This window comes from Alnus glutinosa, chromosome 4 (genome assembly GCF_958979055.1).
Source record: "Alnus glutinosa chromosome 4, dhAlnGlut1.1, whole genome shotgun sequence".
NCBI classification, from domain to species: Eukaryota; Viridiplantae; Streptophyta; class Magnoliopsida; order Fagales; family Betulaceae; genus Alnus; species Alnus glutinosa.
In genome coordinates this window covers 8,183,913-8,255,310 of record NC_084889.1, presented here as the reverse complement: position 1 = coordinate 8,255,310, position 71,398 = coordinate 8,183,913, and the positions used below count along the sequence as shown (strand labels likewise).

Genomic DNA, 71,398 nt, shown 5'->3' with positions numbered 1-71,398 from the left:
TATCCATTTATGTGAGGCTTTAAAGTAGATGGGCACATATATATATATATATGTGTGTGTGTGTGTGTGCATTTCTTTGCATTTTCATGTATTATATATCTATATATATATGTTGCAGTGTACATGTCATGACTGGAGTGATGAAAGTTGCGTAAGTCTTTTGAAGAACTGCAATAAAGCACTGGAAGAAAATGGGAAGGTGATTATCATTGACTATCTAATGCCAGAGGTACCTGAGTCAAGTGTTGCTGCTAAACATATTAGTGTCTATGATAATGCCATGGTTTTTAACCTTGGAGGGAAGGAAAGAACTGAGAAGGAGTTTGAGGCCTTGAGCAAGAGTTCAGGATTTTCTGGTTTTCAGGTTGTCTGCCGTGCCTACAATGCTTTGGGAGTAATGGAACTTTACAAGTAACTTTCCAAAGTCTATCCAATCTGCAGTATTCTTCTTCTAGTTTCACTGCCTATCAATTTTTTTTTTTTTTGTATGAATAAGCTAGTATAGTTAATTAATTAAGCCCTGTAACCTTTTGTGCGTATCCTCTTGTTATATTTCTCTCTCTCTCTCTCTCTCTCTCTCTCTCTCTTTTTAATTTTTATTTTAGATTCCTCTTGTTATATTTCAGTCGCTAATAAACACTCTATGTCCACGAAATCGTGCATCTCAATGCATGCTGATCAACTTAATCTTCACTTGAATAATGTTAGAGTATATATATATATATGATTCCATATTATTTTAAATTTTTTATAGGATATTTACCTTAATTATAAGATTGATTGTAATCAAATAATTCTGATTTGATAATCATACTTCTCTTATCTTCACCTAATCATTTGTAACATACATAATATAAAAGTAATAAGCGTAAAATGTAGCTTTATCGGGCTTTTATGTAGTAGTGGACGTAGGTGTCTAATACTAAACAACCCAAAAATTCTTTGCCTTAATTTTCTCTTTCTTTTGCTTTTCTCTTTAATTTTTCATTTCATTATGAAGTTCTTCATGGGATCAATCTATCATAGACATCGTTTAACACCGATATACAATGTTTAATGGCTTTGTGTACTCCAATTTTTGTTTTCGTCATTTTTTCGGTGGTGCCTCTCTCTTGGGGCTCCTAGCTCACCGCCATTCAATAACCTTTTGCCTCGAATCTTTGTCTTCCGAGCATTATATCAAGCTTTTGACCACATTAATCGAAAGGTCATTGGCCGATTTACACAATCCTACAAAAATCAACAAAATCGAAAGTCTCACACACCCACACGTGCCACCAGAAGTTTCTACCAGTCATGCCGTGCGTCTCATGCGCCTCCACACTCTGCCATGCCTTCATCCTTCTCAATTGTAAACGACAAGTCGTTTAGGTGGTTCAATAAATTTGACTCCTTAAATCTCCTTAAATCCTGTTTGTAGGCCTAAGTCGGCTCTATCATTTGGCCCATAGTTGGCTTTGTTTGGGAATATTATTTTGCCCAAATTGTTTGGCATATTGTGACCCATTATCTTCATATTGTTGTTGGCTACCCATCTCAGTCAACACTATCTTTGATTTTTCGGCCACCGTGCCAGCTATCACCATCTTTGGTTATTTTTTTGTCGCCATCTTCGGCCATAGTCTGACCACCATCATCAACCATATCTTCGGCCACCTCCGATTAATTTCCACTGCCATCTACCAGATCGAGCCCAATGTCAGATTTTGTTGCGTGTCACACTCGATTATTGCCTAGGTCAAGCTCAAGACCCAACCTTTTGCTTTTGCCGCACAAGATTGCTACCACTTTCATCATTTCATCAATAATTAAACAACGAATTTGAAATTCGAGCTTGCTTCCAGGCTTTGAATCTTGCCACATGCACCAGATCAATTTCTGGAAAAAAAAAAAAAAAAAAAAGGTTAATCCTTTCTTTTTCCAAACTCAAACTCCCTCCACCTTGAGTTTGAGGCAATGTTTAGTGTATGATATGATTCTATTTTAGGTTTATATTACCTTTTAGGGTTAAATACTTTATTGGTACATGTAGTTTGTAAACTTTATTTTTGCTCTATATACTTTCATTTGTATTACAGGTAGTATCTGTGATTTGGGAAAAAAGGGAATTGATAACTCCGTTAGTTTTTCCGTTCAAAAACTAACAGTTGAACACATGTAAACTCTTGAGAGTAGACACATGTCATTATGTAAAAAAATTAAAAAACAGAAAATAAAAACTTTTAAAGTTAATAAAAAGTTGAAAAAAATAAAATTTTAAAAAAAATAAAAGTATGAAAAACTTAAAAAAAAAAAGTTGAAAAAAAAAACCTAAAGGGGGGTGGTTGAGCAACCCCAAAGGGCCTAAGAGCATTTGTAACGAACTCGTCAAAATTTTAGCAAATTTTGACGAAAAATTTCACTTTTGCTATTTTAGCTACTCAATTTTCAAATGCTCTAAATACCAAACTCTTCAAATATTCTCTACTTCAAAACAAATACTATTTTTTATTACCCTTTTCAACTAACCAACGTTTCACTGTTCTAGAATCCTCTCTTCTCCACCGAACCCTCTTCTAGAGTCCTCTGTTCTCCACCAGACCCAATCTCTTCGACGACGGCCGGCTGCTTCGACGACGGCCGGCTGCTTCGACTACGGTCGGCTTCTTCTGGGCCTCCTCTACTTCTAGATCCACCAGAACCCTAAAATTCTTAGCGATGCGCCTCGGATCGCCGCAACGAGAAAACCCGGCCCCGCCGTTGCGCCTTTCTCTGGACCCAACCCGTTCTCCGGCCGGCTTCTCCTCTGTCGACTTTGGCTTCCTGGACGACCGGCTTTTTTCTCCTCTGCGGCTCTGCTTCTAGATCCTCCAGCGACGAACATAAAAGGGGAACAAGAAAGAGGATATGAAAGAGATGAAGGAAGTTGGAACCCGCGAAAATGGAATAAAAACAGAAAAATAATAAGAGATGAGGCTCTCTTCGCTCGTCTGAAGAGACGATGGTGTCTGACACTCGTCTGATTTATTGTAGCAGTAGAGAGTTTGTTGCAGAGGTGTTTTTGAGGTTTCTTGTCTGATTTTGGTGATTTTGTCTCTTTGACGACTTCACTACAAATGCTCTAAGAGAGAAAAAGTTTTTTTTTTTTGGGTTGTTTGGCCTTTGGGCCACCCCCATGGGCTACATGGATGGTTAGACCGCCCAACAACATGGCTTGTTCAACACCCCTTTTTATTTTGTTTTTTTTATGTTTTTTTTTTTAAAAAAACAAATATTTTTAAAAATTTGTAATTTTCCCTTACAAAGTTTCTAGAATTTTCAATTCACCCCCTAATGGGCAAAACAATGTCTTTTTGAAGTGGGGGTAAAATGGACAAATTTGCATAAAAAAAGTCACGTGATACGCATGTGGTCAAAATTCTGTCTGGTTTGACCGTCAAACCAGATAGAATGGCTAAATTGAAAATTTTGAAAACTTAGGGGGCACATTGCAAAATTTTAAACTTTGGTAGTCGAATTGAAAATAGGTGACAACTTTTGAGAGGGGGGGGGGGGGGGGGGAGTGAATTGTATTTAGCCCATACTATTATTAATTAAGTTCTATTAACCCCAACTAGACAATATGAGCCATTCGCTTCGTATCTTCATCCCAGGGAATTCCTCACTATACCAGCCTCGTAACCTGCTAGTCTACAAAACACTGATGTGTTTTACACTGGAAATGAAGTAACTGCATAAGTCCGCGACTTGAGTTATATATATATATAACATGATGGTAAATAATTTTTCTAGTTCCACATAAATGGAATCACTACAAAAACCAGGCTTTTGAGCCCTTTTTTGTTAGTTTTTTTTAACAAAAACAGCTCTAATTTGAGCTGTTTTAAAAATGACTCCAAGTAGAGCCGTTCTAATAAAACGGTTCCAAGTGGAGCCCGTTTAACAAAAACGGCTCCAATTGGAACCATTTTTCTAAAACGACTCAACTTAATTGAAGTCATTTTTGGATGTTTGATCAAATATTGTACATAATGTATTTACTGATCATCTTGACTTTTAGAGGATGGCCGTGTCGATCATTTCGGTTAAGATCTTAAAGCTGTATGATGATCCACATTATTAATCCTCAGCAACATATTGCTCAGGTTGAGAACCAGGAGGGAGAAATCCCATATTATTATTGTTGAACAAGCTATTGTTGTTGGTCTTAGGGTGCGTTTGAAATTGCGATTTCGTAGAGAAAAAATGCGATTTTAAACCAAATCGCAGAAAATGAACCGTTTGGAAATTGCGTTTTTAAAAAATCGCGAGTTGAAAACGCAGAAAAGTGCTTATTCAAATCGCAGGCAATAAGGTAATTTTTTGAAAACTCAATATTTTAAAAGGCTATACTGTGATTTTAAAGGTCAAACTGCGATTTTCCCAAACGCTTAATTGCGTTTTTAAAAATCACTTTTTTAAATCGTACATTTTAAAATCGTTATTTTAAAATCACAAACCCAAACGGACCCTTAATCAAAATTGAAGAAGCTGCCTATTTTCTTTTTGAAATGATGGCGTTCGTTGTAGTCTATAGACTTTGTATTTAATTATGTGAATCTGGTGGGTTTGGCACTGCGGATGCATGCATGCATGTTCTAGAATCTAGATGGGGCAGCATCTACGTTAAAGTTGTTTTTAATTAGCTTGAGTTGTTAGAGTTGTGTGATTGTTTGTTGAGTTGTATGGTTGCGAACTTGTTCGAGTACATGATGTACGTTTAGGAAGTAAATTCAAAGTTAATTATGAGTACTTTTAGCGGCTCACCCAAAATGTGCGACGACTTTGATTACTTGCGTCCGATGATCTCGATCACGACAGTATTGTTTGAACTATAAATAGAACAAACAACAGAAACAACATGCGGCAAACCTCAACACAACACCCAGTGAAATCAAAGCAGCAATTATATAATATATATGGCTTCAACACAAAACCAGTGGGATCAAAAGCCCTCCATTAACAAAGAAGATGACGATGCAGTTCTCCATGCCATGCTGCTGTCCACCTCTCAAGTAATTCCCATGGTATTGAACGCAGCCATTGAGCTCAACCTGTTCGACATCATTGCTAGTCGGGCAAACCGGGATGGTTACATGTCGCCCTCTGAGATTTCTTCTCAGCTTCCCACGAAAAACCCCGATGGCGCGCCTTTTCTGCTCGATCGCATGCTCCGTTTACTTGCAAGCTACTCACTTCTTACTTTCTCTATGCGCACCTGCGAAGATGGAAGGGTTGAGAGACTCTATGGACTCTCACCGGCCGGCAAATTCTACGTTCGAAATGAACATGGTGCCTACTTGGGTTCCCTCGCATTACTTAATTTTTACGGAAAGGAAGCAGACGCCTGGTATGTATATATATGCAAACTATTGAACGTACAAGTACTAATTATCAGTATACTACTCAAACTGTTTTGGCATTCGTACGTTTTGTTATAGGCACCATCTTAAGGATGCTATTCTTGAAGAAGGTAATCTATTTACAAAGGTCTATGGGACCAGTGTCTTCGAATGCATGGAAGCTGATCCAAGATTGAACAATCTTCTTAACACGGCTATGGCTGATCTCTCCGAAATGGTCATGAAAAGAGTTCTTGAGACATACAAAGGATTTGAGGGAGTATCATTGCTGGTTGATGTTGCTGGTGGCACTGGGGCAACCCTCAACAGGGTCATTTCCATGTACCCTTCCATTAAAGGCGTTAACTTTGATTTGCCTCAAGTGATAAAACATGCGCCATCTTATCCAGGTACGTAGTGGCTAGAATACATTTAATAGCCATACCAAACTCCACTTTCAATTGTAGGCTAATCTAGAGTGCAATTAAGACTTTTTTTTTTTTTTTTTTTTTTTTTTTTTTTTTTTTTTTTTGGGAAAACTTCAATTTACCCCCATGAAGTTGTCACCGATTTGCAATTCAACCACCAATGTTTCAATTTCGTCAATTGCACCCCATAAAGTTTCAAAAATTTTCCATTCAGCCAATCCGTCCAATTGATCCGTCTGAATTAACGAAATTGTCCTGACTTACCGAAAATGCCCTTAATAAAACGGTAGTGTTTTGGCAAAACGCTGTCGTTTCAGTAAGGGTATTTTTGTCAACTTTGGACAAAAAATCACATGTGCCACTCACGTGGGTCCACTTCCGTTTCTTCAGACGGCTCAATTGGACGGAATGGGGTGGATTGAAATTTTTTGAAACTTAATGGTGTGCAATTAACAAAATTGAAACATTGGTGGTTGAATTGCAAATCGGTGACAACTTCATGGGGGTAAATTGAAGTTTTCCCTTTTTTTTTTAATGGATCAGATAACTTTTACCGAAAAAAGATAGAGAAAGTGCAAAATGCTCTAGCTTACCAGTGGGAATTAAACTCAGTTGCTAAAACAAACAAGAACAGAGCAACTTATAATCCACAACTACTTTTTACATGAGTTGAAACAAACGAACCTAATTAATACAAAAACATGAGACTTTAAGGGCTGGTAATCTCACAGGTAACATATCACTAAGTTCTCCACAGTCGTCTTCTTGAGTCTTTTGTTTTTGCAATAATACGAGCTCTAAATTCCCAAGACATATTCCGCATCACCTTCTGCTCTATATGCAACTTGGATACAATGTTTAATAGCATTACTTTCCATTTACACATGAATTATATATCATCGCATTTTCATTTACGTACACCTCAAAACTTCAAAAGTGGCGTATGGACCCATGAACTGCCTCTGCATGTCAAATTAAACACTTTTGAGTTTTTTTTATCCAAAATACCCTTAGAAGTTTGGGTACACATACCCCTCTTAAATTATCATTTAATTATCAATGTACCTCAAAACTATCAATTGTGTCAACGTACGTACCCCTAAACTACTAAACAATGTTAATGTGCCCCACAATGACAAAAATACCCTTCATAAAATTATTAAAATTCTTAAAAACAAAACAAAAAAAAAAACCAAAAAATTATTTTTTTTAAAAAAATTAAAATTAAAAAAAAACTGAAAATTTATTTTTTTGATTTTGTTTTATATAATTTCAGTATGGGCCACCCCTTGGATTTTCATTTTTCTCATTTTTTTTATTTATTTTTATTTATAAATTTTTTTTTTCAATCATTAAAAAAAATCTTTTTTTTTCCCGAATTTATAAGGACATATTTGTCTTATTGAAAATTTTTTAAGGGTCATTTCCTTATTCTTTTCTTTTTTTTTTTTTTAATCTTTTTGTTGGCTTTAGTGGGGACATTGACATTTTTTTGGTAATTTGGGGGAGGACATCGACATAATTGGTAGTTTGGGAGTACATTAACAATAGAGTACTGTTAGTTTGAGGACGGTATGTATATTTTTCCCTTATAAAAAATAAAATTGAAAAAAACTGAGGGAGCTTATATGAAAAAGTAATTAAACCCATTTTTGGTATTTTAAGTTTTTCCCCCTTTGTTTAATTTTTTTCAAATTGTAATTTTTTTTAATAACCTCAAGGACATTTTGGGCCGAAAAATGAAAAAGTATCTAATTTGTCATGCAATGTTAGTTCAAGGGGCCCGATGTCACTTTTTAAAGTTTGGAAGTGTAAATGAAAATGTGGTCATAGTTTAGTGGGTTAAAGTATATTTTTTCCAAATTAAAAAAGAAAACCCTCTACAAGAAGAAGAAGGCTCAAAATATTAGTATGTTAAATATTTTTACATTATTCTCTTTATTGAGTTTATTTATAGAATTTTCAATATTGATTATATTCCTTATTTAGTCTAGGTTAATTTTCTTGTTCACCACTCATATACTCTTTATAAATAATGACCATTGTAATACAGTTTAATACACTTCAATACAAGATGTAGCCCTAATGATTTTTCAGTCTATTTCTCTCCTTCCGCAATCTTTCTCTTTCATATACTTCTACATGAACTACTTTTATGATACCTTCAATGGATCATATAAATATCATGCAATGCAATTTCTTATCCTTTTTCTCTTTCTCTGTTCTTTACTTTCTAGAGAATTGTATCTTTCATTAATTATAGGAATTGTCCCGCTTTTCCTTAGTTTCATTTTAATAAATTACTAGCTTATTCATTAAAAAAAAAAGAAGAAGAAGAAGAAGAAGAAGGAAGAATTTAATGTTGAAGAGCAATTAAGGTCAAATTTTATGCAGGTATCAAGCATGTTGGAGGAGATATGTATGTTAGTATTCCAAAAGGTGACGCCATTATTTTAAAGGTCAGTTAATTAATTAACCATTTATGTGACACTCGAAAGTACGTAGAGTGGCATGGCTTAACTCAAAAAAAAAATGAATTATATTAATTGCAGAGTACATGTCATAATTGGAGTGATGAACAATGCATAAAACTTTTGAAGAATTGCAATAAAGCACTGCAAAAAAATGGAAAGGTGATTATCATTGACCACGTAATGCCAGAGGCACCTGAGTCAAGTGATGCTGCTAAGTTCGTTTCTTCCACTGATATTGTCATGCTTGTTAACCCTGGAGGGAAAGAAAGAACTGAAAAGGAGTTCGAGGGATTGAGCAAGAGTTCGGGATTTTCGGGTTTTCGTCTAATCTGCCGTGTTTACCATGTTTTGGGAGTCATGGAACTTTACAAATAACTCTCCAATTGCTATCTAGTACTGCTGGCTAGTTTCAATTCGTTGCCAATAAAATGTATGGACTAGTCACATGCAGCTACGACTTCATATATATGCATGTAAGCCTGTGGCTGTAAGTGTGTGCAATCTTACTTTGCTATATATATATATTTCATTCGCTAATAATTAAACAATATTGTGTCCATGCATGCATGCATGGTGATATAAAACTTGAATAAGATTCAATTATAAAAGAACAAATAATATATATATATATATAGATATATATATATATATATATATATATATATATATATATATTCTTAAGATATTGGTGTAAGCAAATATATATAAATAAAATGCTATTAAATTAAATAAGAAGCGGGGTTACAATGGTGTGTTTAGGTGTTGAATTTTTTAAATCAGAATTGAATCCTTATTCTTTTTACAAATTTTGAGGCAAAAAAATGTGTTTGGATGTTGAATTTTTAGATTGAAAAATATTGTTTTTTTAATTGTAAGAAATTATTGAAAGTTTGAAAAGTTGTGTGTAATGATTGATATTTTGAAAAGTTGTTTAGAATAATAATTTATTATATATTGATTGTTTAATTAATAAATAAATAAATAATTTTTTTTAAAAAAAACATAATTAAAATTTAAATTTTTTTAAAAAAATTTAAAAAAGAAGCAAAGGGGTAGCTGCCAACCCTTAGGTGACCGGAGGTGGCCCGCGGCCATCCCCAGTGGTCGGGGGAGGCCGCCCGGCCACCCCCAAAGGTCGGGGGTTGCCGCGCGGCCACCCCCAATGGTTAAGGGTGGTGCACGACTACCCCCGGCCACCTATGGGGGGTGGCGCGCGGCCACCCCTTTGCTTTTTTTTTAAAAAAAAATTAATTTTTAATTTTTTCTTGATTTAAATTTTAATTATTTTATTAATTAAATGTGGGAACCACGGGAGACAACTTGTCCTGCGCGTGGGTCCTAGTCATCAAATCAAAGTCAGTCTGAATTGAGAAATAATTTGGGCTTTTACTCTGGTTAATTGTGGGTTGTTGGGTTTTGAAAAAAAACCTAAAAAGAATCAGAATTCTTTTCGGTATCTAAACAAACCATAAATACCTCCAGCCATATCTTTGTTTAAGCAAGACGAAGAAAATTTTTAGCAACACCAAAATTCTAAAAAAACAAAAATTTAGAGAGTTCTTCTTGCCTATGCATATGAGTGTGTCAATAGATGGATACACAAAGCTCTTTATATAGGTAGGACATGAACCCTCGTTATTAATTGATTAGCTGATTATTCTCCTTCCATCAAGAAGAATAAATAAAAAATATTAATATAAAACCGTTTTGATTTTATGTAACTTAATGTAGAATAAATCATATTAAATCTTTATATTAAATAATTACCGTTATGATAATTATTTAAATTCTAACCGTTATAACAAATTAAATAATTACCGTCATAATAATTATTTAAATTTCAACTGTTACAAGAAATTACATATGTGTCCCTCAAACATATTTAATTTCTTACATTCTCCCACTTGGCCCTTATAACACATATAATTCCTTATGATGCCCGGTTCTTCAATATGATTATCATTTTATTTATTCCAACTATTCATGAAATCCTCCCACTCACATAAGGAATACTATACATGAATCATAGCGGTAAAACTTTATATAATAAGTCGTCCCTTCCATGTATAATATATAAAATATTCTATAAATGAATACTATATGGGCAATCAAACTTTATGAATAAACTTCCCATAAGTTATTCGGGTCCAACTTTAGTTTTATCTCCATGGATTATATTACAAATTTGTACAAAACTTTTATTAGAAATAACTTGATGTATATAGACTAATTAGAAATAACTAGGTACAACGAGAATCAATGAGTCTCATATGCTCCACATGACTTTTAAACAGATTTACCGGTAAGCCTTTAGTCATAGGATCCGCAATCATCAATTCAGTACTGATGCTCAATGAGTATTTCATTCCTTTTGATGTTCTTTTTCACACGAAGATACTTGATGTTGATATGCTTACTTTTGCTTCCACTTTTATTATTCATAGAAAATAATATGGCAGCACGATTATCGTAGAAGATCTTGATTGGTCTCGCTATAGAATCGACAATTTTGATACCACAAACAAAATTTCTTAACCATAGTGCCTGTGTAGTGGTTTCATAGCACACAATAAATTCTGCTTCCATTTTAAATGTAGCAACTATAGTTTGCTTGTTACTTCTCCAGGATATAGCCCCTCCAACCAAGAGAAAGATATACCCTAAAGTAGATTTTCTACTATCTACACATCTAGCAAAATCTGAATCTGAATAACCAACTACCTCTAGATGGTCAGTGTGTCTGAATGTCAAACCATAGTCCTTGGTTCTTTGCAAGTATTGCCTGACTTTCTTTGCAGCTTTCCAATGTTCCATTCCTGGGTTGCTTTGATATCAACCAAACATTTCAACTGCCATTGCAATGTCAGGTCTAGTGCAAACTTGTGCATACAATAGACTGCCAATTGCAGATGCATATGGAATGTTCTTCATCTGCTCTTGTTCCAATGCATTTCGGGGACATTGATCATTATTGAATTTGTCTCCTTTAATGATAGGTGCTACAGAAGCCAAACAATTCTTCATTCTGAATCTTTCCAAAATCTTTTCAATGTAGGCCTTTTGAGACAGTTTTAATATTCTTTGTTTTCTGTCTCTGTGAATCTCTATGTCAATGACATAAAAGGCTTCACCTAAATCCTTTATTTCAAAATTTTGAGAAATGAATTGTTTGGTTTCATGTAACAAACCTAGATCATTACTTGCAAGTAACATATCATCTACATATAGGACTACGAATATGACTTTACTCCCACTAACCTTAAGGTATATACATTGATCAACAAAGTTCTCAATAAAACCAAATGAGGTATTAACTTTGTGAAATTTAATATACCATTGGCGGGATGCTTGTTTTAGTCCATAAACAGATTTATTTAGTTTGCTAGTTTTCTGAGTCTTATTATCAAAACTTTCAGGTTGTTTCATTTAAACCTCTTCTTCAAGATTCCCATTCAGAAAAGTTGTTTTCACATCCATTTGATTTAGCTCTAGATCAAAATGAGCTACTAATACCATGATTATCCTAAATGAATCCTTATTAGATACTGGAGAGAAGGTTTCATGATAATTAATGCCTTCCGTTTGTGTGAAACCCTTGGCCACAAGTCTAGCTTTATATCGTTCAACATTACCAGAAGCATCCATTTTGGTTTTGTAAACCCATTTGCAGCCTATAGCTACAGTCTTCTCCAATAAGTCAACAAGATCCCAGACTTGATTTTTAGTCATGGATTCTATTTCTTCCTTCATGGCTTTTAACCATAATGCGGAGTGTTCTTCACTCATAGCTTGTGAAAATGAATTTTGATCATCCTTAAGCCCAATATCAAAATTGGACTCTTGGAGGTATACAATATAATCACTAGAAATTGCTGGTCTAATTATTCTAAAAGATCTTCTTAATCCTACTTCCTCCTCATTTGGAAGGGGTTGAGTAGGTTTATTATGAACTTGTTTCTCATCAGTTGACTGTTCTAAAATTGATTGTAGTTCAAGGCAATCTGTTTGAATTTCCTTAAGCATAGTTAAACGTCCTTTAGATAAAGGAGCATCAGTTAATTCTTGTGCTTCCTCTAATTCAATCCTTTGAGGATAAGCACTCCCACTATGTTCAAGATCCTCTAAGAATTTTGCATTTATAGACTCAATAATTCTAATATTATTAGAAGGACAATAAAACATAAATCCTTTGGAGTTGACTGCATAGCCGATAAAATGACCGCTGGTTATCCTTGGGTCTAACTTATTTATATATGGAGTGTAAATCCTCACTTCAGCAAGACAACCCCATATGTGTAAGTGATTTAAACTTGATTTCCATCAATTCCATAATTCAAAAGGTGTCTTAGGGACAACCTTGAATGGTACTCGGTTTAATACATACACAGCAGTTTTTAAGGCTTCACTCCATAGAAATAAATGTAACTTAGAATTACTAAGTATGCTCCTTACCATGTCCATAAGTGTGCGATTTATTCTTTCTGCTACACAAATTTTGTTGTGGTGTGCCAGACATTGTATATTGAGCAACAATGCCTTCTTCTTCAAGAAATTGTGCAAATGGAGCTATCATTTGTCCATTTTCTGTATACCTTCCATAGTACTCTCCGCCTCTATCAGTAAAAGAAATAAATTATCTTTGACCATTTAGGCAGAGAGTAGAAAAAGGTCCACAGATATCTGTATGTATGATTTTAAGAATTTCATAACTCCTTTTGGCACCTTTAGTGGTCTTGTTGGTTTGCTTTCCCTTTATGCAATCCACACAAGTACCAAAATCTGTAAAATCAAAAGTTTTTAATACTCCATCATTTACTAATCTTTTGATTCTCTCTATGGAGATATGTCACAATCTCCTGTGCCATAACAAAGCGGAGTTCTCATTTACGAAGCTCCTCTTTGTGCCAACACTAGAATGCAATGATAAATGATTGTTTTTAAAGTTGGGATATAGATCAATTTTGAATAAATCATCAATTTTGGTTCCATTACCAGTAAAATTTCCACATTTAAAATTACTAAAGGTAGAGTTTATAAACCAAAAACTAAAACCAATAATATCTAGTTTAGAAACCGAAATTAAGTTTCTGGAAAAGCATGGAATAAAAAATATATTTTCCAAATCCAAATTATAACCAGTTTTCAAAATCAAAATCAATCTAAAGGTCCCAACCGCTTCCACATGAGAAAACAACTTATTTCAAGAATAGACCCGTTGCTCATTGCTTGCTGGTTTCTTTGTGTTGAGAAAACCCTGCATTGTATTAACAATATGGATTGTAGAACCAGAATTAATCCACCATGTATTACAAGGAGCCTCAACAAAAAAAAGATTCATGACATACTAGAGATATGATATTACCTTTCTTTTTAAGCCATCTTTTATGCTTTTGGCAATTCTTTTTCATATGCCATCATTTCTTGCAGAAGAAACAAGTATCCAGCTTATTGTAATTTTGCTTGTTTGACAACTTGTTATATTTCTTGAAATGCAGGGCACTTTTGCCTCTTTTACTCTTTCCCTTATTATGAATAGCCATAAAGTGAACACTTTGTGGTTTCTCATACTTTAGCCTTTCATCCTCTTGAACACACATAGTCAAAAGTTCATTCACTGACTATTTATCTTTATGTGTATTATAGGATATCTTAAAAGGAGTGTACTCAGTCGGGAGTGAGTTCAAGATGAAATGAACTAAAAAGGACTCGGAAATATCAACCGACTTCAGTTGAGCTGCCATGTCCCTCATTTTCATAATGTGTTCTCGCACACTTCTAGATCTGTCAAAGGTTTTACTCGAGAGTTTCTTCATTAGGGTGCTTGCCAATGCCTTATTAGAACTTACAAATTGTTCCTCAACAGCCTGCATGAACTCTGTTGCCTTATTACATTCATGGATAGAACCCCTAATGCCCTTAGTTACGTGAGACTTCATAAACATAAGACTTAGGCGATTAGATCGCTTTCACCTCTCATGCTTCGTAACTTCTAATGGTGTACTTGTATCCGTGAGGGCAAGTGATTCATCCATACGAAGCGTCAAATCAAGTTCTAAACACCCCAAATAGAAAAATGAATTTTCTTTCCACTCATAAAAATTGTTCCTATTAAGCATTGGAACAGTACTTTCTAAAATAACAGTAGTAGAAATAGCTGCAATAATTAAGAAAATAATTTAATGCTATGAATTTAACTTTAGTTTAAATTAACCAATGCTAATTTAATAGTAAATAGTAAATTTCAACCTACCTGTAGGCAAAGGTTGCATCACGCATGAAATTTACCCTTTATTAATAAGATTAATAAATTTAAATATTAATAAATAAAATTTTCCGTACCTTTGAGCTTAAGAGAAATTTTATTTTTAATATTAAATTTGTTATTTTATTCTAATTAAGTCATAAAAATAAAAACTTTCATTTGGGGATAAGCAATTCAATTTATGAATTAATTACATAATCGATGTTAATTTTTCTTTATGAAGTTCATGTGCATAATCCTAATGTAATTATTATTCTAAAATTGGGATGCTGTGGCTCTCCCAAAATTATTATAATAATTACGACTTCATTAATATTTATTAACTGTATAGATGCCCATAAATGGTCCTAAAAATAAAACAAACCAATATAAAAATGTAGTAAACATAATTCTGCAATTTATAACACTAGTGAGTTTCCAGGAAAGTGAGGGGGGTCACAATAGACACACTTAAATCCAAAGACTTTCATTGTCAGAACTTTCCTAGATATTGTATTCTTGGATAGTACGTAAACATGCACCAACATATATAGTATTGTTAATTATTCTTAGGTCTAGGCATCAAACAAATTATATTTAAACAATATAATTAACAATTTAATTATTTTCCTAAGTTCAAGTATTAAAGGAGCAATAATTTTAATACTGAATAATGTAAAATATAAGAGAAATAAAATTACAATATGAAAACATAATAAAAAAAAAATCTTATGACCCAATGGTCTGAGTAGTTTCGGACCCTTTGGAGAGCCCAAGTTCTAAACCCCACACCACATGAGCATTTTTTTTTTTTTTGAAAAAAAAAATATTGGGCTAGGTTAGATAACCCCATTGGGCTGGCCCATTCGGGTTAGCCCACTTTATAACCCAAAACCAACTTTTTTAAAACCCTACTCGGATGCACAACCCGTTAACCCGAAATATTTAACCCTTTTGACCCAGGAAAAAAGAAAAAAAGAAAGCCTCTGCGCCGTTACCCTCTTTCTTCCTACTGTTTTTTTTTTCCTTGCACCGGCCGCCCTTCCATTCCACTCTGCCACCTCATGCAATAGCCATGAAGGGCCGCTACTCAGCAGACATGGCGACCCACGTCGCCGTTTGTCCAAGATCTTGCGGGCTGCTAGTGCTAGTGTTGGGAAAAGGCCGCTGGAAGCGGCCTCTCCTCAAACAGAAATGGTGCTGGCCTACTGTATGCAGCGAAAACCCGCTCAACTTAATGCGGTTTTTCACCAGCGCTAGAAGAGAGAAGGCTTCGACCGGAGTTTGTTCATGGTGGTGGGTTTCACGGCAATGAGTTTGTGGGTGAAGAGGCAAAATTTTTCTTTATTGCTAGTTTACAGAACATGCTCTACTGTGTTGAAAAAAACATGTTTTATAGTGTGCAAATATCTAGATAATTTCATGACAAAACAGTGTGGGTTTCTGTGCATAAAATGGTGTAATTTTACATGCTTTACAGAGTTCAAGCCTTTTTTAAACATTTTAGGCACATATGTAAAACAGCAAAACGGTGAATAAACATAGGCAAATTTTATGCACAACAAAAATTTACACTATTCAATAATTTCTTCCAATTGGGACGCATTATATGTGTGCATGATCAGTTCAACTAATTTTCTTAATTAAATAATTATTCCATGAATGAAAATGTCCAAGATCTCAAAGTTCAGGTTTCAATAATGGAGAACTATTAATTTTTCGGACTTCCAAACGCCAACCAATTCGAAGTTCCTTTCAACTTCATCATATTATAAAATTGAAAAAAAATGAAACTAGCTTATGGGGGGTTTGCGATCCATGGATCCTAGCTTCCAGATGTTAATTGATCTGCCAGCCCGTCTAAAAATCTGAGCTAGCACCCTTTGTGGACTTTTCGAGCACTTTTAAGTTGGAAGCTTGGATTCAATTAAGTTGGAGCTAGTCATTTATATAATATATAATACAATACAATTAAGAATATCTTATCGTGCAGGCTACATTTGTGACTTTTGTTCTAACTTCTAACCTCCTCCATACTTTACCAAACAAAACTTTCTGCTTTGCAGTGAGAAATGATATATTTTATTTTATTTTTTATTTTTATTTTCCACCCAACCCATTTACATGGTTTTGTAATTTTTTTTTAGTAAAAATAAAAAAGTTCAATAGTTGTATCATGGGGTGGCAACATTAATAATTCTAAAAGTCACTTTTTTGTCACTCTTGTGTCATTTCAAGAATGATGTGACTTTTAAAATCTCAATTTGATCAAAATTTAAAAGTGATCAATTATAAGCTTAATGATAATTTTAAAAGCCACATCATTTTTGTAGTGACACAAAAGTGACGAAAGAGTGACTTCTAGCATTACTAGTGGCAACGAGTAATTCTAGAAATCATTTTTTTTGTCACTCTTGTGTCATTTCAAGAATAATGTGCCTTTTAAAATCATCATTTGAGCAAAATTTAATATCACACCTCCTTTCCATTACTTCATGAGAAACGTTTGGTTTCATTCTTTGCACATCTCTTGTCTAGTTGTCCATCTCATTTTTAAATTTATTATTGAAGATATATGATACGTATACAATCTTTGTATAACCTCAACAATTTTTATTTTTATTTTTATTTTTTTTAAAAAAAAAAAATCAACTATTGGATATGTATGACCTACATGTAGGAAAACAAATCCAATGATCATTAGTTTGAAAAAAAAAAATTGTACAAAAATTGTAAACGTATCGTGTGTATATATTAAAAAAATAGCTTCTCTTTCTTGAGAGAGAAGGTCTTCATTGTCTCTAAAAGAGAAGTCTCTGTTAAAGTAGTAGTCTAGTAGATCAACTAGCAACAAACTTGGATATTCAAAGTCATACCTATTATGATACTACGCAATTACATCCTAAGCAAGTAGATAAGGAAAACAGATAAGCCATGACAATAGTTTTTTCTATTTTTTTTTGTAAATACAACAGGTAGAGCCTAAAAAGTACTTAAGGCACTAGAAAAGAAGAAATGGATTCCCTTCCAAAATATGGAGGAAAGGATCTAGAGCAGAAAGAGAAATTGGGAATGCAGCTAGATAAAAACCTAGTTGTGGCCCAGTTTGCTACATGATGGGCATAGAAGTTTGCACTTCGGTTAACATGTCTAGTCGACCAGCTAGATGTTGGTGGAATAATCGACATAATCTGAGAGATAATAGGAGAGATTCTCCAGTCTTGAGTGAGAGTAGGCTTTTGTAGAGATAGCACCACTGTTAGAGAGTCTCCTTCTGGTATAAACTGTGACAAATGTAAAGATAGAGCCAACTGACTGGCAAGAAAGGCTGCTTTAGCTTCACCATAAACAGGGGAACATGGTGGACTGATAATAGAAGAGCAACCTATGATAGTTCCGAAAGAGTCCCTACAAACAGCTGCTTGTGTAGAAAAATTCGAACGAATAACGACAGCATAATTAATCTTGAAAATGGGGGAAGTTGGCTTTTCCCACACTGCCTGTTTTGGAATAAGCTTAGTGGACCACACAGAATGATGAAGCTTAACAATCTGTTTGATAGTAGAAGAGATTACCATGACATTTGGAACAATATCTTCATGAATGGCTTTATTCCTTGCCATCCAAATTTGATTACAAGCTATAGTGGCAAAAAGTTGGAATAAATGAGTATCAGATAAAGGAATTCCTACTTTCTCCGGGTGCAGAATTATATCCAGCCATACCACCATTGAAGATATTGGGAAAGCCAGAATGTCCAAAGGCCAAAAAGAATTCTACCAAACCACTCTTGCTATCGGACAAGAGAAAAATAAATGACACAATGAGTCAGAAGGGAAAGAACACAAGGAACAAGAAGTACCCATCGTGGAATTCAGAATAGAAGCCGAGATTCGAGTCTTTGTAGGCAAAATGTTCCAGATTGATTTCCAAAGAAATAACCTCAGACGATGATGAATCTTGAGCTTCCAAAGACCTTTCCAAGTTGATGCAGGCAAGGGAATAACCTGAATTTGCCTCAAGGAAGTAATATGGTGATGCATAGATTTAGTGGAAAACTTCCTTGAAGAAGATGGAGTCCATAGGATAGTTAATCATCTTGTTATGATGTAGTTAATTACTCATCGAGTAATGTTTTTGGCACATTTTTTGTACAATTAAAATAATTTTTTTAAAAAAATTTTTTATAAACAAATTGGATATGTTTCTCTACATGTGGCCCACAAATATCCAATGATTAATTGATTTTAAAAAAAAAATGTTAGAATTGTACAAAAATTGTGTAAGAAACATTACTCACATTCAACCGTATTCGTATTCAATATCACTTGTTACATTGGTAGCAAAAATTTGTAAATTATTATATATAGCAATACAAGCCACAGAATGTGGCAAAGGAGTGAGGAACTTTTCACATATTATTTACATGGTTTTATAGTACTCTCCGGCCACCTCCTCTGTGAGGCTCGCTTTCGCTTCTTACAATTAGGGACAGAATCATAAATTCTTATCGATGGATTAAAGCATGAATGAGAAATTTATTAAAATAGGAGGGGCTAAAGCATGGATGAAAAATATATTAAGATTAAATATTAAACTAATTATATATATATATATATATATATATATATATATATATATAAAATAAAATTAGTACCCATTAAGTACTGTTAAGAAAATATACTAAACAAAGACACAAAATAATTGTTTATTAATATATTTCAATTTTTTCAATTCAACCACCAATTAAAATGAAACCTGGCATTCTTTTAAATCTCGAAAATAATTTATAATGGAATATGTACTAAATTTCCCAACAATTTTTCTTTAATGTACAACATCAAAGAATCAACAAAAACTCATCTTGAATTTTGTTGCGAAACCTAGTTTTAAAAATATTCATGGTTGAAAATGTATGTTCTATAGTTGAGTAGAAATGGAAATAGTAAGCACAAGTACAACAAGTCAATAAAGAAGTTGGTAGATAGTTGAACTTTCTAGTACTTACCAACCATCGGCATAACTCATAAATATTTGACAATTAAGCACAACTAATAAATATTTGACAAACCCTAGAAGTGTGAATGTTGAACTACATTATGCTTATAACGCAAAAACTCTATTTTTAATTGTTCTTTTTCATAATTGGTAAAGTCTTGCGAATAAAATTTGTTTACAAACCAACAAATATCATCAATTCTTAAAATTATACCAAATTCACACGATACCCTTTTTTTTCTAGGCTAGCTATATGAGACTACGTTTGTTTGTGTACTTAATTTTTTGGATTGCTTTTTAAGGGGCTTGTGGCCAAACAAAAATTTTTTAGCCCAAAGATGTATACTAAAACATATTTATTGTAATGTGATGAGTGCCAAATATTATATATTTGGATTCTTTAATTTGTTTTTTTGCAAAACCTTTAGCTTTGTTATCTTCTAATGTTTTTGATTAGTTTTGGTATTTTAATTTTTTGCAGGTCATTGAGAGAAATTGACGGTCTTTATGTGAAATTGGAAAGAAGCAAAAATTTTTTTTTTAGAGCCATGCAAGCATAGCACTAGGGCTGACCTGGTGTGCATTTGTTAAATCTGCTAGGACAATATATATGCGAGATGGTTCAAGCAACAATTATATTGGAGGACATGATTAAGACAGGATGATTAAGGAATGAGTGGCGTTTAGATCAATATATCTGACAATTTGGAGCCCAGCAGCATATATAACAGATGCAAGGCCGTTTCCAAAAGTGGATTTAGTAGAGAAATAATCCAAGGTCACCACGAAAATTCAAATGCATCATTCCTTCCAATATCTCTCCATCATGATTCTTGGGTGACAGGTTACCATATTGCCTTATGCCAGATTTATCCACCACGCCAGTTGCCTTAATATTTCAGATTCTGTCAAATACTTCTCACACGTCAACGGCAGCTGTCGTGTTATGCTCCTATTATAGCTTGTGTTCTGCAATTGATTTTTGCCTTGAATGCTACGTGACCTGGCAGCGCACACCAAGACGTACACAAGTTTTCCCTGGTGTTCGTGCGGCGCAAGATATTGGAGAGAAGATTTTTCTTTAGACTTAGCAGCACCTAAGCACTAGAATATATACATCGGGATAGATACTTCTTTTCTCCACAAATTACTAATTTTTGCACAAATTTTCTATGAATTATTAACTTTATCAAAATAAAACATTCAACTACTAAAGTTACATGTTTTCTCCCTCTTCCATCAGTCAAAGAGGTTGAATTCAACAGTCAACGGGTTATGTACAGGTCACGTGCCGTCTAAGCCGATTTTTTCTCCCTTTTGCCCTCAACTGTGGTTTTGAAAAGACGAAAATATGCTCAGTAAAAAAGCTGTCCGAATTTGAAAATACATCCATGTTGATTATGCATATGCCCTTATTTTATCATCTTAAATGTCTAAAATGTCCTATGAAGAACTAAAAGAAAGGCTTAATTACCCTAAGCACCCATTGTGCATTACAACCCGTCTTCTACATATTTAGAAAAAAAAAAAAAAAAAAACCCGTCTTTTACACTCAAAACCCCTAGAAATCTCCTAGCACCAAAGATTTGCACTTCGAACCTAATGAATGGTGGATTCACACTAAAAATTCAAAACAAACCCAGATTCGCACTAAAGTCGCACTTGTTTCAGGTATCGTCCGAATTCACTATTTCACTAAAATAATAAAGTGTTTTTTTTCTTGTCGGAGTGAAAGCAAAATTTCACTCCGACATTCTGTGTGATTGTTGTTGTTTTGTGTGATAAAGTCGATGGGTTTATTGATTGTTAAAGCTTTTTGGATTTTTTTTTTCCCTGTAGTGGTCCTGCACGGTTGTCTACAATGTTTTTCCTTTGTCAGTGTTCCCCTTTGTTTGTTTGTATTTTTTTTTTCTCTTAAGTGGTTCCGAATGTCTATAGATTCGGGAGAAACACTTGAAGAAAAGAAACACACAAAAAAACTTACACACACACACAACTTTATTTGATAGCAGTTCAGATTAAATTTATCATAAAATATGTAAATTTATCATATTAGAGACTCTTGGATAGATGTAATTAGTTCTAAGCTACCAAACACTTCAAAACCCTAGAATAGATTTGAGGAATTCATAGGAAAAATTAAAAGTATCAATGTACATATGAAAACTGCTATGAAGGGGATTGATTGCCTTAATCCCCCCCTCTCTCTCACACTCTCTATAAGCATTAACATTTAATAAACACTTTTATTTTCTAAAAAAATGATATGCCATTATGTTGAGATGCATGTGATATGCCGTTAAATCTCCCATGAAAGTATATTTGACTAACTTTTTTACTTTTCCAAAAATATATGTATAATAGACCTAGAGTTATATATAAGTATGCATCTTTAAAGGATGACATCATCCTTAAATAAACAAGTGATTATTGTTGTTTGAAGAAATAAATTTTAAATCTCACAAAATGACTAACAATGGATTGTGGACGATATAAGAATTTTTAAAATTCTAGGTGTTGAATTTTCTAGAGATTGTGGGAAGATAAAATTAGTTCTAGGAATTTTATATGAAGTAGATATTTAGTACTCTAAACTAGCTCCCCATCTTCAACTACTTTTTTTTATGTCCAAAATTTCTCATTTATTCCCAAAATCATATGTCATTTCCAATTTTCAAACAACTGCTATGAACATTATTTGAAAGTCATAATATATAGTTAAGAAAAATACATCTAATTTAGGGTTTGATAACACAATGATATTTTCATATGCAACTGGTAGGTAATCATATGTAGTGTTAGTTTGCCCTAACAACAAATAAAAAAAATAAAAATAAAAAAATCATAATCTTAAGAACTTAAATTAACACAAACATGAATTCAAGTTTGTCTCAAAAACTTGGTGAATAAATCTATGCATAGCAAGTTAATTTGTTTCTTATCTGATTCTTTGTAGAGTTTGATTTGTTCTTCAAATCTCTATTATTTCTCTATTTTTGGTTAAGTACAGTCACTCATACACAATTATTCATGCACAAATACTTATATTAGTTTATATGTTATGTGTGTAGTGTCAAGCAATTAGCATGTACAATGGCAAACATTGATGTGATTTTTAGGATTAATTATGGGGGCCGGTTTGATCGGCAATATAGGTGCATGTATGTTGGAGGGAATATAGGGTTGCATGAATTAAGAGTCTTATGACCTGGATTGTTTGTCTTTTATTGAGATTGAAATAGTAGTTAAAAAGTTTGGATATCAACCAGATGACCTGGTTTAGATGATGGGTTGGTTCTATTAACATCTTACTAGGATATATGTCATCAAAATGCCTGATGTCTTTTTAGGCAAAAAAACTCATTGTGCTATACACAGTTTCTTTTGTAAATGCTGGTGATGAAGTAGATCCAAATGTGGGTGAGAGTGAAGAGGGTGAGAATAGTGGAGATAAGGACATGAGGAGAAAGGTTTTAAATGACCCATGTTGAAAGTCAGTGATGAGTGATGATGGCGATGCATGGAATGCTGTTGATGAACCAGTAGCTAGTACATCAACCCGTGGAGATGAAACTTCCACATTTGAAAATGATTGGCATGATTTTATTGATTTTGATGAGGAGGCTAGTGGTAAGAATGATGAAGATGGTGCCGAGAGTGATGGAGATGGTGGTGATCAGGAGGGTGCCCATAAGAAGGCAACTCAATCAGAGGCCACTCATGTTAATGTTGGTGGCTCAAGCAGTCCGGCTACTTCGGATGACTGATTATTGGATGACAATGAAGAGGATAAGGTATCCTCTAAATTGGCCAGAAGTGATATTTTGGTAACTCCTCCTAAAAGTGATGAGGAGTATGAGGTGACTAGTGAGGCTGAAAATGTTACTAGGACTTTTCAGTTTTAAGATGTGGATATAGAAGACCCGCATTTGGATGTGGGCATGTCATTTGAGTCGGCAGTTCAGTTCAGAAAAACTGTGAGGGAATACAATTTGTTTAGGGGGAAGGATGTTGAGTTCACAACACAACACCTCCAAAATTAGGTAAAAGTATTAATTTAATTTTGAGTGTTACTGGCAATTCCTCTAACTCAATTAACTGGTAATTGACTGGTAAAATTACTCATAAACTTATCATAGTAAAAAGTATGCAGAAACAAAAATTATGATCTGAGACTTAACAATAAATGCACAAGACATAAACATGTATCATCGATCATAGACGTACTCAGAGCCTCCAAACATGCATTACTATATCAATTAAATTCAATTTACCCCAACTAGACAATATGTGTCATCTGCTTGGCATCTTCATCCCAACGAGTTTCTCACTCTACCGCCTCGTAACTTGCTAATTTACAAAACACCGAAGTGTTCTACGGTGGAAGAGAAGTAACTACATAAGTTAATGACTTGAGTTTTATATATAACATGATGGTAAATAATTTTTCCGCTTCCACATAAATGGAATTGTCATTTTTGGATGTTTGATCAAATATCGTAGGTAATGCATTTACTGATCATCTTTAATTTTAGAGGATGGCAGTGTCATTTCGGTTAAGATCTTAAGTTGTATGATGATCCACGTACATTGTTAATCCTCAGTAGCATATTGCTCAGGTTGAGAACCAGGAGGGAGAAATCCCATATTATTGTTGTTGGTCTTAATCAAAATTGATGCTGCCTACTTTTTTTTTTTTTTTTTTGAAATGATGGCATTGTAGTCTATAGACTTGTAGTTCATTATGTGAATCTGGTAGGTTTTTTGGCACTGCGGATGCATGCATGTTCTAGAATCTAGATGGGGCAGCATCTACGTTAAAGTTGTTTTTAATTAGCTTGAGTTGTTAGAGTTGTGTGATTGTTTGTGAAAATAATCTAAAACCTAAAAGAAATAAAATGTGGAATAATAAAATAAGAGAGACAGGAGATTTTACGTGGTTCGGTCTATGACCTACGTCCACAGAGTAAAGCCCAAGGGGATACATTGTTGCTCTTTTTGCTTGATTGATTTATAATACAAATTATCCCTATTTATAGGGATATAGAGAGAATACAAAATGGTATGTAAAGAGAATACAATCAAATCAGAATTGAATGTATTCAAATCTGATTTGATTATAATCAATTACAATTAATGAGGATTAATTCAAATCCTACAATATATGGAGAGTACCGTAATATACGGTATCAATATATTCTCTAACATCCCCCCGCAAACTCAAGGTGAAAGATTCTGAAATCTTGAGTTTGATTTTTGATTTTTGATTTTTTATTATTATGTTGGATCGTATATAACCCAAATTTAGAGAATATATTTCTTCTTCTTCTTCTTCTTCTTCGTCTTCCTTCTTCTGCTTCTTCGTCTTCCTCCTTCTTCTTCGAGCCAACTGGAGGCTAAATGGGCATGGGCTTAAAATAAGACCACAAATGCCAAAATACAAATAATGGGCTAACTATGAGCCAAATATAAAAGCCAACAACGAGCTGAAATGGGTCTGGGTTTGAAACAATACCACAGGAGCCAAAAATATATGGGGCCAACTATGGGCTAAAATAGACATGGATTTGAAACAATACCACATGCCAAAATATGGGTCAATGACCAAAATAAAGAGCCAACAAAAGGCCAAAATAATATGGCCGGGCAACTTGGCCTCTTTTTAATGATTTTTTTTTTCTTTTTTTTTTTTTCTTCCTTCGTTGCATCTGCACGACGCTACACTCATTTGATTCAAGTCAGGCACATAAATAACCAAGCCTTTCTCAGTTTCTCTACACGTTTCCCTTTTTTTTTTTTGACCAAGAAAACACTGAACTGAACGGTTTGAAAAACCAAACAAAATACCTGTAACCAAACGGAGACCTCCGTCTCCAACAGCTCACCTGAGACTTGCCAAAAACTTGTCGACAGGACTTAATCTCACCGGAGAACACCACATATCGCCTGGAACATCGCCGGACAACTCAAAAGTTGGCGGAAAATATGAAAATACCACAAAAGCCGCTAACAACCATGAAAACACCATTAATGGCCAAACGTCGCCAATGAACACAACAGAACCGCCCGAAACTCGACGGAGACAACCAGACGCCGCCTCAAACGATTTGAAACTGCCAGAGCAGATGAGAACTTGCCAGTGACACCAACTAGGATCGACAAAGAGTCGATCTACAAACACCCATCGTGAAAACACACGGAAAGATTTTATTTATTTATTTATTTATTTTTTTCTTTTCTTTTCTCAGGAACAGTAATCTCCCCAAAACCAAAATGCATTTTTTTTTTCTCAGGAACAGTACGAAATCTCTTCATAACGAAATTTCCTCTTTTTTTTTTTCTCAGGAACAATAAGAAATCTCCCCATAACGGAATACAAATTTTTTTTTTTTCCTTTTCTTTTCTCAGGAACAATACGAAATTTTTTTTTTTGTTTTTTTTTTTTTTTTTTTTTTTTTTTTTTTTTTTTCCGTCAAATACACTGCAATATCTATGGGGATGAGATTTGCAAAGCATTGACTATAAGAAAACTAAAATACAAGAAAATGAAAAAGAAGAGAAATAAATCACAGGACCATTGGATCGAACATTGGCGTTAGCCTATAGCTTTGATACCATGAAAATAATCTAAAACCTAAAAGAAATAAAATGTGGAATAATAAAATAAGAGAGACAGGAGATTTTACGTGGTTCGGTCTATGACCTACGTCCACAGAGTAAAGCCCAAGGGGCTACATTGTTGCTCTTTTTGCTTGATTGATTTACAATACAAATTATCCCTATTTATAGGGATATAGAGAGAATACAAAATGGTATGTAAAGAGAATACAATCAAATCAGAATTGAATGTATTCAAATCTGATTTGATTATAATCAATTACAATTAATGAGGATTAATTCAAATCCTACAATATATAGAGAGTACCGTAATATACGGTATTGTTATATTCTCTAACATCTATATGGAGAGTACCGTAATATACGGTATCAATATATTTTCCAAACAGTTTGTTGAGTTGTATGGTTGCGAACTTGTTCGAGTACATGATGTACGTTTAGGAAGTAAATTCAAAGTTAATTATGAGTACTTTTAGCGGCTCACCCAAAATGTGCGACGACTTTGATTACTTGCGTCCGATGATCTCGATCACGACAGTATTGTTTGAACTATAAATAGAACAAACAACAGAAACAACATGCGGCAAACCTCAACATGCACAACACCCAGTGAAATCAAAGCAGCAATTATATAATATATATGGCTTCAACACAAAACCAGTGGGATCAAAAGCCCTCCATTAACAAAGAAGATGACGATGCAGTTCTCCATGCCATGCTGCTGTCCACCTCTCAAGTAATTCCCATGGTATTGAACGCAGCCATTGAGCTCAACCTGTTCGACATCATTGCTAGTCGGGCAAACCGGGATGGTTACATGTCGCCCTCTGAGATTTCTTCTCAGCTTCCCACGAAAAACCCCGATGGCGCGCCTTTTCTGCTCCATCGCATGCTCCGTTTACTTGCAAGCTACTGATCACTTCTTACTTTCTCTATGCGCACCTGCGAAGATGGAAGGGTTGAGAGACTCTATGGACTCTCACCGGCCGGCAAATTCTACGTTCGAAATGAACATGGTGCCTACTTGGGTTCCCTCGCATTACTTAATTTTTACGAAAAGGAAGCAGACGTCTGGTATGTATATATATGCAAACTATTGAACGTACAAGTACTAATTATCAGTATAGTACTCAAACTGTTTTGGCATTCTTCGTACGTTTTGTTATAGGCACCATCTTAAGGATGCTATTCTTGAAGAAGGTAATCTATTTACAAAGGTCTATGGGAACAGTATCTTCAAATTCATGGAAGCTGATCGAAGATTGAACATTCTTCTTAACACGGCCATGGCTGATCTCTCCGAAATAGTCATGAAAAGAGTTCTTTAGACATACAAAGGATTTGAGGGAGTATCATTGTTGGTTGATGTTGCTGGTGGCACTGGGGCAACCCTCAACAAGGTCATTTCCATCTACCCTTCCATTAAAGGCGTCAACTTTGATTTGCCTCAAGCGATAAAACATGCGCCATCTTATCCAGGTACGTACTAGAATACAATTAAGCTAAGTTCACGATGAATGACTTTTCTTTTTTCTTTTTAAATGGATCAGATAACTTTTACCCAAAGAAAAAAAAAAAAAAATTAGAGAAAGTGCAAAAATGCTCTCGCTTACCAGTGGGAACTCAGTTGCTAAAACAAACAAGAACAGGAGCAACTTTTAGACCACAACAACTACTTTTTACATGAGTTGAAACAAACAAATTAAACCTAATACAAAAACATATTTAGAGAGTATATATTAATGAGGCTGGTAATCTCACAGGGTAACACATCACTAAGTTCTCAAAAGTAGTCTTCTTAGAATCTTAAGTCTCCTTTTTTTCTTTTTCTTTTTGCAATAATACGAGCTCAATTCCCAATGCATCAACTTATGCTTTAAATGCAACTTGGATACAATGGTTAATAGCATTACTTTCCATTTTCACCTTAATTATCGATTTTCACATTTTCATTTGTACCTCAAAACTTTAAAAAGTGACGTTTGGGTCTTATGAACTACCACATGTCAAATTAGACGCTTTTTGTGTTTTTCTATCCAAAATATCCTTGAAGTTATTAAAAAAATCAAATTGAAATAAAAAATCGTTTGAAAAAAAATTAAGGGAGCTAATATGTAAAAAGAAACCCATTTTTTGGTATTTTAAGTTTTTTCCCCTTTTTGTTAAATTTTTTAATAATTTTAATTTTTTTTTTTCAAATTGTAAATTTTTTTTAATAACCTCATTGGCATTTTGAGCAGAAAAATGAAAAAGAGTCTAATTTAACACGCAGTGGTAGTTCAGGGGGCCCCGATGTTACTTTTAAGAGTTTGAAAGTGTAAATGAAAATGTGGTCATAGTTTAATGGGTTAAAGCATATTTTTTACGGGGAAAAAAAAAAAAGCCCTCTAGAAGAAGAAGGCTCTAAATATTAGTATGTTAGAATATTTATTGAGTTTATTTATAGAATTATCAATATTGATTCTATTCCTTATTTAGTCTAGGTTAATTTTCTTGTTCACCACTCATATACTCTTTATAAATAATGACCATTGTAATACAGTTTAATACACTTCAATACAAGATGTAGCCCTAATGATTTATCAGTCTATTTCTCTCCTTATGCAATCTTTCTCTTTCATATACTTCTACATGAGCTACTTTTATGATACCTTCAATGGATCATATAAATATCATGCAATGCAATTTCTTATCCTTTTTCTTTCTCTGTTCTTTACTTTCTAGAGAATTGTATCTTTCATTAATTATAGGAATTGTCCCGCTTTTCCTTAGTTTCTTTTTAATAAATTACTAGCTTATTCATTAAAAAAAAAAAAAAAAAATGAAGAAGAAGAAGAAGAAGGAAGAATTTGATGTTGAAGAGCAATTAAGGTCAAATTTTATGCAGGTATCAAGCATGTTGGAGGAGATATGTATGTTAGTGTTCCAAAAGGTGACGCCATTATTTTAAAGGTCAGTTAATTAATTAACCATTTATGTGACACTAGAAAGCACGTAGATTGGCATGGCTTAACTCAAAAAAAAAAAATGTATTATATTAATTGCAGAGTACATGTCATAATTGGAGTGATGAACAATGCATAAAACTTTTGAAGAATTGCAATAAAGCACTGCAAAAAAATGGAAAGGTGATTATCATTGACCATGTAATGCCAGAGGCACCTGATCAGTCAAGTGATGCTGCTAAGTTCGTTTCTTCCATGGATAATATCATGCTTGTTCTCTTTGAAGGGAAAGAAAGAACTGAAAAGGACTTCGAGGGCTTGAGCAAGAGTTCGGGATTTTCAGGTTTTCGTCTTATCTGCAGTGTTTACCATGTTTGGGGAGTCATGGAACTTTATAAATAACTCTCCAATTATATTAATGCTATCTACTTCTGGCTAGTTTCAATTCGTTGCCGGTAAAATGTATGAACAAGTCACATGCAGAGACGACTTCATATGTAAGCCTGTGGCTTTAAGTATGTGCAATCTTATTGTAATTCAAAAAATAAATAAAATAAACATATTATTGTGTCCTTGAAGTCCTGCATCTCATAGTAATGCAGGCATGCATGGTGATAACCTGAACAAGATTCAATTATAAAAGAACATATAAATAAGTGAATTCTTGATACATGCACTAAGAATTAATAATTTTTAGGACTAGGGAGCTTCAAACACCTACCAATTCGAAGTTCCTTTCAACTTCATCCTATTATAAAATAAAATTGGAAAAAAAAAAATGGACGTAGTTTATGTGCAAAAAGAATTAATACCTTTTAGGAGCTTCAAATGGAAGTTCCTTTCAAGTGAAATAAAGAGGATTCTTATTCAAAAGTTATTAGGAGAAGCAAAAATGAGCAGTAGTGATCACAGGCCTGCTTGACTCAATCAATATTATCTGCATTAATGCTTGATTAATAAAAACGGGTAATTTTCCTCCGGTTTTTTTTTTTTTGGGATGCACACATTTTAGTAAGGATCAAAATCCCATGCAATACCTTTAATATGGGTCGTTTATTTAAAATGAATTGTCCAAAATCTATCACATCATAAAAAATGGTGGGTTAAGCTTGAGCTTTCTCTCTTTTTCCAGCCCCTGACCTCGACCTCCACCATGGCTTCCGTAGCTCCACAATGATTCCTACACCACAACTACAAGCACCATGACCAAAGTCTCTCTGTCTCTCTCTCTCTCTATAGACAAAGGGGTAGCCGAACTAATCCAATGACCCAACCGACCTTTGAGGATGGTCAAACTACTACTTTTGACCATTGGGGTACTTGTGGCCGAACCACCCCTAGCTTTTGACCACCATCAACCTGACTTTTAGAGGTATTCAAATCACCTCATGTTGGCCTTTGAGGGAGGCAAAACCACCATTTCAGGCCACTAAGGTGGTTTGGCCACCCTTATAGCAGTCAGAGAAGTGGTTGGCTACCCATTTGTCTATACAATGTGAGAGAGAGAGAGAGAGAGAGAGATTTCAACTTGGTGGTAATGGTGATAGGCTCATAGTGGCGGTATGGTGACCGTGGAGCTACGGTGGTCATGGTGAAAGTAGGAGTTTTAGTTTTAATTTAGTTTGGAGAGAGAGTTTAACCCACCATTTGATGACATGACAAATTGTACGCCTTTCTTTTACAGCTATTGCACAAGATCTCAATCAATTTAATAATACCGTGTTTGACAGAACAGATGGTCTTGCTCTTTTTAATTGGTTCTGTTTGTCGACAAATCAAAAAATAATTTAAATCTATTTATATCAATAAACACACTAAAAAAAAAAAAAAAAATTTAGAATATATTTATTTCTTTAAAACATTTTGCATCGACACTCCAAAGGTCTGAAGAGAAAATTTAAATGGATTGGAAGAGTACCGTGTTTATCTATGACATTGTAAATGCCGACAAGTGTATCATTTGATTTATTTGAATGAAAGCATGATATTTCACTTCAAAAAAAAAAAAAAAAAAAAAAATCTTGCATTGTAGTGAAAAAATATTTCTACAATATTACATCTCGACCGATATATCGGGTTCAGTAATGCATTATCCACCGGACACGACAGTCTAACCATATACAATATATATATAAAGTAGATCCACTTCATTATAAATTAGCAATTTAACCATATACAATATATATATATAGGTTCCATAGTTTTGCATTAGATACATTTTTTTTTTTTTTGTTTTTTTCTTTTTTTCACGAAATGCTAAACTTACCCCCATTTCTTACTCCTAACTTTATACACCCTGAGGTGTCAATGACATGGCGTTGCCAAAAAAAAAAAAAAAAAAAACTTTGCTAAATGGACACATTTTTTGCATTGAAAAGCGTGTTTTTTGATATAGCAAACTGCCAAAGGACGTGACCTTTCTGCCCGCTCAAAAAGAACGTCGATCAAGTCTTTTGTCAGTTTGCAAACTATTTCTCTGTAGGATTTTTGAGAGAGCAGAAAGTCACGTCCTTTGTCAGTATGCTATGCAGAAAACAAGTTTTTCAATGCCAAAAATGTGTCCATATTGACGAGCTATTTTTTATTACTTTTTTTGATGTGGCAACGCCATGTCATTGACACTTCATGGTGTATAATGTTGGGAGTGAGGGAAGGGTGTAAGTTTAGGATTTCTCTATTTTTCACCACCATATCCATTTTTTTCACAATATTCTATGTATGAAGATTGATTCTTATACTGCACCGTTACATGTGTGAGGTCTACCCTTCATGTGAGAGGGTGTTGTGAAGTTGTACCAGTGTTGTAGGTCTATCATTTTCATCCATGTATATATCTCCAAAATGACAAATGAAGAATTATTTTGTACACCAACGTACAGATCTATATATATTATCACTAATTTGCATTGAGCATAGCCAGAATCTTATTCCTTCCATTGACAACCTCTTCAAACAGCTTATTCACTGCAGCTTCAAACATCTCCACACCCTCTTCGAGAGCCAAAGAGCTTTTCTTCAGCAAATCGATACTCTTCCGAAGCCTTTCTCGATCCCCTGCTTCTTTGCCCTTCAAAACCTCTTCTTTAATATCTAAAACCGCCTTCTCTACAACCTTATTCTCAACCAAAACCTGCCTCCCTGTGTCGTCCTTCCCCTTCAAGAAGCAATCCACGAGCCTCCCAAGTGAAACTGAGAATAACTTCAGCTGAGGAAACTCTCTGTAAACTTCCTCCTCCTTTCCAATATTGGAAACTGGGTAGAGAACTGCAGAAAAAATAAGCTTGCCCATTACAGTAATGGTGCTTTTAATGGCATAGATGAAACGGATCTTAGTTTTAGGCATGCCGGTGATCTCGAATAGATTCATATCTTTCCACTTCTCAACCCCATAAATGTTCTTTCTCCCACTTTCTAATCTCTCAATCTCAGTCATGGCAGTTGCTTCTGGAATCTCGTTGTCATCACAGAACTTTCCAACAGCGATGTCAACCATTAGCCGATACCTTCCCATCCCGGAAATGGCTGATTTCAGAGAGTTGCATAAGTCAAGGAGATCTAAGGTCTCTTTCATGTACTCTTCCAAGATATTTATGCCATCCCACGAACAGGGTACCTTTTCGTAACAGAGAAGCATCTGGAAGTGAATCTTCCTCAGGAGATTGGTGGCTTCAGAGCACCATTTAAGGGAAATGGAACCTTCAGGTTGTAGCGATGTTTGAAGCCTGTCGATATCGGTAATCAGAGAAGAAAATAACTTGACGGGTTCATCAACGTCGGCGGTGGAAGAAGAAGATGGTTTTCGTCTGCGTAGAGGTGGGAAACATGAAAGTAACACCATTTCCATCTATAATTATGATGAATTTATATAACTGTAAAAAATCATTTTCAGCATCTCCTTTGTTTGATGCTTAACCCACTTTCATGAATCAGTACTTTCCAGCTAAAGAATTTATGCAAAGTAGTTGCATGAGCCATCATGATGGATTTCTTTAGCTTCATAATATGAACTAGTACTTTCCTCCCATAGGTGGCAAAGAATATGTGGCGCTTACGACTTAAAAACGTCATTAAGCGTTTGATAAAATTGTGTTTCGACCTTTAAAAACATCATTAATGTGTCATGTCAAAGTTAATAGAATTGCAACATGTATCCTATTTAATATCTGACATTACAAAATACACTTAAGATTTTCCACCTCATATTTTACACCACGTCATTAGCATGGTAACTTTGGAGAAAAATCTAGGTCTACCAAAATCAACCACACCGAGGTTGTTCGTTTTCATCATCAATAAGTTCTCCCATAGATTTGGAATGAACGCTGGTAGAGGCACGAACTCAGGCGAAAGAAGATGAACAGCGAACGGTGTGGTTAAGAACTGGATAAAGAAGATGAGAACGTACAGCCTCGGTGTGGTTGATTTTGGTAAACTTAAGGTTTTTCTCCAAATTTACCTTCCTAGCCGACATGGAGTAAATTGTGACGTGGAAAATCCCAAGTGTATTTTTAAAAGTAAAAAATTAAATAAGATATGCGTCACAATTTTATTAGCTTCTGACTTAACACACTAATAAAATTCATTAAGTTATTTGACGAAATTTGATAGTCAAGAGTGATTTGTTTTTTTTACACGTCACAAGAAACTCTCATAACATTTTAATTACAAATCAAGTAAACAATATGAACTAATTTTACAGTTTTTTTCCTTGTAATTAAGCAAAAGCCTAAGTTATCAATTTAATTGATTAATGGCTGACTTGTCAACCATACACTCTTAATAATTTTACTAATTATCAACTGTAATTTGTAAAAAAATTATAGTAAAAGTTGTAATACCATGAGTATTTTTCCTTGTTCCTTTGCTCTTGTAATCTTGTACTATGTATTTGCAAAGGTGAATGTATGATCACAGTGCGCCAAGCAATGTTTTACAAAACCTTTAGCATAGAAAAGATTATCACCAAAACTGCAACCGTTTCTCGACTCTTCTTTTCTCTCTGGTCCAGAAGCTCTCCAACAAGTGTGTGTTCGCCAAAGGGGAGGTTTTTGCCTCCCCTCTCGGCTCTGGTCTTCCACCTAATCTTTATGGGCTAGTGTGGCTTTTGTTCACCCCACTTGTTCGCAATGGTAGGTGCTATTGTTCTCTCAACCTCTGGGTTGTAGAGCTTTTGGTCCTCCCGGTTAGATCCGGTGAAGGTTGTTGTCCTCCTAGCTGTTGGGGCTATGGAACTTGTTTTATTTGCTTTGTATTTTGTGTTTTTGTTGCAAAACATCCCTTTTGAGACGTCCAAGGGGAGTGACCGTTTTGTGATTTTTCCGACCATTTTTCGAATAGATCTGAGCTGATTCACCGGAAATATTGCGACATGTCCCCTTTATTGTTGCTCGCTGTTGGCCTCTAATTTTGCCGCCTCAACTTTCGGCAGTGTTGGACCTCCATGCTCGGAGCGTAGTTTGCACGCGTCATGGTTGGGGCTGCGTGTGAGGCCCACGCTCCATTTTTTCCAGTCGGGTTGTTGGTGTTTTCGGAACGGCCAATGTTCAACTACAGTAGAGGACTCCCGGGGGCAGTGCATGTGATACACGCGTTGGCGTCAGGGTGATTTTTTGCCTTTGCCGACTCTGAGTTGTGTTTCTTCTTGTGTTTTTAAACAATTTACCTTTATAATTTTCAAACATTATGAAAATCTGTTTGATGGCTTGAAAGCTAGATCTGCTTCTCTTTCTTTGTGTTAGGATGTGCTTTATTGTTCAGAGGGGCTTAATGGCTGCTCCTTGTAATGTTTGTTTATTATTTGGGTAACAGTTGTTTTTGCATATTCTTGATCTTTGTCACAGTCTACCGTTGGTAGCTGCTTTAAGTCAGGATTTTTCTGGTTTTGTGGGTGGAGATTCTTCATTTCTAGCCATTGTGATGGCCTTCGGGCAGTGAAATTTTGCCTTCGGGTATTATATTAGCCTTCTGTGCTTCTGTATTTGTGTTGGCTTTTAGCCAAATGTTGGACTCATTTTCAATAATGAAGGTTTCTTTTCTTGTGTTCAAAAAAAAAAAAGAAAAAAGAAAAAAGAAAAAAAGAAAAAGAAGATTAGCACCCTCTTTTGCACAAGGAAAACAAGCATATAAATTGGATTACATACCAAAAGATAATTGAGCCTCTGTCTCTCTAACAAAGAGCACTCTCTAGTGTCTAAAAAAAAAAAGTGTCATTTAGCTTCCACGAGAAAATGAGGATATTATTCACTTTCCACAATCTAAATATTGTGGTTTAAAAATGTAGATTTAGTATAGTATAGAAGTACCAATTGCAAATGTAGATTTACTCTGCTCCCTAAAAGGATGCCCCTGCACAGTTAAAAGTATTAAGACAGGCGTCCAAGGCACTTCATAAAGGCATCTGTGTGTTCAGGCTTCCCAACAGAGACACGCACATAACCCTTCAATTCTTTGTTGTTGTAATGACGGATCATTACACCCATTTTTGCAAGGTCCTCCTGTACCAATATAAGATTATCACAATTTTTTTTTTATCTTTCTCTAACACTACAATAGGTTCAAAGCAAAACGAGCAGCGATTGACTTGTACAATATCTTTGAAAGAAACAGAAAAGGCAAGACCATCTTCATGGACCACCACCTACCAATAGAACCCTAAGCTGATCCTCCAAATTACAGCCCAAACTAACTGGATAGCTGGTTTGATGGTTACCAGGCTAAACAGTCGAGCAAGACCGAATCTGATTGCTAAAGCTACTAAAGACTGGTGAAAGAGACTCTTCTACGGACCCCGACATGCTACATCTAGGCACACAAGTCTGCAACATGCATCTAATAATTTAGAAGGAAAACAAATATAGAGTACACGATAATTTGGATTGAGATCCGGTGCAATAGCTCTTATCTAGACCGTTCATTTTAAATGAATGATCTAGATCGTGACCAAACATATGACAGAGAAAAGAGTGGCTTGTAATGCAAGGGGTAGCTGTTGGGGTAGCCGAACCACCCCCTTTGGCCATTGGGGTGGTTAGGCCACCCAAGTCGCCATTTTGTAGTGGCCGAACCACCCTCTTTTGCCTCATGAGTGGTTCGCCCACTCTCAAACCAACCATTGGAGTGGCCAAACCACCCCCGTGACCAAGAGGGTGGTTTGGCCTCCCCTAAACCACCCTTGGAGGTGGCCAAACCCCCTATATGGCTAAAAGAGTGGGTCAGCCACCCCCCAAAAAACCACCCTTTGGGAGTGGCCAAACCTCCCCTTATGGTCAAAGGTAGGCCACCCCAACCAGCCATTAAGGGAGGCAAAACCACCCCTTGTGGCCAAAGGAGGTGGTTCTGCCATCCCAACAGCCACCCCTTGCACTGCAAGCCACCCTTCTTTCTCTTTCTTTTGTGTTTTCGCCATATGGGCCATTTATTTTAAATGGACATCCTAGATAAGAGATTTTGCCCCCACTGCAATAACCGGATCTCAGTCCCCATTATCTACATTTTAGTCCATTTTCCTAGCTGGCCCATATCGATCATAATTTTGAGTAAAAAACTTCATCCGAAATTATTTTGTAAACTAAATAGCAACGTGAAGTGAAGGACACAAACATTTTCCCATGACAAACTAAATTTGAAGTATTGTCTCCAAAAAACAAATATTTTAAGAAAAGGAAAGGAATCATCTTGACAGCTACATCAGACAATCAAATCTAACTCTATATAAGAGATTAGGATTACACACACAGACATACAGGAATGTATGACTGTCTGTCTATACAACGCAAATATTGGATACAGAACCAAAAATCTTTTAACATGGTAAAGTAATGATATGAGCAAGCAAATTACGCACCTTCAGTTTCTTAGCATCCATTCCAGATGCAACCTCACAAAGAATGAAATTAGAATGGCTTGGATATGGATTGAGGAATGGCACTTCCTTGAGAAGATTAAAAAGCCTCTCCCTTTCTTGTACCAAAGCCTCTTTCACTTCCTGGTAGAGATTGCTGATTCATATTAGACATGGCATTGAATGGAAGTAGTACTAATTTATCCGTAAAAAAATATGAATGGTTAATGCATATTATTGCCAAAGTCCTAGCCAATAGGCTGAAAAGAGTTGTAGAGAAGATTATTTCGAAGTCCTATAATGCATTTGTCAAAGGCAGGCAAATTCTAGATTTCGTTCTTGTAGCTAAAGAGTGCTTGGATAGCAGGATTAGGTTCTGTGTTCCAGGTGTGCTTTGCAAGCAAGATCTACGAATCTACGATCATGTCAACTGCGAGTTTCTTTTGTACTTGTTCAGGAGATGTGGTTTTTGGGAGAAATTACGTATTTGGATAGCCCATTGTATTTATACAGTGCGCATTTTCTTCTTTGGTGAATGGTTCCCCTTCCAACTTCTTCAATAGCTCCTGAGGTTTGAGACAGAAATCTGCTATCTTATCTGCTCTTTGTCATTGTTATGGAGGCTATTACTAAAATGATTTCTGCTACTGTAGATGGGGGCTTCATTTCAGGCTTCTCTGTAGGGTCTAGGAACTCTTATTTACTTCATATCTCCTATCTTATGTTTGCATATGAAACTCTAATTTTTTGCGGGCCTATCCCAGATTGCATCTGTTATCTGCAGGCCTTGTATTTCGCGTAAAAGATGCTTCAATGGCAAATTGCTTGGAGCTTGCTAGTGGTCTTCACCAGTGGAATATAAGCTTTATTAGAGCAACTCATGATTGGAAAGTGGATATTGTTACTTATGTTTTTTAATTTGTTGTATTCTCTTAGATTAAGACAGAGAGGTAAGGACAAGCTTCGTTCAGTCCCTTCCAAAAGAGGGATGTTTGGTGTAAGATCTCTCTATAATGTCCTTGTACCTCATGAGAGTGCTCCTTTTCCCTAGAAATGTATTTGGTGGCATAACGTTACCTTGAGAGCGGAGTTCTTTGCTTGGACAGCCACCCTAGAGAAGATCCTCGCCATGGATAACTTAAAGAAACGACATGTCATTGTAGTTGACTAGTGTTGTATGTGCAAAAAGAGTAGGGAGACTGTGGATCTTCTTCTCTATTGCGAGATCACCTATACTTTGTGGAGTGCTATCTTCAATCGTCTTGGGTTAGCTTGGGTCATGCCTAGAAATAAACTTTTTCGCTTGTTGGAGAGGGTTGGGAGGTAGTCATTAATGTGTAGTTGTATGGAAGTTGGTTCCGTCTTGCCTTTTGGGGTATCTTGGGAGGGAAAAAAAAATTATAGATGTTTTGAAGATCGCGAAAGAACTGTAGTGGAACTAGAGTTTTCTTCTTCAAAACTCTTTACCTTTGGATAGTTGCCCTAGATCTTAATTTGCTTAGTTTTCATAACTTATTTCATATTTTAGCTAGGTGTTTCTTTTGCATATTCCCTATGTATTTGGGTTGCGCTTTTTGCAATGCACCTTTTGCACTTCTAATGATAATCGTTTACTAATAAAAAAAAAAAAATATGGAGAATACTAATAAGAATAAAAAAGAATTAACCTCAAGATATGTGGGATTCTGCAAAGCTGCACAAGCAGATACTTCAGCAGCAACTGAAACATTATAAGGTTGCTTTGCTCTCCAAAGATACTCGATGATGCTCAAAGGAAATGCTCCATATCCAACACGAAGACCAGCTAAACCTGCACCAGTTGTTCATTTGCAATTTAGGATTCTGAACATTTCACATAAGGAAAAGGAAAAACATTTCCAATTTTTTTTTTAAATAAATCAATATAATATAATAAATAAGCCATTGGACAAACATTTGTGGATATGACTAACCTCCCATATCAAATACAAATACATAAATCCAGAAAAATTAAATCGACTATCAACTAAAAATGAATATGATTAAAAAAATTTAAGTACAAACCCACTTCATAAATATGCTACATCAAATGGTGCCCATTACTGGACCAACATATAAATGAGTTGAGGAAATCCATCCATCTCCGGAATTTGTTTTTATATGATTCAAAATGTACATTCTTGCAACAAAGCTCACACAATCACGTAAGGGGAAAAGTTAATTAATTAAAAAAAAAATCATCATTCCTTCCATTCTATAAAGAACCCAAGTTGCTGATGTTACTCACACAGTTCATTTTAAAGATAAAGGGGATTGACCCAACACTGATGAAATGATTTTATCTATAATACATGCTACATCAATCGGTAAATTAGTTGTCCACCAGGGTTTGTGAGCAAGTTCAACTGAGGATGATCCATTTTCTGCACGTTGCGCATGCAACAAGATGTTATGAAATGTTTAAATACAAAAATATCTCAAAATTATGGTCTAACTTTCATGGGATCTAATTTAGATCCTCCGTAGCTACTCAAGCTACTATGAGTTTTACTTATTTGTTTCTTTACATTAGTAAATCTTCTACATTTGTTTTACAGGAAATGGGCTCTAGTTAAGGCCCATGGTCTTACTTTGGTCAAGTTATATTACTGGGTCTTTATGCGTTCTTTCCAAATCTCCTACTTTTAATATTTGGAGACCTAGACAAATTAGAAATAGGAGTAGCCACGAGGCAGTAGCTTATAATTATTGTTGAAACAACTCCAACTCACCAAAGATCAGTGGCTTTTGAGAATATTTTGGCGCCCATCAAGCCCTCTCCAAGGTTTTGTGATGCAATTTCAATCCTCAATGAGACGTCTATAGCATCTCCTTCTCCTCCTTTAGTCCACATCTGTAAATCCTATAAATTTTAAAAGTCCTATTTTAGAGCTCCAATTTTCATGGACTCAACCCTAGTTACTACAAAGCTCTGAAAATAAGAGCTGTTTACAGATAAAACTATTAACAGCCCAAAATAGCACCACCAAAACTCGTCTTTCTTTCTTCCAAACCTATTACTCAGTTGCATCTTCACAGATTATAAACTGATATAGGTGCCTCCTAACCTTTTCCACTACTAAAACCTAAAATTGGCAACCCCAAATCTATAACTGACTGCAATACATCACTGAATGTATAGCGACCTTTCAGCCATAAAAATTGTTCTTTTTAATCCGAATTCATATTATCAACTTAAGTATACTCTTCCACCCTTTAAAACTTCAAAAGCATATACTCCTCCTAACTGCCTACCATGGACTAAACTGTAGGCTGCCTTAGTCAAGTTGGAAGTCCTGTCCTAAGTCACACATAACCAAATACATGTTTAGATAGCAAGAAAATATTGGTCCCAAACCAGCAGCAAACAATGCATTACTTATCAAAAAAAAAAAAAGCAAACAATGCATACTGAAATCGTGGATGAGGTAGCACATAAGGTCATAGACATGTGTCAAGAGCAGGGAATGAGCATAAATGTGAAGCAACAGTATCTTCAGAGTCATTTATATAGGACATGAGAAAGGTCAAACTTAATGTCACTTTCCTCCAGGTCATTACTTTGAAGGAAACTGATGAAGTTTATCTACTATCAATGAGAGTACCAAGACAATAACAGCTATTATCAGAGGAGGTGACATGTACAGATAAAGGGCTCCCCTCAAGTTTCAGTCACTAGTAACTTGCTGGAGAATGTTTGAGTCACAGGTCACGTGACCTGATACAAGATAAATTCCCTTAATAAGAACCACCAATTACCATATCAATTAATCTTTGTGGCTTCGTGATTTAGTATTTTAGAAGATTGCCGTATTGACGCAGCTAGGAGATCTTTCGATTTGTCAACGGCCAGTGAAAGGCTCCAATTGCGAACAGCTTCGAGCATTCAAAATTACTATCACATGCAAAGTGAAATCTTCTATACTTGGTCTCCATTGAGATTTCAATTACTAAAGTCACAAGCACAAGGGGGTAAAAGCTATATGCTTGCTAGGCACTCTGACAGCCATGCTTTCCACAAGTGACTAACGATCAACATTGAATTCTCACTGTCAACGGATACAAATAGCCCCATATGCAAGTACAAAAGAAGATTCCCAATGCTCGACTAGTTGGACAAATCAGCCAATGGGAATCGGGGGGTATCTGTTGGGGAAATTATTATCCCCTAGGCAAATGGGCCTATGCCCGAACCAAGGCCCAATTGATCTTGCTGGCCCAACTTGACCCGCTCAGTCATTAGGGCTTAACAGAGTCCTATAACACCTTGAAGGCTATATTTGGAACACATGGGATAAATACATTATCTCATGAGGAGTAAGTGTCCCACTCTCCCACTCTCCCACTCAACCTCTATCTCATCCCACTAAAGGTCCCACTCAACCATGACATGAAGGTGGAACAATGCGGTTGATAATATGTGCCTATAAATAGGCTGCTACCTCAGGTACAAAATACACTTTGAATATATACTAAAAATATTCAAAAACTCTCGACTCTGAATCCTCTCCAAAATGGCCCACTGACTTAGGCATCGGAGAGGGGACGTCGAGAGACCCCCCCTCTGACGCATTGTTTGTTCTTCATTGCAGATTACGAATAACACAACGAATCAAAGATCCACACGTCACCAGACATAAAACTGTTCTAACATTGCTTTTGTTCATTCTTATTGTATATCAGAAAATGTTTTGAAAACCTAGCTTTGTCATGTTTTCTTAGAACGTTGAGGATGTGTTTGGTTATCTGTAATCATGTAACATAATCTCTCTCTCTCTGCTCCAGCTTCTTGTTATTGGATTAGGAACATGTATACTTACGCCCCCCCCCCCCCCCCCCCCCCCCCCCCCCCCGGCCCCCCCCCCCAAAAAAAAAAAAGAAAGAGAAAAAGAAAAAAGAATAGTGTATAGTCGAGAGTATTCTCAACTCAAAAGCAATGGATACAAGCTTTTTCATGTATCTACTGTGGTGTATATTCTCAGGAAATTGCTTGATAAAACCAAAATATGCTTATGCTGCTTAGGTTCCAAGACTTGAATGCTTTACTTCACATTGGTACTTCAGGAAAGATGTATATTTTTTTCAACTTGGAATATGGAATGTGTAATGAATGAGAGCTTTGACTTGTGTGGCTTTGGTTGAGAATATGTGATAATATTAGTAGTCTGTTTTAGTTGTTGCCATGAAATTGCAGAATTTTTTGTTTGTTTGTTTCTGTGTGTGGGTTATAAAAGTTAGTTTATGCAAAGAATTCACATTTTACTTTAAAAGTTTTTGGGGTTTTATGATGTCAGGTTAAAAGAGAATTATGAACATCTTGTGGTAGAAGTATGAGGAAGGAGAATAAGAAACCTCCTCTGGCTGTGACTTTTGGGAGATCTGTGCTTGTCTCAAAGACTTTTAAGTTGGGGCTCGATGGCTTAGGAGAGACGGAGCGGCCAAACTAGACTATTAGCGGCCAAATTATGTCGCCGCTAATAGTAAAGATTCTGTGTGCTAATTTTTTGATATAATACACATATAATAATATGTAGACACATTAGGATTGCTCTTAGATAACATAATAGAGATTTGAAGATATATTTTGTTTCAGTAATTAAATTGAATACTTGGAGTTAGAATAAAGGTTCAGTTGAGTTAATTAGATTGAAAAGATTAAACTAGGCAAATGGGTTAGAGATATAGAGGGAACTTTTTCTTCTTAAGAAGGTATGGGTTGATATGCATTATGCTAGTAGAGATTAAATTAATGCTCCCATGTTCGGAGCTTAACTGATTGACTTAGTGTTCTCAACAAGTAATTTTTACCTTGGCAAGTTGAATACATCCCACCAACGGACCATGAACTTATTAACATGTGCAATACAATTTTGCTTATGAGATGTACTTCTTTTAGGATATCTGGTCTTATTCTGAATTTCTGCATTACAATATGCATGTAGATTTAATTAATGCAGTGAGGATGGGTGGATTTCAATTTTATTTGAATTTCTTTTTTAATTTTTTAATAGTATTAGCTGCATGTAGAGATTTAATTAATGTAGTGAGGATGGGCGGATCTGATTTTGTTTTTTTTTTTTTAAATATATATATATATATATATATATATTTTCATTTTTTAATAGTATTAGCGGCCACATACGTGTTGCCGCTAATAGTCTAGTATTAGCGGCGATTCTTGGACTCAGTTAACAAAAAATTGCGGCAGGTAAAATTATTTTTAGCGGCCACCAAGTTCGCCGCTATAAAACAATTATTAATTAGCGGCGAGTCAAAAATATGGCCGCTAATAGTCTTTTGCGTCGGACTATTAGCGGCCACTCTTTAGCGGCCAAATTTGGCTGTTGTTGATCAATAGCGGCCAAAATAATATTCTTAGTGGCCAAATTTTCTGGCCACTAATAATCAAATTTTTTGTAGTGAAATCATCTCTCACGCTTCAACATCAGCATCATCATCTTCTTCTTCTCTTGTCCTTTATATAATTTTTAGTTTTTCCTAATTACAAGTTTTCTTTTAATTATACCAATGAACTACCAACCATTTTAAAAAAAGCTTCACCTGCCGACAAGTTTGACACTTAGATACATTATACTATCATTTTATTGCAATTAAGCCACTTTTATGTTATTATTCATAAAATACTCCTATTTTCTTAAAAACAAAACAAAAATTTCATGTAAATTCTTTCTATACTAATCGAATCTTACTATATGTATTTTAGTATTTATTAATTTAATATATATATATATATATATATATATATATATATATATATATATATATTCAATTTTTTAAAAAAAAAAGAAAATTGGGGTATTTTTGGAAAAATCACATAAAAGTTGTTTAATTGCAACAAAATTGTAGTTTGATGTGTCTAAGCGTCACACAAGTGAGTTCGGAAAACTTTTTTGAAAATGGTTGTTAGTTCAGAGGCTTAAGTAGTGGTCCCCAAGAGGTAGCTCAATCATCTGAGGACCACACCTCATGAAGTAGAGGTAACTAGTTCGAAACCCCATGCCCCCCTCTTGTGTGGACATGTCAAAAAAAAAAAAAAAAGAAAGAGGCTTAAGTAGTGTATTTAATCCTTTATTTAAATTATTTTATTTCTTCTTTTTGGTGTTTGGTTTAGCTGTAGTAGGAGTATGATTTCAGTCCCATGATGTTTCAAATTTAGTCGATATTTTCTTGCATGGGTGGAGACGGAGATGGGATGAAAATGGATTCCACTTGACAAAACATATGGAATCCAATCAGTCTAGGTTTAACTACTGCTTATGCTTTTATTATATGATGATCGAACATATGCCCTCCTCCAATAGATCTAGAAAAAGAAAAGGAAAAAATTAAGAGAAAAGATGTTACAAGAACCATCTTTTGTTCCTTATACCCTATATGATTTCTCGTGTTGATTAATTGAAAAACTCAAGTTAAAAATTGTTTAGGAGCCTTTCATCTTCACCCTTAAATCTATGGAAATATTTATATGATGTGCTAATTTGGTCTAGTCCTTTCAATGGCACCATAGATATGTAAATCTTCAAATGAATTCAAAGTACCAAGTAATAGCAAAATTGATGGTTTTCTTGGCCGGATTTTCCAATGTTATTGGCCTTTCATAATTGTAACAGTTGCACCATTTAGAGAACTGATTTATGGCCTTTTGTTAACTGGGTTTGCCTTCGCCATGCCACAAAAATTCAAGAAAGTAGGTTGTTTGGGATAAAGTAGAATTACAGCTTCATTGCTAAGCATTGCGACAACATAAGACATGGTAGGTTTATCCGCTGCACTTTTTGGCACACAGAGGAGAGCTATGTTAACATATCTCAATACCATCCACATAAAGGGTATATCATCAAGTAGTGGATCCACAAAGTCCGATCCCCTATCACTTGTCCATAATTCCCAATTCCCATGCCTTCAAATCCCAAAAGGACAAAAAAAAAAAAAAAAGAAAAAAAAAAAGAGAGAGAAAATTAGAGAATGTTAGAATGATAGTTAATGATTAAATACATAATTTTTTTTTATTAGTTTAAACTTTTGAGACGATTAGTACGTTCTATACTCTACTTAGCGTTCTATATATAATTTCAAGAACAGATAACTAATTTTGTTTTAGTAACGATGAATTCATATTTGTTCAACACGTCCCAGCTATGAATCAAAGTAAATAAGTGTTTTCAATTTCTACAACAACATATGCAAATAAGATACTCACATATCCAATAAGATGGAGAGAGTCAGTTTGTTAAAGACCAGTATTCTTTCTGCTAGTCACAATCTCTAACAATAAGACGCCAAAACTAAAAACATCGGATTTGATTGAAAAGAGGCATTCCAAAGCATATTCAGGGGACGTATAACCATTGTCACTACAAAAAAAAAGGTGTTTTGAGCCCTTTTTTTAAAGTCGTTTTAAGGCCTAAAAACGGCTCTAAATGTTTTGAGCCGTTTTCAAAATGGCTCAACATATCAAGTATTAAAGTCTCGGTTTGAGCCGTTTTTCACTAAAACGACTCTAATTTGAGTCGTTTTAATAAAAACGACTCAAATCGGTTTAAGCCGCTTTTTAAAACGGCTCCATTTATTTAGAGTCGTTTTGTCAAAAACGACTTAAACTGGTTTGAGCCGCTTTTGTAAAAACGGTTCAAATTGGTTTGAGCCGTTTTGGACAAAAACGACTCTAAATAATTGGAGTTGTTTTAAAAACCCTAAAACGGCTCTAAATTTTTTTTAAGAAAAAATTAATTAATTTTTTTTAGAGCCGTACGTTTTAGGGTCCCTAAAACGGCTCTAAATAAAAAAAAATTTACAAAAAAATTTGGAGTCGTTTTAGAGACTCTAAAACGACTCTAAATAAAAAAATTAAACAAAAAAAAAAAAATCAAAACCCCTTTTATGTACACTATATACACCCGATGAAAAATCCTCTAGTCAGGAACACCAATGAGCTGGACTAAATGACTACAACCACACGCAGTTAGCAACAAAAGTTAACAAAACACCACAGAAACAAAACTCTGCCATGGCCAGAGCAAAAAACACCAACAAACAAATTCAGAGAAACAAAGAGGAAAAATAAGACTACATCTTCACTGATTTCGTTACATTCTTCAGTTACAAGAGTGAACAATATATAGGCCCATTAAGGGGAGCACATCCCATGAATCATGTAGTAAAATATGGAGAAAACATGGAAATAAAGAAGAGGAAATCAGGGATGAGATTCTGCAAAAATCAAGTCAATGCTGTCAGACGACTGAGGAGAATCCGGAGGAAATCAAGGGGAGGGAGTCGGCTGCTACAGCGGGTTCGCCGGATCTGGGTCACGGGTTCGCCGATCTGGGTCACGGGTTTGAGGGATCTCCTCTCTGCTCCTACCGGCGGCGTTTCTCCTAGCTCCCAGCTCTCTCTCTCAAACTCCCTCACTCTCGATCTCTCCTTCTCCGTCTCACCCTCTCTCAGACTCTTTTCTCTCTCGATCTCCATCTCTCAGTCTCACCCTCTCTCAAACTCTCTCTTTTCATATCTCTGGGTTCAGGCGAGAAGAGGAGAAAGAAGAAAGAAGAAAGAAGAGAGAAAAGAGCAGTGTGGCCGTGTGGGGCAGTGCCAGTGGGCTTATTTTATAAGAGAGAAAAAGAAATAAAAAAAGTTTGAAACTGTTTGAAAACAAAATGATGAGGGGGCGCGCGGGACACGAAATTTCCAAAAGGACTTGGAGTCGTTTTAGGAGAGGAGTCGTTTTCGTAGAAAACGACTCTAAATTTGAGTCGTTTTTGCCTAAAAGGGCTCCAACAAAATAATTTAAAAAAAAAATAAAACATTTCTAAAAAATATATACAAATTAAAAATAATTAAAGAAAAAAGGAAAAAAAAAATTAAAAACAAATTTTTGTTTAAAAATAAACTGAAAATTATAAAAAATAAATAAACAAACGAAAAAAAAACTAGTTTTTATTTATTTATTTATTTTTCCTATAATTTTTTGTTATCTTATATATATATATATATATATATATATATATATATATATATATATATATATATATATATTGTAAAAATAATTAATAATTTTATAAATGGTATTTTTGTCATTAATGGAAACATTGACATTTTTTGTTAGTTTGAGGGAGAACATTGACATAATTGATAGTATCACGATCGATCACATAGATCGTACCACGATCCATCATATGATCATACCATAATCCATCACTTAGATTGTACCACGATCGATCACATAGATCGTACCACGATCCATCACATTGATCGTATCATGATCAATCACATAGATCGTACCACAATTATGGTACGATCTATGTGATTGATCGTGGAAGGATCTAAGAGTTATCTATCATGGTACAATCAATGTGATCGATCATGGTACGATCAATGTGATCGATTGTGGTACGATCATGTGTGATCAATCGTGGTACGATCATATATGATCAATAGTGGTACGATCTATGTGATTGATCGTGGTACGACCATGTAATCGATTGTGAAACGATCTATGTGATTGATTGTGGTAGGATCTAAGTGTGATCGATCATGGTACGATCATGTGTGATCAATAGTGGTACCATTTATATGATTGATCATGGTACGATCAATGTGATCGATCGTGGTACAATTTTTGTGATCAATCGTGGTACGATTTATGTGAGACTTTTTTTTTTTTTTTTTAATTGTTGCAATTAGAGCCATTTTTTATCAAAACGGCTCTAATTTGAGCCCTTTTGATAAAAAAAAAAAAAAAAAAAAAAGGGCTCTAATTTGAGCCATTTTGATTAAAAACGGCTCTAATTTGAGCCATTTTTAGAAAAACGGCTCTAATTTGAGCCCTTTTTAGAAAAACTGCTCTAATTTGAGCCCTTTTTAGAAAAACGGCTCTAATTTGAGCCCTTTTTAGAAAAACGGCTCTAATTTGAGCCCTTTTTAGAAAAACGGTTCTAATTTGAGCCCTTTTTAGAAAAACGGCTCTAAGTGTGCTCGATCGTGATAGGATCTAAGTGTGATTGATCGTGGTACGATCAATCTGATCAATTTTGGTACGATCATGTGTGATCAATAGTGGTATGATCTATATGATCGATCGTGGTATGATCATGTGATCGATCGTGGAATGATCTATGTGATTGATCGTGGTACGATCAATGTGATCGATCGTGGTACAATTTTTGTGATCAATCGTGATACAATTAATATGATCAATCATGGTACGATTTATGTGAGACTTTTAAAAAAAAAAAAAAAAATTGTTGCAATTAGAGCCCTTTTGATAAAAAAAAAAAAAAAAAACGGCTCTAATTTGAGCCCTTTTTAGAAAAGCGGCTCTAATTTGAGCCCTTTTAGAAAAGCGGCTCTAATTAGAGCCCTTTTGATTAAAAACGGCTCTAATTTGAGCCCTTTTTAGAAAAACGGCTCTAAGTGTGATCGATCGTGATAGGATCTAAGTATGATTGATCGTGGTACAATCAATGTGATCAATTTTGGTACGATCATGTGTGATCAATAGTGGTATGATCTATATGATCGATCGTGGAATGATCTATGTGATTGATCGTGGTACGATTTATGTGAGACTTTTTTAAAAAAATAAAATTGTTGCAATTAGAGCCCTTTTGATAGAAAACGGCTCTAATTTGAGCCCTATTTAGAAAAACGGCTCTAATTTGAGCCCTTTCAGAAAAATGGCTCGAATTTAAGCCCTTTTAGAAAAGTGGCCCTAATTTGAGCCCTTTTAGAAAAGCGGCTCTAATTAGAGCCCTTTTGATAAAAAACGACTCTAATTTGAGCCATTTTGATTAAAAACGGCTCTAAGTGTGATCGATTGTGATAGGATCTAAGTATGATTGATCGTGGTACGATCAATGTGATCAATTTTGGTACGATCATGTGTGATCAATAGTGGTATGATCTATATGATCGATCGTGGAATGATCGATCTATGTGATTGATTGTGGTACGATCAATGTGATCGATCGTGGTAGAATTTTTGTGATCAATCGTGATACAATTAATATGATCAATCGTGGTACGATTTATGTGAGACTTTTTTTTAAAAATAAAAAAATAAAAAAATTTGTTGCAATTAGAGCCATTTTGATAAAAAAACGGCTCTAATTTGAGCCCTTTTTAGAAAAACGGTTCTAATTTGAGCCCTTTCAGAAAAACGGCTCTAATTTGAGCCCTTTTAGAAAAGCGGTTCTAATTTGAGCCCTTTCAGAAAAACAGCTCTAATTAGAGCCTTCTGTTACACTAGCTCAAACTAATTGGAGCCATTTTATTTAAAACGGCTCTAATTGGAGCCGTTTTGACTAAAACGACTCTAATTAGAGCTGTTTTTTTATCAAAAGGCTCAAATTTATTTAGAGCTGTTTTAAAAAAGCGGCTCTAATTAGAGCCGTTTTTATTAAAACGGCTCAAATTAGAGTCATTTTATCTATAACGGCTCTAATTAGAGCCGCTTTTTTAAAATGGCTCTAATTGGAGCCGTTTTAGTTAAAAACGGCTCAAATTAGAGCCGCTTTCCTAAAACGGCTCTAATAAAAACGACTTAAAAAGCCTTTTTTTTGTAGTGTGTACATCATCATCAAGTTAAAAATATTAGTAATTGCATGTTTATGTTGATTTTAAAAATTTAGGAGTTCCCTTTATATTACTTACTAAGTGCCAACAATCCTATTTGTATTTGCTTGGACTCATTCCCTCCAAAAATTCTTGTCATTTTGAAATTTGATATTTTGGGATTCATATTGATGTCCAACAAAATATTGCTAGGCTTCAAGTCCCTATGAATAATCCTTAACTTGGAATACTGATGAAGATAAAGAAGTCTTTGAGCAATTCCTTCAATCACTGCAACACGAGTCCTTCAACCTAATATCCTGCGCTTTTCTTGATCTACTTAACATATATAAGTAAATTGACAATATATTAGTGAGCCACATGCAAATAAACATAAAAAAGAGAATCCCATATATATATATATATATATCAAAATGTGTGATATTACAAACCAAAAAGGAAGAAATCCAAGCTTTTATTGGGCATATACTCATAAACTAGTATCTTTTCATCTCATTCAATGCAGCAGCCCAAAAGTCTAACAAGATTCTTGTGTTGGAGCTTGGCTATGAGCACTGCTTCATTTTTTTAGCTCCTCCCAACCTTGTCCAGACCTTTTGCAAAGCCTTTTTACAGTTACCTCATCCCTTTTTCAGTATTACTCCCTGAAATTATTTTTTGTTGTTAAAATACAGAAAACAATAAAATAGTAAGCAACAAAAGTGGCATGTGCCGATTTGTGCTTGTTAACATGGCAAGGTTTAGCTGGCGAAGTGTCAACCTTTTATTTACATTCCATATTCAAAGCATTGCGTTTAGAGACAATGAACCATACCTTGTAAACAGGTCTAAAACCATCATCTTTGAGCTTATTTGTAGTTGAGACAATATCAGTTGCAGTAGAAACATGCACTTGCAAAACTGAATAATGTATGGCATTTGGACTTCTCTTTTCCTACTATCTCCATGTTCCGAATTAGTAGCCTTTTCGTCATGCCCAAATCTAGGGCTGAGCATTAGGGGGGAGGGGGGGATGCCCGTTTTTTGGCCTCGCCTTGCAGGGGTGCGGCTTCCCTTTGGGGAACCCTCACCCCTTTAAAATGCCCCTACAACCGTGCGGAGCGGATGAGGATGGGGTGGGGATTCCCGCGGGTATAGAACACCTAAACAAAGAGAAGAAGAAGAAGAGAAGAAGAAGGCCAGGGCTATAGGGCTAGGAAGAAGAAGAATCTAGAAGAAAAAAGAAGAAGAAACTATATGAGAAGGGGGGGCTGTGATTCTGTGAAGAAGAAGAGAAGAAGAAAGGCTACAGTGCAGGAAGAAGAAAAAAAAAAAAAAAAAAAAAAAAGAAGAAGAAGAAGAAAATATATGAGGGAGGGGGGGGGCTGTGATTCTGTGAAGAAGAAGAGAAGAAGAAGAAGGGATACGACGCAGGAAGAAGAAGAAGAATCTGGAAGAAAAAGAAAAAGAAAATATATGAGAGGGGGGGGGGGCTGTGATTCTGTGAAGAGGAAGAGAAGAAGCAAGAAGAGAAGAAGAAGGGTTACGGCGCAGGAAGAAGAAGAAGAATCTAGAAAATATATATATATATATATATATATATATATATATATATATATGAGGGAGGGGGGGTGGTGCTCTAACACTAAAAATTAGGGTTTTTTTTTATTTTATTATCATTATTTTTTATTTACACGGGGAGGGGTGGGGATCTAGGAAAAAAAAAAGATTAAACCTGCGCCCCACCCCGCCCCGCACGGGTTGGTTAAATCCAACCCATACCCGTAAAAAAAAACTAAAAACCGCATTTTTAGGGGCGGGGCAGGGGGTGTGGGTTTGCGGATTTTTGCTCACCCCTACCCAAATCTAGCAGTAACAAATCCTCCCCTGAATGGTGAACAACACAGGTTTAAGGGCAACTTGTGCAAAGACAACCATTAGGAAAAAAAAAAAAAAGTGTGTAGAGGACGAAAAGTTAACCTAATTGAACCAAAAATGAAAAAAAAAAAAAAAAAAAAAAAAAAAAAGTTGTGCGAAGAATGTTTTCCAAGAATTCATGACAATTTTAATTATCAGATTTTTGGGTGACCAACGTTGTTAAATCACACTTGTCCCAAAAGCTTAAGTGGATAGGAAGATGTAAATTTAACATTTAATCAATACTTTAATACTCCCCCTATTGAAATTGGAGGTAAATGAAGGAGATAGGGGTTCGAACTCAGGACCTCTACTTTGATACCATATTAAATCACCGTTTGTTCTAAAAGCTTAAGCTGATAGTAAGACGTAAATTTAATATTTACTCAATACTTTAATAGATGGATATCGTCCCTATAAATACTTGTTTGTGTTTATATGCATAAGTCTATATGTACCTCCTTATTATATGTCAGTGTCATCATACTTGGTGCTTATTTGTCTAAATTTTTATAATGTTTTTAAGTTTGTAGATTGAGATTCTTGTAAAGCCAATGGAAGAAAGGACACAAGTCTATAATTTGTTTTCTTTCGTGTTTAGTAATAAAAATAATTTTAAAATAAAAAGGAAAAATAATAATTAGATAATTTTCTTATAATACAAATAATATAAAAACCTATCCATAAATTAAAAATTAGGTGGAATAATACAAATAATATAAAAACCTTTAAGCAATTCCATTTTATTAGTTTAACAATTTCAAGTTTAAAAATTAGGTGGAATTTGTATTTTTTTTCTTAAGAAGCCTTTAAGCAGTTCCATCTTATTAGCATGTATTTCTTTCCCACCTACAGTAAAATCATTTTGTATTTACTGCCTCTTAAGAAAATTTGAGATGGAATTGCCTAAAGGCTTCTTCTGTTGCAGTATTTACCACCTTCTTCTTCTTCTTCTTCTTCTTCTTCTATTTTTGTTCCTATTGCTAATTTTTAATCCCTTTCGTTTGGCATTCCATTTCTCAATCCTGTATTTTTGGCTGTAAAGTTAAAACTTGAGAACGAAGATAAAACAATACCAGAATCTAAACAATCAATCGCCATCGATACGTGCACTCTAGAGAGTAGAGAAGCAATGGAACATCATTCTAAGAAAACATTGTATTAGTATGTGTGGAGTCCCATGTTATGTGTGTAGTAGGTCAAATTGGACTATATAAGTATTGCAATGAACCTTATTGTGATTAGTCCTCTTGGCTATGAAGTCGTTAGTTCTTCCATATTACGACACTCTACAAACGATTCACAAATTTTTCTCGAATATCATTGCAAATGTACTAGAATAATCACAATACATTTATCAAAACAGAGTTGTTACTCTTAACACAAAATTGACTTGTCACTAGGGACGGAATAAAGATTTGTCATTAGGAGGCCAAACCATAAATGAGGGGTAAAACCTAATTTATTTAATAGAGTAATGCTAAGCTTCACACGCCTATTTATCACATCAATTTCATATCGGCTAACATAACGTACTTTAAGTGACTTTACATGTTAGCTACTTAAAAAACAAAAACAAAAACAAAAAGAAAGCCACGTTTTCCTTTAGCCCCCTCGTTTCGTCCATGCTTGTCAAGGCGTAAAAGATGTACAGTAAACATTTCATGATACATATATATATCAAAAACTGTTGTGACAAAACTAATTTTAGGGATCAACAAAAAAGAAGAAAATAGCATAATAGAAAATAACACAATCATACAAGACACCAAAATTTAAGTGGTTCGGCTTAATAAGCCTACATCCACTGGCGGAGACTACGTACTCGGAGAATATTCACAAACAAATGATGGAGTACAAAGAGTAGTACGTACAAAGAAAAACCACTCAAACCCAAAATCTTCAATACACCCAAATCTCACTCTCACACAAAAGCAATTATACAAAAAAGACAATACGGAAAAGGAATTATACAAAAGAGACGATACCCAAATCTCACCCACAGAATAATTTGAATATTTACATAAAATATTATGAAGTGACCTTTTTAGTATGGTGTCTTCAGTTAAATCTGGCATAAGTTGGAAAGTTATTTATATTGGATTCTACTAGCACTTGTCATTTCTGTAATGTCAATTTTTTAAATGATTCTATGGTGATTTTTCTCTTTGGTTTCTAAAGCACAAAAGATAGTTGTAAGGACAAAAGATAGTTGTAAGGATAAGTTTAGGATGTTTCTAAACTTAGTTTAAGCATATTGGTAGAGCATCTAACCAGGAGGGCATGTATTATATTCGTTGTCAAAACAATTGACTAGGAAGAGTTAAGGCTTCTACAGGTTTTATATGGATGGTGTGTTTCGTATGTGTTAGCTTTTGAAATCCATGGCATGAAGGTGAGTTTCCCATAATTTCATATGTGGCTTTTAGTAGGGAAGAACTTTGTCATATCTTTGTTTTCATATTGGATTCTAGATGGTTTGTATTTTTTTGCTTTTGTTTCATGTATGTACCAATTTTAATGTAGACCCTTTTTTTAAAAAATAAAATAAAATAAAATTGCTCCCCCTTTACACGTCCTAAAAAACGTGAGTTTTTCTCTGTTTTTGAAATGCCATTTTTTTCAATTCCACACTTGACATGCGAAATGGAAGTATTCAATTTTATTAGTATTAACTACCTTGAGTCTCTCACCGATGCTCTAATGGGACTAGGTCAAGTTATGGGACTACACTACAAAAATTTAAGTAATTTGTGACCAATGTTTAGTGGCCTTTCAGGCACCCTGAAAGGCCACTAAACATTAGTGACATAGGGTTAGTGACCTTTTTAGAAGGCCACAAATGAGTCAGTCAGTATTTCTGACTTTGTGGCGTGTCAGCCAATGACACGCCACAAATTTGTGGCGTGTCAGAGGCACAAGCCACTATATATTATAGTGGCGTGTCCCTCTGACACGCCACTAATTGTGGTATTTTTTTAAAAAAAAAACCTAAAATCCTGCAATCCAAAAAACCTAAAATCCTGTAATCCGAAATTTGGTATTGGCTTACAACAATTCTATCAATCCATAATCAACACAATTGCAACAATTTGAATTTTTATCAACAATCACAACTAAAAAAAAAATTATTCCAAAAGTTTCATTAAACATATATACATAACATAGATTCATAATACTCAAACTAAAACTTACAACAAACAAAATATACAATATTATCAATCTTTGTCCTAAATTAATCCCAAAAAGTCATTCCAAAAGTTTCAATAAAAATATGTCATAAATTCATAACAATCAAAACAAAGGTTTCAATAAACAAAATATATAATCAATCTTTGTCATAGATTGATAACAAAACCGGAACAAAAAAAGGCAAGTACATATTTGCCAACTAAAATAAACCTAAATGTTACCCAATATCAATCGTTGGCAAGATTTTCATGATCGGGTAACTGCATAGCATTTTCCGTAGGATCTGTGAATGATAAAACAAATATAGTATGTTAGCAAACAATATGATCAAATTATATAAAGTCCTAAGCATTTAACAAAGTGTGAATTTAAACAGACGTAATCATACCACGAAAAAAAAACCCATTAATTATTACCTGATCTGCTATCAACAGATGACACATTCATATGATGTGCAGAATTTTTGTCTGGCACTATATTATCATGAGAGACTCCAGGCACGGATACTGATTGGCGCCACAATGACTCCATTTGGCTAAAACGGGACATAATCTGAGATTGTGCTGCCAACACCTCATCCATTTGTAACTTGTGTCGTGCCCGCTCACCCTCAAGTACTCTCTCGATCTCAGAAGCTTGTCTTGCCCGCTCAGCCTCGAGTGCTCTCTCCATCTCAGAACTGTGTCGTGCCCTCTCAACCTCGAGTGCTCTCTCCATCTCAGAAACAAACATTTCTTGCGAAAAGACGGCGTGCCCTTGATTTTGTGAATGCGGCTGTGATGGTGTATGGTAAGAGCGTATGGACCCTCGCATAGGCCAAATATTTGGTCCAACCTGCCTAACTCTGCCGGCGTACTCCGGCTTGTTGCCAAGCGCCTAGGCATACGCATCGTCATGTCTCCAACGTACCGTTCCTTGTGTTACGCTTGGCGATTCGGCAGAGTCGGTTGGCATTAGCATCGCCATCCTTTCCTGCATGTAGTATTAAATGTTGGTGCGTCAAACTAATGTGCATTGTAAATAAATAATTACACATATAAGTAAAACAATATATGAAAGATGAATAACATACACATCTCTCTTTTACTATATCATTTGGATAGCTTCCATCCTTCTTCGTGTGAGTTTTTATGTACGCTTGTGTTCGCGTAGGAGGAGTGCCATCCTTGACAGTCTGCCAAAAGAATAAATCATTATAACACATGTTTATATATATAAAATGTTTACATTTATATGTATGGAATAAATTGGTGCACATACTTCTTCGTGTGACAACCTCGCATAACTTTTGGTCCCCGTGCAATGAGGAGTATTTTGCAATGCTCGTAATTGCTTCATATGGTCAGCATACTCCTACACAATTAACATTCTTATTATGTAAACATTAACACAACTAAATGAAATTAATGAAACTACACCAAATAGTAATATAATTCATGACTAACCTGATACTCTTCGTCACACCATTTATTCAACAACGCATCCACGTCCTCAGGGCGATAGTTGGAGAGTCTTCTTGCCCCTACTCTTGCTCGTTCCGTCTCAGGAGTATCGCCCCGTTGAATGCCTAATTTAACTTTTGTGCTGTGTCTCCAATTCTTGAGCTTTAAACCCATATCCCGAAACGCATCTCGTTTTACTTTTTGTAAATCATAATTTGGTGGGATGTAAAAGTCCACCTACACAAGTTGGAAGATGATAAATAAATTTTTTTTAAAAAAAGTTTGACGGTACGTAAAAGTCTACTTACCATCAGGGCTTCCCATATATCCTCCTTTGTACGAGCCAGTACATGCGCCCAATCGTCCCGTAAATGCACATAGTTTCCGCACCTTATTAGCTTCCCGGTTTGCAGTCTAAATTTATTGGCGCTAAATCCTACGGGTTGCCAGCCTGGAATATAATCCATCACGACCCTCTTTCCCGCGGGGATCTCCCATGCCTTGTGCGGGTCCATAATGGTCATAACTTCAAAACAAGTGCTGCCATCCGGATTAGTACCTATAACATTAATAGATATTGATGTTAATTATTTCGAAACGAATATAAAATGCAAAACAATAAATACGTATATATCCTTTAAATTTATAAAAATATGTACTTACTTATCGTCCGGATCTGATTCACGTTCAGCACTTGTGTAGCAAGCTCATCCTCAGGCTGTGCATCATGTAGGCCTTCAGCGGACTGTACATCATGTAGGCCCTCCGGAGCTTGTGTCTCATTATAGTCTGAAAGATGTGTCTCAGTATCATGAGAACCCGACATGCTATAGTCGAACAGCCGCGCCACGTGACCAGGGGAACACGCCTCTAATTGGCTCACTGTCTGCTGCATTTGAGGTAGATGACCAAATGTATTATCTTCGATGTTGTATTAATATCCTGAGTGATCATCTGCGAATACTGGTCTATACCCTGCCTCTGTATGCGTAGGGTCGCTCTCTGTGTGCGTAGGCTTGCTAGATCTCGATCCTTGGCCCTTATTCCGCTTCATAACATGTGGGATTCTATAACTCATTGTACTCTGCAAAATAAATCACGTATTTATACAAATATATATCAACTATATGCACCACAGTATTTAAATGAGTCACATATTTAACAATCAATCAATGTAGAAATAAATATTTTAAAATATCAAATAGATTTTTTTTTTTTTTTACACATACACTAGGACCGGATCTAAGTCAGGTCGGATGTGATCGAAGTCATCTCGTAGATCATGATCATTATTACTGGTCAATAGGAGCGGCTCGCACTCGTGGTAGTTAGCACATGCATCATCATGCCCTTCATCACCAACATCGTATACGTTCCTAGGTTTAGTTCTTACAGCGCAAGCCCAACCTGGGTCCCGTTCATCTTCAACATAAAAAACTTGGTCAACTTGTGTGGTTAGCACGTACGGCTCATCGGTGATCAACTTTCCCGTGTGTACAAGTTTTTTGAAATTGACAAGCACTAGCCCATACTCATTCACCTTGTACCCTATGTCCCTCGTGGTGTCCGCCCAATCACATTTGAACAAAACGTACTTGGTCCTATCGTAGTACTCGACCTCAATTATTTCTGTTAACTTCCCGTAGTACATTTCGCCATCAATGGTCGGCACACACACACCGCTATTCTCAGTCCTCTTTCCCGCATCATGTGCTCGAGTGCGAAACAGTTTGCCATTTACAACATATCTATTATATCTTATAGCTGTCTCTTTCGGCCCTCTACAATGCATCACCAATTTGTCACCTATTTCCTTCCTACCTCGTTCGTCCAATCGATCGACCTACGAGTATATTACGTACAATGTAAAACGCACAAAGTTAGTTTGGTTAGTTTATATGATGTATAAGTTCAACATTTAATAATTAAACATGATGATAATTCGTACATATTCACGGTACCAATCGCAGAACTGTTCATGATGTTGAGCTTCTAATTGATTATCCGTAGTTTGCCCCCTATTATGTGATCGCCTAAGCGTATCCATGTGCATCCTACAATTGGAAATTAGTCGCATTATTATTCACCCTAAGGCTATAACATAATTAAACATACATATTAATGTAACACAACTTACGCTCGAAGCTGAAGGAACTCGTCAGAGTTCTTCGTAATATATCGATGAATCTGTGTCAATGTGATACGGTCGAGGATGACTCGTGTTCCCGCCCCCTTTGAACCATCAGGATTTCTTTGGATTTTGTTGTGAAATGTTGGTACGTTATCTAGATACCTCGAGCAAAACGTCATCAACTCGGTCGCTATATAGCCTTCCGTAATGCAGCCTCAGGAGCTGCTTTATTGCGTACACTAGATTTAAACCCCCCAAGGCTCCTACATAGGAACACCATTCAAGTAGTGCTAGTTAGCAATTGTATTCTAATATCGTAAAAATTAAAATAATTATTAAGCATGCACAAATATTACCTCTCTACTGGATACATCCACCTATACTGTACAGGTCCCCCAAGTCGACATTCATGGACAAGATGCACGACAACGTGAACCATGCTAGTAAAAAAACCGGGGGGGAATATCTGTTCCAGCTTGCACAAAGTGACACAAACGTCACCCTCTAGTCGGTCCATATCCTCTTGTGTTAAGTTTGTAGAGCATATCCCCCTGAAGAATACAGACATCTCAACAAGAGGTCTAACTACGTTATTTGGCAGTGATCCGCGCAATGCAATAGGGAGAAGTTGTTGCATCAATATATGGTTGTCATGACTCTTTAAGCCCGATATTGTACATTCTTTAAGTTTTACACAACGAGAAACGTTAGAAGCATATCCGTCGGGCACCCTCACATTTCGAATCACTTTCAAAAAATGAGTTTTATTATCTCTGGACATCGTGTGGCATGCTGCGGGCATATAGGTTCTACCATTATCGGCCGTGAACGGATGAAGTTTATGTCTCAAACCCATTTCCATCAAGTCTGTGCGGGCTGCGAGGTCATCCTTTGTCTTACCTGGGATGTCAAGAATTGTGCCAAGTATATTGTCCATCACATTTTTCTCTATGTGCATAACATCAAGGTTGTGCCGCAATAAATTATCTTTCCAGTACGGCAACTTAAAAAAAATACTTTTCTTCTTCCAAATTACATTTTCAGTCAATGTTTCTCCCTTCTTCCGCTTATTCCTTTTTTTCTTTTTATCCTTGTTTGCCATGCCCGCGCTCTCATCCCCAAATACCATACCCTCTAATTGTCCCAGAATTTCTTCTCCACTTTGCACATGGGGGGCACATTCTAATTCTTGGGTTCCGTCAAATGTTTTTTTTGTTTCGCCTCCACGGATGATCCATGGGCAAGTATCGTCTATGTCCCATATAACAATGTTTTTTACCGTGTTTTAACCGTTTAGACTGTATTGAATGCATACAGCAAGGACATGCATACTCACCCTTGTTAGGCCATTCGGACAAATCTGCGTACGCCGAGAAGTCATTTATTGTCCACATCAACTGCGCTCGCATCACAAAATTATTTTTCTTCGAGACATCAAATGTGCGTACCCCTACATTCCAGAGTTCTTGTAACTCCTCAATCAATGGCTGAAGGTAGACATCTATATCCATTCCAGGTGAACTTGGGCCCGGGATAATTAGAGATAATATGAATGATGTTTGTTTCATGCACATCCAAGGAGGCAAGTTGTATGGAACAAGCAGTACTGGCCAAGTGCTATGGGAAGTGCTCATGTTCCCAAATGGATTAAATCCATCTGAGGTTAGACCAAGTCTGATATTCCTGCTGTCGGCCGAAAATTCTGGATGTAAGAGATCGAATGATTTCCATGCTTCACCGTCAGTCGGATGCCTCAGTACGCCATCTTTAGTGCGGCCTTCTACATGCCATCTCATGTGGGGTGCTGTATGTTCCGACATAAAAAGCCGTTGTAGCCGGGGGATGAGTGGAAACCACCGCAATACTTTCACTGGACGTTTCTTTCTCGACGATATGGGTTGACCATCCTCGTCCAAATGAATTTCATCCTTCCACTTAGATTCTCCACAAACGATGCATGATTCTAATTCTTGATTGTTCTTCCAGAATAACATACAATCATTACGACATGCAGGAATCTTCTCATAACCAAGCCCTATGTCACTAAGAAATTTTTTCGCCTCATATGTATTAGCTGGCAAAGTGTCATCACATGCAGGCAGCAACTGGATGATGAACTGAAGGAAATCTGAGAAAATCTTGTTGCTAAGTCCACCAACGCATTTCAAGTTGTACAAATGTACAGTAGCACTCAGCTTGCTATGTTTAGTACCCCCATGAAGTGGTTTCTCCGACTTTTTGAGCATGTCGTAGTACTTCTAAGCGTTTCCTTCAGCTGATTCTCCATTCCACCTAATTTCTTCACCTCCCTGAGCCACGACCTCAGGCTCACAATTTTCTTCTCTAACTTCGTGCATGCCGAATGCATCACGCAACATTGAGTGCATGTCGCCACCCTGTTCTGTGCTTCCACTAGCCACATCTGCGGCTGAGCGATTCAAGTAAGAACCTGCAACAGGACCCCGAACATGCTTCTCACCGTGCCAAAACCATGTAGTGTATGTAGTCATTATTCCCTTACCCCCTGTCAAGTGGGCAAGTACAACATCGGGCTGGTGACACTGGTTATTTCGACACGACTTACAAGGGCAGTGTATATTTCCACTGGGGATTCTACAGTTACTAACTGCGAAGTTAACAAACAATCTACACCCATCTCTATATTCCCTCGTACCCCTAGACTTTGTCATCCAAGTCTTGTCCATCTTCTTCTCTACGTACAATACAAAATAGTAACAAAATAAAGTAAACAACATATAAATTTTCAAATGGTAATTTTGAAGATTATAATTAACTTTTCTAAAATTTTACATATAAATTTTGATAAAAATAAAAATTTCAACAAAAAAGCTATTTAAAATAGAAATTATTTACCCACTAAAATGTGAATTTCTATTTAAGAGGTCACACTATTGCCCTCTGCAATTTTAAATAAAAAATTTGTTTTTGTTATTATATCTAACTACTTTTCACAAGCACCAAATATTTGTCCAAATATCAAGCTCTTTAACTAAATTTTATTTTATTTTTTTATTGGTTTTAGTTGGTTGAAACTAACTCCATGAAAGAGTTAGATAGGTTTAATAGTTGAGTTGGAATGGAAATCCAACTTATTAGGATTAGCTTATTTAATATTTACGATTATAGCATATTTGAATTTGAATATTCAAACTTACCTATGTTATCATTTTAGGTATTATCTATTTGTATTTCTATTTAAAAGACCATTTGATCATTTAATGAAAGGCGAATTAGAGAAATTGCAGTGTTTTCCTACCCTATGTTGTAGGGAGAATTGTGGTGTTCTTACCTAAGTGAAGAATTGTATTTTCTCCTACAAAAAAAAAAAAACCTAAGAGATGTCTTTCCCACAAATCCTAAACAATTTTCTGCTTCTTTTTCCTCAAACTTTCCATTTTGCTCCCAAAAACTAAATCTTAATTTTTTTAGCCACTCGTCACTCGAAACGAAGACAACTCAGAAAGAGAACCAAAATAAACACACATTGACATATAATCAAATAACTTGAATTTATTTATTCCCAAGGCAGAAGCAACGCAATTACTTCCAAAGCATATACATATATATATTTATGCTGATGCATGTGCTATAAAAGTAGCAAAAATATTGATGATATTTGGAATTCACAAATTTAAAATTCACAAATTCAAAAATATTGATGATATTTGCTATAAAGTAGCAAAAATATTGATAATATTTCTGTCTTATTGAATTTTTTTTTTTTTTTTTTTTTTTATGAATAAGTAAGCAATATTATTAACAACTACGAATCACCAAAAGTGAACAAAGTAACAACAATACAACCAAAGCTAGCTATATCTCAATCCAACAGAACAAAAGAACAAAAGAAACAAAAATACCAAAACCAACAAACAAGCTAAACTGGAACTAATGCAAAAATATTGATAATATTTCTGTCTTATTGAAATTTTTAAGCAGTCTCAAATCGAAATTCTACACAAATTTGTCTATTTCATTTCTCAAGTTCAATTATTTATTTATTTTTAAATTTTATCAATAAATAAATAATTGTAGAAAAAAATAGGAAAATGATTTTACCTTACACGGCGTCGGAGGTCGGGGGTGGCTGGGTTGCTGGTGGCCGGCGTCGGAGGTCGGGGGCGGCAGGGGTTGCTGGTGGCCGGCGTCTGAGCTGGCCGGAGAGCTACAAATGAGAGAGAGAGCTTGAGAGAGAGCTAGAGAGAGAGAGCTAGAGAGAGAGAGAGAGAGAGAGAGAGAGCAAAAGAGAGAGCTATAGAGAGAGAGAGAGAGAGAGAGAGAGAGAGAGAGAGAGAGAGAGAGAGAAGGAGATGCATACCGGTCGGAGCTGAAGTGGCCGGCGTCCGGCGATAGAGAGACGGAGACACAGAGAGAGATAGAGTAGAGTGAGAGAGGGACACAGGAGAGAGAGAGAGTACAGTGAGAGAGGGAAGAAACAAAGGAGAGGGGAAGAACCGCGTGGGACTGCGCGGTTCTAGGAAACTTAGTGGCGTGTCATTTATGACATGCCACAATTTTACTGGCGTGTCGGTTAGACACGCCACAATTTTACTGGCGTGCTAAATCAAACACGCCACTAATAATTTTAGTGAGGTGTTTTAATTCAACACGCCACTAATTAGTGAGGTGTCAAAAAATAATTTACAGCAGACACGCCATTAAATGTCCTATTTTTTGTAGTGCTAGGTCAAGTTATGGCTCGGTCGGACTTAAGGTCCCTTCTATGCGGCTCCTAGCTAGTGGGTAAATACTACTATAGTTACACTCAGTTAGAATTTACAATTTGCCTCTCTTGCCTTTTTGCTTTAAAAAAAATGGCATTTACTTATTGAGGTGTTAGTGATAATGGCTTCAAAGTGCATATTTTCTCTATTAAAATAAACATTATCATACTATGTTTTATATTAATTCTTGCATTTTATATTTAATTGTGGAGTATTGTTTAACTATTAAATTTGAGCTTAAATTGATTAAAATGAAATGAATTATATTTTTGTGTAGGAAATAAAAAGAAGAAAGAACGAGTGCCACACGACACTGCAACAAGAAAGAAAAAAAAAAAAGAGAAAGAAACAAAAGAAGGAGCAGCACTTATTTTCCATAAATGGCAGTGCACTAAGACATGATATTCCAAACTTGGACCACCAAGACTCAGCCATGATTTGCCAAGATATTCCTTTCATTACTGCTTTGCGCTGAATCAAGTCTTTCCATGTAACTCACTGGCACATGTATTGAGACATGGAGAAGTCATGCGCTACATTAATTAGAGAGATACGTGATTTTATTTCCATGAAGGGCCAGACTTGCAATAAATTCTTAACAAGGAAAGAATCAAGAAATCATGCGTGCGGCACTGAAAGACCTAGCAAATTAGTCTATATATATCATGCGCTACTTTCATAGGAGAAGGGACAAGAGCCAAGGAGCACAGAAGAGCATAGAGGCGCAGAGTTTGAATTTTTATTTTCTTTGTTTTTAATTTATGTTTAGTACTTTGATTATGAAATTTATTTTCATAAACATGAGTAGCTAAACCTCTACCTAGGGCTAGAGGTGAAACCTAGTATTTTTATTATGTCTTCCTGGGACTATTTGTTTTTATTGATGAATGATTAAATTTTGGGAATAATTTTTATTTGAGAGTAATTTAACGAGACAAGTTTATTTTGATTCCTTATGATTTCCATTTATATCAAATGCTTACTTTGTTTGATTTGATATGATTCAAAAATATATGGAATGCTTAATTTATTGTTTCATGTTTTTGAAATCAAATTCTCAATCAATCCATGTTTGATCTATTTTATATTTTTTATGTCTCATGAATACATAATAAAATACTTGGTGAATCTTTGAAACCCTAGTCTTTTCCAATATTATCTTCCAAATCAAATTTATTTATTTTAGTTTCATAGTTTACTTTTTAATTTAAATTTTATTCCTTTGCTCCACTTTCGAATGGAAACCAAAAGCAAAATTCCTATTTTTTTTTATTTCTTTTTTTGCATAATAATAAAAATTATTCTCTCGTGTCTAATCATTTCATGTGGATCGACCTCGGACTTATCGTGATTATTACTTGCGAAAACCTACACTTGGGTTTGCACCCTTTATGGTCCAACAATTAGATTATGTTAGAATATATTATTATGTACTATCCCACATGGGTTATTAACATGTATATCTGTGATTACTAGCCTATATATATAGGCCCCTCATGTACAGCATAATGTGTGATTCAGAACCTGTGCTTTGATACCATGTTGAGAGAAAAGTTATATATTGAATCATACTTTATGCTGTGCATGAGGGGCCTATATATATAGGCTAGTAATCACAGAGATACACGTTAATAACCCATGTGGGACAATACATAATAATATATTCTAACATAATCTAACATGAGGGAACCTAATGAATTGCAAACCCCTGCATCTTATACTTCCAATTACAATAAACTGTGATCCGATGTACCTACTGCTGTATACAAACTTCCAGATAATCTCATATGGAGATAAGTGGGAAACCTTCATATTCTAATGGCAACGCCATGCTTTTCTTTAAAAGAGCTTTTCAGGCATCCTGTGACTTCCTCCATTTTGGAATCATATGGCTTACCGAAAAATACGAAGAAATATATCCAAAAAAAGAATCACATTCCAAGCTTCTCTCTAAAGTTTATACTATAAGACGATCATGTGGCAGAAAGCTAATGTATGTAGTCTTGTATTGGGGAATAATAGTGACAGAGACCATGGCCAGGGCTAGCAAGTGGCAAAGTTTTGGTCCAACATGTAGTGGTTATATTGTTCATCGCATCGGTGGAGGGAGCCAATGCAACAGCCATATGTAACATAGACCTCCGCCAAGCTTAACCAAGCCTCACAGCGGTTAGCGGGGTGGAGACGACCAAGCAATGCTGCAGCGTTGTACACCATGCCAACTTGCCCTTTCTTCGCATCTATAATATGTAGTGGATTTCTTATGAATATAGCTTGCTACGCCATGCATAAATGAGGGGTAAAACTTAATTTTGATAAAATAATGCTACTCTTTACACTTATTTTACACCGGTTGACGTGACGTTTTATGTGGCTTTCCATGTCAGCAACTAGAAAAAAAAAAAACAAAAAAACAAAACAAAACAAAACAAAACAAAAAAAAAAGTTACTTAAAACATGCAACGTTTGTAAAGACCATGAAAATTAATTAAGGAATTTGGCAATTAATAAATCATATTTATTAAATATGGGATTAGTAATTATATTCTAGATAATAATGTTTATAATACCAAAATAAAATAAGCCTAAGATAAAAATAGGAATATAATTATAGTTATCATAGTAGGTCCTAGTTGAATGAGTAATTAATTACATTAACGAAAGTGTGGTTTAGTTATAGGTAGGGCCGAATGTTAATTGTCAAAAGACAGAATTTTAGTATAGTGGGGTCCTAATATAATTAATAAAATTTTGGGCTTTAAAATAAAATGTAATATTTCATTGCCACGTGTCAGCACACGATTTGTCGGAAGAAGATAACATTATCTTCTTTTGGAACCCCACACATGACACGTGTCCATCTCTCTTTTCCTCTTTCCTTTCTTTTCCTCCTTTTCTTTTCTCCCTCTCGGTCGCACGACAGTAGCTCTTTTCTTCCTCTTTCTTCTCTCTTTTCTCCCCTGGCTCTCTGGGATCCACAGTTCTCTCTTCCCTTCCTTTTATTTTCTTCTCTTCTTCCTCTCTTTTTCCTTTCTTCTCCTTCCCCGCGCACTGCCTTCCTCTTTCCTCATCTTTCTCTTCCCCTCCGATTGTGAGAGTCTTTGAGAGCAACCCAACACAAGAGAGAGAACCAATGTGCGGGAGGTGGGTTTGGCTGTGGGTGGTGCAGTTTTCGGAGCCGTGGTGGCTGGGCCACCGTCAATGCATGGAGGCGGCATCTAGGGCATGGATTCCGACCCTGTTTCGGTGAGGCCCTCTTTCCCTTTGTCTTTGATTTACTTGCATTTCCTTTGATTTTCGGTTGAATCGATTGGGTCCTCTTTGGTTCAAACCAATTGGGTTATGGTTCTAGGTTGTGAATGACCGATTGGCCCTTTGATGTTCAAGTTTGGTAATTTTTTGGGGTTGGCCGTATGATATATGTGTTGAAATGGAGATTTATTTTTAGGGTTTTGAAGGGGTGGCCAAATGGTATTGTTTTCTTGGGGTCTTGATTTACGGTGGTTTGATGTGGTGAAAGGGAGGAATTATGTTTTGATAGTAGTTTTGGATGATTGAGCTATTTCAATTGGGATTATTGATGGAGCTTCAATGGTTGCTTTTCTTGGGTTATAGATTGTTAATTTGTGTTGGATTATTGTTGATGGTGTTTTTTCGAAAACGTTAACCCTTGTGATTAGCCGAGTATTGTCCAGTTCTTGGTGGAATATTAGTTTTATTTTGTTGTGATGATTTTGGGTATGGAATTTCTATGAGTTTGTCCTATGATGAATGGGTCTTCTCTTTAGGGTTTTGTAGCTATTGATTTTGTAGTGATTTAATGGATTATTATTTGGAATTTGGTGTTGGATTTTTTAGTATGTGACATGGTGGAGTTTTTGATTGGAGATGGATTATAATTTTTGGTTGTGGTTGGCCGAATGGTGCCTTTCCTATAGGTTTTAGTTTTTGATGATATTAGTCTATGTTTAATGTTCTAAATGGGAGTAGTAAATTGGTGATGATGTGTATGGAATTTAGAAGATAAATTTTGATTTGTTGAAGAGATTGACTCTATGTGTTGGAATTATCAATACCCATTGGTTTGTGACTTTATTGTGGTATCGGGATGTAGGGGCTAATTATTTTTTAGGATTATTGTTAATGAGGTGCTTTCTTCGGAACCGATTGGGAGTTGGATTTGTGGATTGGTTGACTAGCATGTTGATGTTGGAATTTTGGTAGTGTTAGTTGGTGTTCAATATGCTAGAGTAGATTGTTGATTTGATATTGGTAATATGACTACTAGTGGAATTGATCTTTAGTATAGGTTTTTAAGTGTTGTTGGTTAATGATGGCTAATATGTTTTCCATGATATGCTTATGATGTTGGATATTTTAGATGTTGATGAAGTTGAATTAATTTGAGGGCAGGTTGTTAATTAATGGTTGAATTCCTCATTTTAGTGTTATAGGTATGGTGACTATGAGATTGTATTAGGTTGAGGTTGTAAGTAATATGGTTCTAATCTTAGCGGTAATTGAAGAATGAGTCAAAGTAGCTAAGTATAGAGCTTAATATGGATAACAAGGGAAGATAGCTAAAATAAATTCTAGAACGCATCTATGCTCATAAGTTTAATAAAGAGTAAAGTATAACCCTTAGCTTTGATGTTTATGTATATACCTCAAGCTTTAATAAATAAATATATTGCAATATGAGATTATAACCTAATCTAATAATCAATATGTTAAACAAGATTAGGTTCTATAATTTAAATTACCTAGATGGTTAGTAGTTAATGAGTAAAGTGTTGAATATATTTGTAATTGTATTTAATGGATAAGAAACGAAATAAACTATAAACCTAAAGCCTATGGTTAACATCAAACGATGACAACGATTCTAATAGAGTGTTAAAGAGCTATAGGTTACCCAAATAACCCTAAGTTTGTAAAAATAAGTTAGTAAGCATATAGAAACACATAAATGTAATATAAATCCATTATGTGACAACTTAGTACCTAATCCACCTATCCATGTACACTAAAGTATTTTAGTATATCATCGGATTAGGTTTAAGCTTGTTAAGTGTTGTATGCATATATGTATGTATATGAGTCAAATATACATTGGTAACTTAATAAATAAGCAACGTGTTACAAAAATGGATTAATAATGATAATGTGATACAATAATAATAAATAAGCTAATAAAATAGTAAATGCATATTCTAATTAATAAGCATGATATAATAAGAACATATAACCTAAATGATAACCTAGTAATATTTTAGGATACCTAGTTAGCTCTAGAAGCAAGTAAAGCGACGTGTGAGCACATGGATAGTTTATGTGTCGTGAGGGTATAAGTTCAATAGAGTAGTCTAACGTTATCAATGTTTGCAGGAATGTGCATTATTGGAGACTTCTATTGGCTCTCCAATATAGAGTTCAAGGAACTAGAACACAGGGGAAATGTTAGAGTCATGAGTCCTATGCAGCCAAGGTGAGTATTCTACTCACTAAGAAAAGATATTTTTACGTATTTTATAGAAATGCAAATGATATATGATGTTCTTACGGAACCGACGATATGTTAACATATATGCTTTGGATGTTTTAAGTAGTTTCAATTATGTTGAAATATCAAAGATGTTATGAAATGATGCATGAATGAAAGGTGTTGAATTGTTTTAAAGTATCTGGATATGTACTACAGTTGGGATTTAAATTATGCAAAGAAGAACGATGAAATTTCATGTTGATTGGTTTATCATATTTGAAGAAAGCATGATTTGCAAAGAATAGGAGTATAGAGTCTGAATTGTAAAGCATAAGAATGAACACATTAATGAAGAGAGGGTAAGCCTCATAATAATGAAAAGAGGGTAAGCCTCATAATAACAAAGAGATAGTAAGCCTCATAATAACGAAGAGAGGGTAAGCCTCATAATAATGGAAGAGAGTGTAAGCCTCACAATGAATAAAAAGACTATCATGAGCATGCATAACATTGTTTAAATTGTGTGATATTTTCATGATAAGTATATTGTAGTTTTGCTAGACCTATTAGTATGCATAAGAGTCTCAACAGAAAAGAACTTATATATATTTCTATCGGATGGTTGCATGATTTAAATGCCATTGTTTTCTATAACGAATCTTCTACGTATAATCTTAACTGCCTAGTATGTTTAAATATTTTCTAATAGTCGATGTTTGCTGTATCAGCTATGGGGGTTTTTCAAACAAAAGTTTATAAAATTGGCAGCTGTTATAGTGTACGCATGACTAAAAAGGAAAAGTTGGTTCTCTATAAAAACTCAGTGAATAGTATACCTCTGAGGTCTTAGTGTATTTATTTATGCTAAGACGGTGGGCTCATAATTCCACCTATACGAATGTGGCAAACCCCCACAACCGTATAGATGATGTTTCTTTGGCTGCAGGTACTCTGGTCGTAGTTGATGATGTGGAAGAAGTGTACTTAGGATATTATGACCAAAGCTCGCCGCGATGATCGTAATTGTGGGACTATGGGCGTCCTCTATTTTATGCCGTCACTTGTTATTGTATATAGTCATTTATGTTATGTATTTAATTTGAGGTTAGACTTAAATAGATAGGTGTAATATTGGCTCTTGATTATGATTAATTTATGATAGATGTTTAAGATGTGTTTTCCGCTATTAGGTTTATGTTTTCCGCTGCAAAGTAGATAGATGTTATACTCTGATTTACCAGGTACATATTATGGGGTATGTATCATATGTTGGCTTTACAACATATCGTCGTGCCACTGTGAAGATCCGTTTCTATTTTAAGAGATTAATGTTCATACAAATGTTTTAATAAAATAATAATAAATAATAAAAAAAAAAGGGTCATCACAACGTCAACCAATATGAAATGAGAATGATAAATGAGTGTGAAGATCAGTAATATTATTCATTTCAAAACCAAGCTAACCATGCCTTCCGGACCCCTTGTTCTGTCCTTGCCTGTCACGGTACAAACAACATTTCATGACACATGGCTAAAGGTCCAAAGGTTCAATACACAACTGAATAATGTTATAGACCATAGGCAAAGAGGTTGAATGCTTTTTGACAATTTACTCGGAGAATATGAACGCTTATGGCTAGACTTTCAAATGTTACCGGCCTTCCATAATTGAAATCGTTGCACCATTCAGAGAACATATTTCTTGTCTGCTATTAATTGGGTGTGCGTTCACCAGACTTCTCACGTTGAAGAAAGCAGGTTCCTTGGGATAAGGTAGAATTGTACTTTCATTGCTAAGCATGGCGACAACATCAAACATGGTAGGTCTATTCGCTGCACTTTCTTGAACACAGAGGAGAGCTATGTTAACATATCTCAATACCATCTGCATAGAGGATATATCATCAAGTAGTGGATCCACCAAGTCTAATCCCCTATCACTTGTCCATAATTCCCACGCCTTAAAATAAATAAATAAATAAATAAGAGGAAAATTAGAGGATGTTACAATGACGGTTAATAATTAAATACATAATTTTTTTTTTAACTTAAGCTTTTTAGACAGTAGTATGTTCTATACCTTACTTGGCGTTCTAAAATTTCAAGAACAAATGACTAATTTTGTTTAATAATGATGAATGCACATTTGTTCAACAACTCACAACTATATATGAATCAAAGTAAGTATTTACAATTTTACAACAAAAGACGCAAATAAGATACTCAAATATCTAATAAGATGGAGAGAGTCAGTTTGATAAAAACCAGTATTCTTCCTGCCACTCACAATCTCTAACAATAAAACGCCAAAGCTAAACACATCGGATTTGATTGAAAATAGGCCTTCTAAAGCATATTCAGAGGACATATAACCACTATGCAACACCATCAAGTTAAAAATATTAGTAACTGCATGTTTCATGTTGATTTTTTTAATTCAAAAATTCCCATTATATCACTTACTAAGTGCCAACAATCCTATTTGTATTTGCATATGAATAATTTCCTCCAAATATTCTTGCCATTCCAAAATCTGATATTTTGGGATACATATCGATGTCCAACAAGATATTGTTAGGCTTCAAGTCCCTATGAATAATCCTTAACCTGGAATACTGATGAAGATAAAGAAGTCCTTGAGCAATTCCTCCAATGATTCTAACACGAGTCCTCCAATCTAATATCTTGCGCTTCTCTTGATCTGCTTTACATATATGAGTAAAGCGACAATGAGTGAGCCATGCACATGCAAAGGACCATAAAAATAAAAATAAACACACACACACACACACACACGTGTGTGTGTGTGTGTGTGTGCGTGTGTGTGTGTGTGTGTGTGTGTGTGTAAATGCGAGATATTACAAACCAAATAGGAAGAAATCCAAGCTTTTATTGGGCATATACTCATAAACTAGTATCTTTTCATTTCGTTCAATGCAACAACCCAAAAGTCTAACAAGATTCTTGTGTTGGAGCTTAGCTATGAGCA

General features: G+C 35.3%; 7 protein-coding genes, 1 long non-coding RNA gene and 1 pseudogene across 8 annotated transcripts in view; 4 read left to right on the top strand and 5 right to left on the bottom strand.

Moving 5' to 3' along the window:
• The window catches only part of LOC133865774 (caffeic acid 3-O-methyltransferase-like), a 4,204-nt gene extending 3,665 nt beyond the window's left edge, over positions 1 to 539 (top strand). The window contains exon 3 of the mRNA XM_062302244.1: positions 119 to 539. Coding sequence (XP_062158228.1) covers positions 119 to 415 — 297 coding nt within the window. The 3' untranslated portion in view covers positions 416 to 539. The remainder of the gene's footprint in view (positions 1 to 118) is intronic.
• A 4,351-nt stretch (positions 540 to 4,890) lies between these two features.
• On the top strand, positions 4,891 to 8,804 carry LOC133867188 (caffeic acid 3-O-methyltransferase-like). The gene is made up of 4 exons (XM_062303897.1): positions 4,891 to 5,368; positions 5,460 to 5,770; positions 8,183 to 8,247; positions 8,341 to 8,804. The coding sequence occupies exons 1-4, from the start codon at positions 4,938 to 4,940 to the stop codon at positions 8,635 to 8,637; spliced, it is 1,104 nt and encodes a 367-aa protein (XP_062159881.1). The 5' UTR covers positions 4,891 to 4,937; the 3' UTR covers positions 8,638 to 8,804.
• A 17,915-nt stretch (positions 8,805 to 26,719) lies between these two features.
• Positions 26,720 to 29,466, top strand: LOC133866097 (caffeic acid 3-O-methyltransferase-like; annotated as a pseudogene).
• Positions 29,467 to 31,865: 2,399 nt separating this feature from the next.
• On the bottom strand, positions 31,866 to 32,902 carry LOC133866096 (uncharacterized). The gene has a single exon (XM_062302654.1). The coding sequence runs from the start codon at positions 32,900 to 32,902 to the stop codon at positions 31,961 to 31,963; it is 942 nt and encodes a 313-aa protein (XP_062158638.1). The 3' UTR covers positions 31,866 to 31,960.
• A 2,261-nt stretch (positions 32,903 to 35,163) lies between these two features.
• LOC133866095 (histidinol-phosphate aminotransferase, chloroplastic-like) lies at positions 35,164 to 38,863 on the bottom strand. The gene is made up of 4 exons (XM_062302653.1): positions 38,857 to 38,863; positions 38,572 to 38,714; positions 36,908 to 37,048; positions 35,164 to 35,558 (listed from the first exon to the last, which is right to left on the bottom strand). Exons 1-4 carry the CDS (start codon positions 38,861 to 38,863, stop codon positions 35,427 to 35,429), a joined length of 423 nt encoding a protein of 140 aa, XP_062158637.1. The 3' UTR covers positions 35,164 to 35,426.
• Positions 38,864 to 54,661: 15,798 nt separating this feature from the next.
• Positions 54,662 to 55,776, bottom strand: LOC133865227 (uncharacterized). Its single transcript, XM_062301590.1, has 3 exons — positions 55,677 to 55,776; positions 55,021 to 55,576; positions 54,662 to 54,887 (listed from the first exon to the last, which is right to left on the bottom strand). The coding sequence occupies exons 2-3, from the start codon at positions 55,415 to 55,417 to the stop codon at positions 54,832 to 54,834; spliced, it is 453 nt and encodes a 150-aa protein (XP_062157574.1). The 5' UTR covers positions 55,418 to 55,576; positions 55,677 to 55,776; the 3' UTR covers positions 54,662 to 54,831.
• Positions 55,481 to 62,393, bottom strand: LOC133866094 (uncharacterized). The gene is made up of 7 exons (XM_062302652.1): positions 62,258 to 62,393; positions 56,710 to 57,130; positions 56,355 to 56,605; positions 56,050 to 56,283; positions 55,865 to 55,957; positions 55,677 to 55,778; positions 55,481 to 55,576 (listed from the first exon to the last, which is right to left on the bottom strand). The coding sequence occupies exons 2-7, from the start codon at positions 56,939 to 56,941 to the stop codon at positions 55,481 to 55,483; spliced, it is 1,008 nt and encodes a 335-aa protein (XP_062158636.1). The 5' UTR covers positions 56,942 to 57,130; positions 62,258 to 62,393.
• Positions 56,981 to 58,434, bottom strand: LOC133866092 (uncharacterized). The gene is made up of 4 exons (XM_062302651.1): positions 58,184 to 58,434; positions 57,995 to 58,100; positions 57,284 to 57,889; positions 56,981 to 57,130 (listed from the first exon to the last, which is right to left on the bottom strand). Exons 1-4 carry the CDS (start codon positions 58,354 to 58,356, stop codon positions 56,981 to 56,983), a joined length of 1,035 nt encoding a protein of 344 aa, XP_062158635.1. The 5' UTR covers positions 58,357 to 58,434.
• A 3,440-nt stretch (positions 62,394 to 65,833) lies between the features above and the next one.
• On the top strand, positions 65,834 to 69,602 carry LOC133867031 (uncharacterized). Its single transcript, XR_009899978.1, has 3 exons — positions 65,834 to 66,168; positions 68,311 to 68,410; positions 69,333 to 69,602. It is a non-coding gene; the product is annotated as an uncharacterized LOC133867031 (long non-coding RNA).
• Positions 69,603 to 71,398: the final 1,796 nt, after the last annotated feature.

What these genes read in the sequence shown, in the direction of transcription:
- LOC133866096 (XM_062302654.1), bottom strand. Translation starts at nt 32,902, where the DNA reads ATGGTGTTACTTTCATGTTTCCCACCTCTACGCAGACGAAAACCATCT.
- LOC133865227 (XM_062301590.1), bottom strand. Translation starts at nt 55,417, where the DNA reads ATGCGAGGGTCCATACGCTCTTACCATACACCATCACAGCCGCATTCA. An exon ending in ATCTGTTGATAGCAGATCAG is followed by an intron (nt 54,888 to 55,020) that starts GTAATAATTAAT and finishes TATCATTCACAG; the next exon opens with ATCCTACGGAAAATGCTATG.
- LOC133866092 (XM_062302651.1), bottom strand. Translation starts at nt 58,356, where the DNA reads ATGACGTTTTGCTCGAGGTATCTAGATAACGTACCAACATTTCACAAC. An exon ending in GCGATTGGTACCGTGAATAT is followed by an intron (nt 57,890 to 57,994) that starts GTACGAATTATC and finishes ATATACTCGTAG; the next exon opens with GTCGATCGATTGGACGAACG. An exon ending in TCCGACCTGACTTAGATCCG is followed by an intron (nt 57,131 to 57,283) that starts GTCCTAGTGTAT and finishes TTTATTTTGCAG; the next exon opens with AGTACAATGAGTTATAGAAT.
- LOC133866094 (XM_062302652.1), bottom strand. Translation starts at nt 56,941, where the DNA reads ATGCAGCAGACAGTGAGCCAATTAGAGGCGTGTTCCCCTGGTCACGTG. An exon ending in GAATCAGATCCGGACGATAA is followed by an intron (nt 56,606 to 56,709) that starts GTAAGTACATAT and finishes TTAATGTTATAG; the next exon opens with GTACTAATCCGGATGGCAGC. An exon ending in GGTGTGACGAAGAGTATCAG is followed by an intron (nt 55,958 to 56,049) that starts GTTAGTCATGAA and finishes TTAATTGTGTAG; the next exon opens with GAGTATGCTGACCATATGAA.
- LOC133866095 (XM_062302653.1), bottom strand. An exon ending in AGAATCCCACATATCTTGAG is followed by an intron (nt 37,049 to 38,571) that starts GTTAATTCTTTT and finishes AATCTCTACCAG; the next exon opens with GAAGTGAAAGAGGCTTTGGT. An exon ending in TGGATGCTAAGAAACTGAAG is followed by an intron (nt 35,559 to 36,907) that starts GTGCGTAATTTG and finishes ATATTGGTACAG; the next exon opens with GAGGACCTTGCAAAAATGGG.
- LOC133867188 (XM_062303897.1), top strand. Translation starts at nt 4,938, where the DNA reads ATGGCTTCAACACAAAACCAGTGGGATCAAAAGCCCTCCATTAACAAA. An exon ending in GGAAAGGAAGCAGACGCCTG is followed by an intron (nt 5,369 to 5,459) that starts GTATGTATATAT and finishes GTTTTGTTATAG; the next exon opens with GCACCATCTTAAGGATGCTA. An exon ending in GTGACGCCATTATTTTAAAG is followed by an intron (nt 8,248 to 8,340) that starts GTCAGTTAATTA and finishes TATTAATTGCAG; the next exon opens with AGTACATGTCATAATTGGAG.